We start from the raw sequence: 69504 nt of genomic DNA on the forward strand, positions 1-69504 counted from the left end.
AATCTCGCGTCGCAAAAACACAACTCTAATATTATCCCTTTCAAATCTAAACATATGTATAGCACACACGCTCCAGACGTACATTTAGCTCATAAAAATAATTCATTCGCGGATCAAATGCAACATATATTTATCCCTTCCACTAATGGTATTAATTGTACTAGTGTACATGATCAGCGAGTACATTTCAGTCAAAACAATTTCGTACTCGCTAACACATATTCTCCCCCAAAAGTTAACACTTCTAATTTAATTGATACCACCCCTAATCTCGCATCGCGAGTACGCAAGTCTTTTAACAAATTAACACCCGCCTGGCATAATCCTTTACTAGTTACTCAAAAGACTAAAATGCATTCCTTAGATGACTCTTTTGCAACGCGAGTTACTAAATACCCAAATTATTCCAAATATGCGTCACATAGTCTACCATTTACAACTACTCCAGTACAAATTGAGTCTCAAAGACTAGTAAATACAAGAAAAGCGTCACTCGCTCACCAAAAAACATCCAAATTTACCATTTTAAGTCATTCTCACTTGTCAATCAAAAATCAGCCTCAAATTCCTACCTTTTTTAGTAAGCCACACTCAAATACTTTAAATAACTCACGTGCCCAATTGGTAAACAAAAATCAAGTGCTTTTTACCCAAACTCAATCTGAAATTCAGTTGCCTTCCTTTTCGTCAATCAATTTAATTGAAAAAACAACAACCTCATCAACAATGAGTCAACAAGCATCTTCTCTCAAGGGAAAATCTCTCTCAACTCGATCTACTAGAGCTTCGCCTCGCGTGTCATTCACTGACAATGCGACAACGAGCACGCCTCGCATATCTTCATCGCACTCCAACCTAAGTACCCCGCTAACGGATAGCCCCCAAGTAATGTCGTTCGAACGAGTAGTGGGGAAAGTTTTTAGCAAAGGCCTCATTGCGTCACTGACAAGTAAGGATGCAGTCTTAAAAGAAGTGCGAGACTGCATAATTCGGGGGACGAAGAAAGACTGAAGGCCCGCAACCCATACCTTCACAGTTATTGGCGGGACCTTCACGTGACAGGCGGGTGTGTCTGCATGGACGAGAAGGTGGCAATCCCCAATGCACTCAAAGAGGCCCTCATTGACGACCTCCATGCCAGTCACCCGGGTAGCTGGGGGATGATATGTATGGCCCAGCACTGCTGGTGGCCATACATGAATCGCGATTTGCTAGTCAAAGCAATAGAGTGCAAACCTTGCACTGCTATCGGTAAAAATTTAAAATCTGTTATTCCCGCAAAACAATTTAAAGCACATACACCATGTATAGTTCCCAAACAAGAAATACAAATAGACTTTGCAGGGCCCATTAATAACGAAAAAGAACATGAAATATATATTTTAACATGCATCGATAGATTTTCAAAATATCCTTCTGCGGAATTAGTTGATAATGCAAATGCATCGAATGTCATAAAAGTTTTAGATAATTATATACAAATTCATGGAGTTCCTCGTTCCTTAAGAATAGATCAAGCCCGTTGTCTTATAGGTAACCAAGTAAAAAATTTTTGTACAAAAAACAATATCACATAAATACCAGCTCCGGCAAATGATCATCGTGCAATAGGTTTAGTAGAACGATTAATTGGTACAATTAAACAACGCTTGGCATGTATTAAAGACGCACACAAAGAACTAAATACGTTCACCATTAAAGCAGCATTAAAATCAATTATATACCAGCTTCGCATATGCAAACATAAAACAACTAAGCTTTCGCCATTCGAATCTCACTTCGGGCGTACGGCCAATACACCACTTAGTAATATAAGTACTCAACCTAAATCATCTGGCCTCAGTTTTGAAAAATTTTGAATCATTATTTAGATGAAGAAACTGTAACCCCCAACGAATTGCTGCCGGAAGAACATTGGGGAAACATCCGGAGTGATGACGAAGTTGAGCGCAATATGTGCAAGGCGACTAAGGATGCTACTAATCGCGAACGGCAAGCCACAGATAATGAATCACGCTTCCTTCGTACCACGCATGCACACCGTCCACTCCCATTGAAAGAACACGCGGTCAAACTCAATATTGCCAGAAAGAAGCACCTCCACAAGCGATCCAAGAAGAACCTGGACGGATTGTATGAGGTGTTGGCACCAGGATCGGTCGTCCAAAAGACCGACCAATACACTTCGGTCATTCGCGAACCGGGTAAGATGGAAGTCACTGTACGCAATAGTGATATTGCAAAATTTGGCACTCGTGAGGAACGAAAGACTAAGTTGACGGAGTACATCAACCGCAGAGGACCCCGCACGCATGAAAAGACAACGGAAGCCAAGATACTCAGCCATACCAAAGAGTGTACCCGCATCCAGAAAGGAGACAGGAAAATGAAACATCGAAAACGGGAGACTGGTAGTGGCGTATCCTCGAACAAATCTAACATTGCTCGCGCAATGCGAGTACGTATGCCGAAAGTTCCAGATAATTTCGCCCCGCAAGTACTACCCGTAATTCCAGAGGCTGCTCCCGATCAGCTAATTATAACGGAAGAAGTGCTTATTGCACCCCCGCCTACAAACACGCAGCAAGAAACAATTGAACCACCTCATCCTGCTCCAACAACATCTTTCGCCGATACTCTTACACGATCCACTAAACGAACTCGAAAAAGCCCCAAATATTATGGTTACGATAAAGACGACTCCTCGGGTGATTCCACTAATTCGTGTCCCCCGAACTTTGCTCCACCCCGTAGGAAGCGTCGAGTGGGTGACATAGAATCGATTCAACCCTCAGTGATACAAACCATTGTGGACACTGCTACTCAAGTTGAACCGATTCGCAACGACTTTCCCTCGCCTATCATAGGAAAAGTGTCTCCGACGGACCCCCGTATTCGGCCAGCCGATCATAGCACTTCAAATGAACTGATTATTGATGTAGAGGACATGTGAAAACTGATATATTAGTAATTATGACTAGCTATGATAACCAGTAAATATATTGTTGATACTACTTAACCGGTGAATAAGTATTATTATTATTCATATTGTTATTAAAATTTTATTTCATGCAATTTTAATTTTGAAAGCGGGAGAAATGTCGTATATCATAATTTAGTGCAGTAAACTTATCATACGATGTACTTAATTTAATCAGTGTACCCATTCCTGAGGGGCATGTGTATAAATCATTATTACTTCACATGCATGTCTGTTGCTACCAATTTCCCACAACGGGAAAATATTGTTCACATTTTATTTGACTTCTGGAATAACAGTTGAGTTATTCTTTCATTCTCTTTATTTTGCTTCTCGCGTACAGTTGCCCAATTTGATTTATTCTTCACTAACTGTCTTTGTAATCCGAGTAAAGTAAACACTAGTCTTTACGCGATTCGCTAAGCGAATTCATTTGGAAATTGTGTAAAGCGCACTCGCCGCGCAAGTAGGACATAGAACATAAACACAACTCGCGACTCAAGAACAAGTACGCAATTTCACTCGCGTACGACAGTCCCGTTATCGCTTATCATATTGACCGATTTGGCTCTTCGAGCAATGAATCGCATAATTGCGTTCAGACAGCTATCAGTGTCTAGTTTTGTTACAATCTCTAAATGTACTGCTAGTACAGTAAGACATGTGAATTGTGAATAGACAGCACCAAGGCTCTTCGTTTCTTCGACCAATCTTTACTGTGAATGGTCCGAAATAGTCTACGCCCACATTCGAGAACACTGTTGATGCGACTAATTGTTCTTCAGGTAGATCTACCATTCCTGGTGCCTTTGTTTGGGCTGCTCCATTTTGACATCTAATGCATTTGTTTTTGATCGATCTCAAAGCATTTCGTATGCCTAGGATCCAGAATTTCTGCTGAACTGTGTTTCTGACATGTTCAGTACCTTCGTACGTGATGACTATTCTTATGTTCAATTCGCAAGAATAATTCAATTACATGGTGCTTCCAATGTAACAGTATTGGATGTTCGGCTTTGAAGTTCAATTGACTTTTACCTATTCTGCCTTGAGCACGAATAAGTCCTTGCTGGTCAATGAATGGTGAAAACTGGAAGATTTTGCTGTTTTTTTAGTTCCTTTTTCAACCATTAGAGAATTCATCTTTTCAGCAAACTGTTCTTGCTGCAGTACTCTGAATATGCTTGCTTGCGCACCCTATTTTTCTTCAACACTTAGTGTTCTTTTGCCGGTTTGTGTTTTTTAATTACGCGCTGTACGTAAGCCATTGTATTTACAGGTCAATTGAAGTTGATGAGTTGTTCCCACTGAATCATAGGCTTCTTCTCTTCAGCCTTTGCTGAGAAGACCATTTGGTCGTTTTGTTCGTATGGAGCAAAGGTTAAATTCACCTGTTCAGGCTATTAGTTCTCTCGTTGCTTCAACCAGGTGAGCCATTCAATTCACTCCTCTTAAGTTTGTCAACATTGATCGCTCGTGTCCCAATGTCAGTTGGATTGTTAATACCACTCACATGATTCCACTGTGAAACATTAGTTGTATCCAAAATCTCATCCACTCTGTTTGCAACAAACACCGGTTGCTTACGGTGGGAGCTATGAATCCATTGAAGAACAGTAGTGGAGTCTGTCCAAAAGTTACAACTGTGAATCTTCGATTCGTGTTCCTTCACTATCTGTTCTTTAAGTCTCACCGCCATCACTGCTGCTTGTAGTTCCGAGCGTGGTATGGAAAGGTGTCGCATCGGTGCGATTCTGCACTTTTCGATTACAAATGCTAATCCTGCTGAGTATTCTTTGGGTTTTGAATATAGGTATGCCACTGCGCACATTGTGTCTTCAGATGCGTCGGAAAACACATGAGGTTCCCATTTGTCTTTGTCTGTGCTGAAGTATCTTCTATCAGTGCTGGTTTCTGCTACTCCCGCAAGCTGCGCTTTCCACTTCAGAAACTCTTCTTCTTGGTTAGGTTCTTACTGGTCCAAATGCTCTTCAGGAGTCGTCTCATTTGAACACTGATTGGTGCAAACAGTCCAAGAGGATCACACACTGAAGAAACTAGAGATAACTAGAGTAACTAGATCTTCCTTTGGGTGATTGGGGTCTCAAATTTTTTGCTTGTACCTCTACAAAGCTGTAGACTATCATAGGTAATCGTCCACTGAAGCCCAGGCACGGATGAATTTTCCTTTCTGGGTTCTACTTCAACATGCTTTATGTCGCTGTTTGATCTCAAGTCCTCTTGCGTTGGTAACCAGGTCGCTGTTGGTGATCCAATTTTTCAGTTCAAATCCATGTTTTGAGAGAAGGGGTTGTTTGAAAACATTGAAACATTGATCGCTTCTTCAGGTGTTTTGACTGACTTGATGAAATCATTCATGTAGAAGTTATTCTGCATTGTTTTTGCTGCAATTGAGAACTCGTTCTCGTATTTAATCGCTACTCGGTTCAGGGCGTATTTGTCACATGTTAATAAACTCTTTGCCCCAAAACCATGACATTGATACTCGTAAATTTGCACAGGTTCGTTCATTGTTGGTCGCCAAAGGAATATCAAGCAGCTTTTATCTCTTTCAGGAGTTGCAATTGAAGAAACATTGATTCAATGTCTGGGGTTAGGGCTATTAGTGCCTCTCGAAACCTTATAATTGTTCCGACCAATCCGTGTAATAGATCGGGTCCGGCTAATAGCTTCTCATTTAGGCATACTTCGTTGTACTTGGCTGCAACGTTGCAAACGCGACCAACTTTACACGGTTTGTTGGAGTTTAGTACTGGTTGGTGCGGCTAATACCATTCCTTTCCGAAAGTGCCTCTGACTTCCGATTTCTTCAGGATCTCCACAAATCATTTTTTAACATCTGCAACAAATGACTGTTGATGCATTTCTTTCAAATTGGGGTTTTTTTGGAGTCTTCGTTCCAATGAGTAGATCTGACAGAGGGCCGAGCCATAGTTGTTTGGAAGATTAGGCTCTGGTTCACTCCAAAGCATCACTACTTCATACCGCTCGCCTGTAAACGTTGTCGTGCTCTCTATGAACTTCTGAGCTTGCTGTCTTTTCTTTGATTGACTTACAACATTTATTTTTGAAGCATAAGTTTCTATGTCCCACTATGCTTGGATATTTTCTGCCACTTTCACATCTTCTGTGGAGGCGAAATGACAAACATTTTCCTGCCTGTCATGGGACCACTGACTAATCATCCTAATTCTGTTAAGACGGCGAAAAGCTCTTGAATTTTGTGAGCATCTTGTCTAAGTATGATGCCTACTTCCATCAGGTTGAATGTTCTGTTAGTGGGAACATTCAGCTGTCTGAAGTTGTTCATCAGTTCCTTATAATCATATGTTTTGTTTCCCAACGAGATTGATGGATGTGCAAACCCTTCAACCGAATGCACCTTTGAATGTAGTCCCATTATTGTGATAGGAAACTTCTCTGTCCTCAAATTTTGCGTCCCATGTATGCCACCTATGTTAAAAGTAACGTCCGTGCCTTTGGCTTGTAGTTAATTCTTGACACTTTGATCGATGGATGAAACTGTTGACCCATTATCCAGGAAAGCGTTGGTAGTCAACCTGTTACCACCGCTCTGAACCGATATCGGAAATATTGAAGGACTACCCTCGTCCCTTTGGTCTTCTGAGTGTAGCAGTCTGTTGTGTTTTTCGGTACATCCATATATACCGCACGGATGGACTTTACAATCTTTGATTGCATGCCCTTTCCCCAGACATCCGTAACATAAGCGTTCTTTTCTCACTGCCGCATAGCGACATTCATACTCTTAAATATTGGGGAGTTCCATAATTTATGAGTGCCATCCGCTAGTGGACAGTTGTTGTTTTGCATTTGCTTCGTTTCGTTCGCATTCGAACTTGCACTAACATTTTGAGAATCGTTTTTCCTTGTTAGCTTTTGGTCGATCATCTTCCTTTCGTCCTCTCTTGGTCGATGGCATTCCTTCATGAACAAAAATCATTTGAGCTAACCAGTTTTCAAGGAGAGTGAGGCCGGATCTATCTTTTCGGCAGTCGTCAACAAAAAAGAAAAACTTTTCTTTCAATTTTTGGGGCAGTTTTTTAATTGCCACTTGCAGTGTTGAAATGAACGCAGGTCGCCCTCATAATTGTATGGCTTCAGTGCATTAACTAGGTTGCTGATTGTTATTGAGTAATTAATTATAGCCGCTGAGTCGTGCATTCGAATTGATTGTTGTTTTCGCAATATATTAAGCTGAGCGTTGACAATTAGGTAAGGTCGCCCAAACTCCGTCCCAGGAGTTCCCACGCCTGAGCGTAGAACTCTCCCGAATAGCCCATTCCTGGTAGAGCTGACTTTGCTTTACCTGTCAACAAAGTTTTCAAGTGGCTCATTTTCTTTGAGTCAGGTATATCGCGATGTTGAACCGTTGCTTTGAACGAATTCGACCACTCCGGCCACTCTAGGGGGTTATCGACGAATGAACTCAACTTCAACTTAGGTAGCTGACTACTACTGCTTGGTTTATTACGCTTAAACTTTTCTTGTTCCCGGGCTGAGCTGACACGCTCTCCGCTTGGTGACCGTAACTTAAGTACACCTTCGCGATTGAAGCTGACCCTGGGATAAATTTTGTCGATCCTGGTTTTTGCACGCTCGAAACTATAATCGTGCAAGTTGGAAAACTTAACCGAGTTATCGGGCCAACCGGAAACATTTTTGTTCTTCGGGGTTTTCCAATTGAATGGTGATCTACTTCGAATACTAGAAGCTGCACTATCATCAGAATCTGATGCTGTTGCGTCAAGATCTTCTTTCTTGTATTCCAGTTTCAGTGCACCTTCTTCTTCAGAAAATTGCATTTCCACTTCAAGCTCTTTCCTTTTCAATTCGAATTCAATTTTCTTCAACCTCATTTTTGATGCAAAGTCTTTCTCTAGAGCCGCAGGCTTTTCTGCGTTTTCAGCTCGTTTATCAGAGGATGCCTTTGAATCGATGTCCTTGTTTGGGATTCCATTTTCAACAGTTTGTTGAGAACCTCCTACATCACACTGTGAAGTCTTAGCGGCAGTTGGTTCTGCATCGCCTCCCTATTGTGCGGTTTGATTCTGTTGATCCGTCATGTTTTTTCTCCGTGGATGTATGTAACCAATCTGCGTTTAATGTTTGAAGAAAATTAGTCGTTCGGCTTCGTGACGTTCAAACAATTCTGGATCAGGAAGAAAATTTGCTCGCTTTCAAAGAGGAATGCAAATAGCGTCGTCAAGTTTCAGTAGCTGTTGATAAATGGTCTTAAGCTTGCTTGATCTATCGTTGTTTCTGATTAGCTTCTGGCCCTTCTGAGTTTTTGCTTCGAGTTGTTTCCTGCTGTTGCTAATCTGTCTATGCAAAATGTCTTGACTCTGTGACGGAGTCACTCCGTCTGTACTTTGGGACTGCAGCTTGAATCTTGTTCTTAATTTAAGATTTCCGTATTGAAAATTGCGGAATTCTTAAGATTTACCTACTTTTGTTTATGTGCATTAATTAAGCCTTGCTATTCAACTTCTAATACACTTTGCCTAATTGGTTTTGCGTTACAAAATCTGTCCGGATACTTCATTTATGCAGTCTGGTTTTGTAACTGTGTATCCGTTCTGCTGTACTTACCGTTGCATTAACTAATTTAACTGACTTAATATCGGATTTTTTTGCAATTGAGCTGGCTCCACAGATCTCACAATACGGGATCTCTATATTTTTACCAGTTCAATCGTTTTGATGAAACAAATCTAAGGCAAAAATATATGCCAAAAAAGTGTTAAGAAGAATTGGTTTCTAAGTAATCTTAGGTGTGTGTGTTGCAATTTTGCAGAGTACTCACGAGTTGAAGATTGGAAATCAGGACACAGAAAAATGAATTCCTTGTTCGAGTCGTTTTCGATACAAGACACAAAATTAGACAGAAAATTGCTCAAGACAATTTTTGGTATCTAGACACATTAAGAATTTAAAAAATTTACTGCTCAAGGGTTTGGTTTTGGCAAGACGCAGTAACAAATATACTGCTCAAAACTAAATTATTTCAACAATTTTATTGCTGAATTTATGTGCTAGCTCGAGTTGCTAGGCTGACAAAATCTGTGATTTCTTTTTTCTTCAGTTTATTAACAGTTTTTTTGTGCCTACGTTGCATACGCGGCTGTTTCTGATTCGCTATACACAGTTTTCTTGCTAAGGGCATGGATAATCCGGACAAAAATAGAACACAGTAACAGTTTTCGTCCTACGCATTTATTTGGGTCCGTTTTGAATCTGCGCTGAATTTTTACTTCCTACGCAATTTTGTTATTCCTTAGGCTCAGCTCCCACACTGGCGGCCCTGTTTTCCGGTAAAGCTCTTTTTATTTTGACTTCTCATAAAATTTGAATACATTCACAACTACCCGAACCAAATCTGAGATGAACGCTGAGGCTATGCTTTCAATTTTGGATGAAAATTGAAACCACTAACATTGAACGTTTTTGTCAGTGAAAAGTGCTTTTGCCATTTACAGATTACGCTTGGAATTCTGCTGTTCGTAAGCTAACCATTTCCAGCAATATTTCGTATGCTTACATTTTTTTATTAAATCATTATTATAAACTGGTTTTTGGCTTCATTATAAATCGCTTATAATGAGTCACAAACAAACCTTTGACATTTCAGTACTTCAAATCACCACCATCAGCGTTATATTTACCCATGTTCTTGTATACTCTTTTTAGTACACAATTACAGAAAGATGGTACCAATTCTACAGGTGATATAAATGAAAAAAAAGTGAATTGATGATAGGTTAAAAAACGAAAAAAGAAACTCGGTAAGGCGCGTTGGCACATAATGTTCAGACCCCATTTATTTAAATTGATTTTTGGTTTTAATATCTTCCAAAATGGGAGGAGATATAAAACTTTAAAAACTCATATTTTTCGCAAACAATTTGGTGTATGAAAAAAAATTCCCCTAAACTTAAACAATTAAACGACTTGAACAATGTCGTTGTAGAGGGCCAATATGATAAGCGATCAAAACGACTACGTGACAAGAATCAAATAACAAAACCAAACGTTAACTACGACCAAAACCCAATGTTTACATACTTTTCTCAAAAATACTAGGTTTATCATAGTTAGTGGTATACTTTTTATTCAAATGGTCAATTACTATGGAAATGTCTTCTTCATTATTCGCCATCAAAAAGACGCCATTAAATTTTTGATTTATTTCGAAAGTTCTCCCAAATGTGTTTAACTTATCAGCTAGAATTTTAGCAATAGCTGTAAAGAATTTTTATTAATTTTATCTACTTCTGGAAGGAATAATCTCATGTGCTCGTAATGTTGTTGAAGAAGTTTTTTGTGCTGCTTCTTGTATTTAATGATAAAATTTGTGAATAGATGTAATTTGTTTATAGAATATTTGATGTCAAAATTTGTTGATAGAACAACTGATAGAACTAAATTTCTTATGGAGTTGACGACACTTTTTGAGCTGCTTCTTACAATTGATGTTAAATTACGTTGATAGAAAACTCATTATTTTATAGTTTGCTACTGAAATAATTCCTTGACTCTACACAAAATATTTTGTAGACATTGTGTTCCGACATTGAAAAAAAATATATCTCAGATCGCTAAAAAACTAACAGTTGCCAGTGAATGCAGTTTTTATTATTTGGAGTCCTACTTTTGGGGAACTCTATACAATTTCTCTCCTGGTTTGGAAATGGCTGTCTCCCTAATGACAAAACGTCACATGACATTTTTGATAAGCTATGTGAATTACAGATGTCTTTTAACTCTCGCATTTTTGTTGTTACTGCCTTGATCAAACAATATGCCTCAAATTGGGTTAGAAAATAATGTTCATCATATAGCTCTGGATTCTTATAGAAAGGTCGGCTCACTGGTGTTAGGTGTCAAGTAGGCAACCACTAAAACCATAATTTCGATGTGGTTTTAATAATTTGATGAAAGAAAAAAAATCCCCTAAACTTAAACAATTAAACGAATTGAACAATGTCGTTGTAGAGGGCCAATGTGATAAGCGATCAAAAAGACTACGAGACAAGAATCAAATAACAAAACCAAACGTTAACTACGACCAAAACCCAATGTATACATACTTTTCTCAAAAATGTATATATACTTTTCTTGTTTTAGTTTCTCTGTCAGCTTAACTGCTAGCAATTGACAGCTTTTGCTTCTAAATTTTTGCATTAGTTTTGCCTGTTTGCCCTTCTCCACAGCAATGTATAGGCCTCCACTTTTTTTGTTTTCCCTATTGCAGGTTATTATCTTCTGGTAACCATCAATTGAGATTCACACTGTCTTATTGCTGTCTTTAAACCATGTTTCAGTAAGGTATAACGCTTATGGTAAAGTATTCTGCAGCTTCAAACCTCTAAATTGTTTAACCTAAAACTAGCGAGTTTCGTTCTGGGATATAATTATAGTTCGCTTTCAATAACACTTTGACCTAATTGTTCTCTGTTTTTCTTAAAAAATATAAAGCGATAAGATATTAAAAACAAATGACTTTTCAACGTTTTTCCATGAATGCTAGACGGGTCGTTCTTGATGTTTCGTAACATAAATCTAGAATTAGTCTAGGATATCAATGTGGTTCACTTTGAATAGTTTTTTGACCTGCCTTTCCTCACTCCAATCACATTCCCTTAAAAACACCTGACCTGTCTATTGTTTGATCAGTGAACATTTCGGGCGCACAAAACTGTGAACAATGGTGTGGAAATCGTCAGAGACAGGATAGTTCATTAGTCTTGACAATTATCCCCGAGTCGAGGTTGGAAAAGATGTAAGATTTGCGGTGAATTTGAGTAAAAGTGTAAGATTTGCGTTCTATGCGATGAATGCGGTGAAAAAAACTTTTAAGCCGTGAAAATTTTTGTTCACCGCTTAAGCGGTGAAACAAAACTTCTCACCGCTACCAGCAGAATGCGGTGAAAAAATTTTTTCACCGCAAAAAAACGCAAAAATTCACCGCATTCAACGCTAAAAGATGCGGGCGCTTTAAGGTGGAAATTTTTTTCACCGCTATTCACCGATAATTTTTCATTATTTTCGACCAATTCTCGACCCTGGTCTGATTTTGTTCTGAACAGATACTCCTTGGGATGGTTGTAAGGAAATTATCAAGGCAAAAATTAAAGGTAAAATAACGGTTGCTGCTGCACTTCATTACATAGCACATTGGTATACAAAAGATTTTCCTCTAAATAGTGAACCACTTTGCAATCTGATAACGATTTTAATTTACGTCCAAATTGGTCTTTCAATTTGCCGTTTTCTGAATTACCTATTGGTGGGAAAAGACAAGTTTAAATAGCTCGGGTATAAGCTCTTGTAATTTTCACTTCCTCATAACATTTGAATACATTCACAATTGCCCGAAACAGAAATCTGAGATGAAAGCTGAAGCTATACTTTCAATTTTGGATGTAAATTGAAACCACTGTCATTGATAGCTTTTGTCAGTGAAAAGCGCCATGGCCATTTAAATATTACGCTTGGAATTTTTCTGTTTGTATGCTAACAATTTCCAGAAAAAATTATTTCGTATAGTTATAATTTCCATCGAAACATTATTAAAAACTCGTTTTTGGCTTTATATTAAATTGGTCATTATATGTCGCAAACAAACCTTTGATACTTCAGAACTTCAAATCACCGCGAACACCGTTATATTTGCCCATGTCCTTGTATCCAATTTTTAGTACACCATTAGGGAAAAGATGGTACACATTCTACTGGTGAATTAAAGGAAAAGACTGAATTGACGGTAGATTACACAACGAAAAAGAAAACTCGATAACGCGCGTTTGCACATAATGTTCCTACCCCACTTATTTAAATTGATTTTTGACCTTAATATCTTCCAAAATGGAAGGAGATAGAAAATTTTTTAAAAAATATATTTTTCTAAAAAACAATTGGTGTATGAAAAAAACTGCTCTAAACTCAAACAATGAAATGAATTGAACAATATCGTTGTCGAGGGCCAATGAGATAAGCAATCAAAAAGACTAAGAGACAAGACAAACAAAGAATCAAATAACAAAACCAAACGTTAACTAAACCAAGCGTTTTGCAAATGGTCAATTACTAACGAAATATCTTTTTCATTAGTCGCCGTCAAAAAGGTGCCAATAAAATTTTGATTTATTTCAAAATTTCTCCCAAGTGTGTTAAACTTGTCAGCTAGAATTTTAGCAATAGTTGTAAACAAATTCTATTTATTTCATCTATTTCTTGAAAAGATAATCTCACGTGTTCGTAATGTCATTGAAGAAATTTTCGTTCTGCTACTTTTATTTAATGTTAAAATTTGTTAATAGAAGTAATTTGTTTATAGAACGTTTGATGTCAAAATTTGTTGATAAAACATTTGATAGAACTAAATTTCTAACGGAGTTGACAAAACTTTTTGAGCTGCTTCTTACATTTGATGATACATCAGATGCTACTTGGGATGGTCATAAGGAAATTATCAAAACAAAAGTTAAAGGTAAAATAATGTTTGTTGCTGCATTTCATTACATAGCTTATTGTTATACGAAAGTAATTCCTCTAAATAGTGAACCACTTTGTCATCCGATAACGATATTAATTTTTTTGCCGTTTTCAATTTGCCGTTTTCCGAATTACCTATTGGCGTGAAACGAAACGTTTAAATAGCTCTGGTTATAAGCTCTTATTATTTTCACTTCCTTATAAAAATTGAATACATTCACAACTGCCCGAAACAGAAATCTGAGATGAAAGCTGAAGCTATACTTTCAATTCTTGATGGAAATTGAAGCCACTGTCATCGATTCTTTTTGTCAGAGAAAATTGCTATTGCCATCTTCATATACTGCTTGGAATTCTGCTGTTAAGCTAACAGTTTCCAGCAATAAATATTTCGTTTAGTTACAATTTTCAATAAAACATAATTATAATCACATTTTCGTTACATAACATATATCTTGGTTTAACAAGTTGATTATATAAGAATTCGATAATCTATTGACAGTTCGGGCCGCGGAGGTTTTGCAAATTTTTTTAAACATGAGCGGTAACTGGCGTTTAAAAGTTAACCAAAATAAATCATGTAAAAGTTAACAAGTATTTTATAAGTTTAAAAATTAACAAAGTAATGAAATCATGTATGATCAAAAGTAAAAAATAGCTTTCATCTTAATTTCTTTTACTCTATTCATGGCAAAATTATTTTAAAATTTGCAGTTATTTACCTGAGTTTTACAACGCCATAGACAGCTCTCTCGGAGACTCGAATTACTCTTCTTGTTCATGTCTCTCCCCTCATGTCTCCCCTCTTCTACCACTGCACCACATTACCTTCGTTTTTCTAACAACTGTATTTTTTATGAATTAGGTCTTAACAAGACAATTTTAATTGAGGCAGGAATACGTTGGATGTTTTGAATTTTGTTAAAATGAAACCTAAAATAAAACAAACCAGCCTTTGACGCATCCCCCCCTCCACTCATCCCATCCCCTCCCAAAATAATAATCACTTGGATTTTCCCAAAATAATCATCACAATAATGGTTCCAATTTCTTTCAAACGGTGTTTTGAGCGGTTTTCAAGAAAAAACTTCGATCATGGAAGATCAAGTTACAGCATGCGAAAGGTTACATGAAGATTTTAAATGACATCAACTTCAAAATAACTGTTCAATTACCTAAGGTGAACTCTAAATAAAGTAAAAACCTACCAAATAACTCATCTAAGATGAACGGAAATCAGTGATAACAAGAAGGCTCGCCCGCCCTATGCAGGGAACAAAGTAAACAAAACATAATATCATCGCATCTCAATTGTAGAAACTTTTGCAAATATGATCTTTGTTTCAGCAAGCATCTGGAGAAACGGCAACCCATTTATGCCTCAAGACCGTTCGAGCTAGATAACGTATGAAATTCGAAACACAGAAAAGCGTTGAGAGATAATCTTTAACAAGATAACAATTTGTATTTCCAACGATAAGTTCTAATTCGATCACACATAACAATCCCCTCTTTTCGTACACATAAGATATCTAGAGTAGCACTGGCGGCAAAATGCTAGACAGGACCTGTTAGTTTTTTGTGAGCCAATAGAGATCAATGGCCTAAAATTTATACCGTTTAATGCGTTCTGTGACTCTAAATTTTTGTATCTAATTCATCTTAGCCTAAATCGGGCTTGTTTGCCCTAAAACCACTCTCAGTCCGTTCCTTAAGCTACTTGTATTGGAGTGCTGATTTTGCGTTGCCAATTTAGTTGTAATCAGGGGCTCGAACCAGCAACTCTGTGATCAGGAGTCGAACGCCTTATCGTCTGTGCTATATGGCGTTGCTGAATTACGTGTTTGATTTAAATATACTCGATTACATTTCTCGCTTACATTTATCGCTTTCGTTTCCCGCTTACATTTCTTTCTGTATCCATTTGTATTCTAAACATCCTCCGGTCCCAAAAGTGATGCAACAATAAATGGAGTTAATTTAACAACGGGTCGGACTTAGTTACAGGAAATAATTCTCATTTCAGCGGAACGCGCAACGCCGTCCAGATCAAAGCGAAATCTTTCGACGCGGCTTAAATGAAAATGGTCTCGAGGAAATGAATCTTCTGCAAGCCATACCAGATCTCCCGACTTCAGCTCATCTGCAGTGGCTGTTGACCATTTACTGCAGCGATTCAGAGCCGGCACATACTCAATCAACCATCTTTTCCAAATTGTGTCGGCATATGATTGGGCCCGGACGTACCACTTTTTGTGATCAAAGTCTCCACTTTCAACTAATGAAGGCACCGTACAAAAACGGAACACAAACAGAAAATGATTTGGAGTAATTGATTCCATTTCTGATGGATCATTGCTTACAGATGTGAGCGGTCAACTGTTGAGTGTCATTTCAACCAGGCAGAATATTGTTTGCAGCACCTCAGCAGTCAATTGGTGGTTACCACGAACAGCGTAGAATGTCCGTTTGACACACCGTACAAAGCCCTCTCACGCTTTTAAGATGGAGGTTAAAATGCTACTTAGTACATTTCTGAGATATTTTGCATGCAATCGTTCTCTGATATAATGCTTTAAAGCAAGCTGACAACTCTTTCCCGGAACCAGTGAAGTTCTTGCAGTTGTCTGACCGTAGAACTTGCGGTGCCCCTCCTCGAGTGATGAACCTTTCTACCCCCATAACACGGGAGCTGGTATCCATAGAGATTACAACTTCAATTTCGAGTGCTCGAGTTGTACGGCACTTGAAAAGAGACCCCCGGCGCTTCTCAGTTGAACGCTTGACAGCTATAAAGAACGGGCCAAAATAATCTGTCCCTGAGTTGGAGAAGGGAGGATTACCATAGGACTGACGCTCGACTGGTGGATCTGCCATCATTGGCTCCACTGTGTCTGCATTACGCTTACGACATGAGATACAATTGTGCTAGATTGTCCTGTAAAAAGGACGAAGTCTGATGATAGCAGAACGGCGCTGGATGTAAGCTCGTAAAAATTGAACACTTTCGGAGAGAATGGTGAGAATGGTGCAATGCGACTCTTTTTGTTTACTTGTTTAACATAAAAAGTAGTTTTTTCTCATTTGGGAATGATTCCGCCTGCATGAACAATTGAAGCTCAGCTTCAGCTATTCGAAGTTCATCAGGATTCCAAATAATTCAGTCTTATTTACGATAGGAAGCAAGTCTAGGGAATATACGGAGGAGATAGGCTGTATTTCGGACTAGTTTGTTGAAGAAACTTACCTATTAAAAATAAATTTTTTTTCACATTGCGATTTATGTAAACGACACTTCAGGAGCAATTATATCTTGTGCGAATTGTACGAGGATAATTTGGTTTGAAGTCTATCCTTGAAGTGTTTGCTGTAATGAAAAGGAAAGTGAGAAGTCGAGAACAAGCTTGGCTCTGTTATTCAACTACTTGTTCGTAAAATTTCAGCTGATATGCCTCTACAACCGACATCTGCTGGGTTGTCTTCAGTTGAAACATGGACCCATTGATCAGCCGCTGTTGACTCTAGAATTTTAGAAACTCTGTTAGGAACAAATATAGGTTTTTAATAAGTGAACACAGCCATTGAAGAAAAATTCCTTCAGACCACATAAAGACATTGCTCAATGGGATTTTTAGGGCTTTCATATGTCAGCTTTCAATCTTGTCGCCTGGAGGGCGGCCCGTAATTCTAGTTTCTGAATTATTAAACACTTCATGTGGGCAACCATTTTTTTCCCAGAAAAAAATTAATTTCGGTGCGTTCACTACTTCTTGGTCTTACTTTGGCCCTGAGGAAGGCAACTGAACTAAAGACGTCCTGAGAGCTGTGTCCAAAAACTTGAAGCTTCAACTGATCGAAAGCACCGGAGAAGAAACTTGTAGGGAAAGTCAAGTGGCATAATTTATGCAGATCTGAACTGCAGACTTTGAACCTATTCATAATTTAAATAGGCAGGGTGTTATTGCCACTTCAGTTTTTGCCACTCAGTCTCTAAATGTTCTTCAACAGCAGTCGAGCAGTAAACGTGAAGGGCGCGACCAAGACGATGGGTTTGACTACTTTCGCTACTAGGCTGAGGACTAAGTGCTGCGTGACATTGTTACTTTCGTTGCCTTTCGTGCCTCGACTAAGGACTAAAGTATCCTTTCGATGATCCATTTCAGACCCAGAACATGAGAAAAAGCTTCAGAAACTAGGATCACTTTTGGTTGATATAATTAGTCAGTTTTTTCATTTTCATCGAGCTAGTGTCCTGTGTTACCTATAAATCTTGTGACTTTAATCCTCCTAAGTACAATAACGCAACTAAAGTTTTGGCTCTAATTAGTGCTTCGTGTGGTGTTTCTAGGGAATCCAAATAGTCGTCTATGTAGAACTTAACATGTTTTTTGGGATTTTCTGAAGCGCAACTTTACCGAATAAATGTCGGCTGGATTGTTATACCAAAACTTCTAATGATGGGTAAAAATTTGAGGCACGGCTGATAGGCAATTGGGACGAACACTTGAAAGAATATACTTTCGGTATCGGCAAATATGGCAGACGTATGCAGCCAAAAACGAATGAAAGCATGGATGAGACGCTGAAATAACTCATGGCTAGTTGTTAACGTTTTTTTAATGAAGTTGCGTGCGATATCGCAGCATCAGTTAGTACCCTTCTAATTTTTCGACATTTATTTGCATTTTTAAAGGCTGATGTGGTAGGTACTACTCACGTTTGGACCGTTTATTGGAAGTACCACTCACGTTTGAACCGCTGACCAGCCTCTGTGCGCCAGAATTTCCGATAGTAGTCAATAACCCAACCTCTGTGTGACACAAGTGCCTATAGTATTCACTGACCAAGCCTCTGTGTGACAGAAGTTCCGATAGCAGTCGGTGACCATACCTCTTGTGATAAACGTGACGATAGTAGTCACTGACCCAGCCTCTGTGTCATAAGTACCAATTGTATTCACTGACCCAGCCAGAAGTTCCGATAGTAGTCACTAATCCGGTCTCTGTAAGCCAGAAGTTAAGCTATTAGTCACTGACTCAACCTCTGTGTGCTAGAAGTTCTGATGGTAGTCGCTGACCCAGCTTATATGTATCTTAAGTACCAATAGTAGTCACTGACGTTGCCTCTGTGCGCAAAAAGAACAGATACTAGTCTCTGACCATCCTCTGTGCGCCAGAATTTCCGATAGTAGTCAATGACATAACCTCTGTGTGACAGAAGTGCCTATAGTGGTCACTGACCAAGCCTCTGTGTGCCAGAAATTGAAATAAATTGTATAATGTCACCCTTAACCCAATTACTTTCAATCGCTGGATCAAAGTGTTCGAGCAAGATAACGTCTAAAGCTCGAACGACACAAAAACTTTATAAGAACAATAATTTTTATTCAAGATAAAACTTTGTATTTTCAACGATAAGCTCTTGTTTGATCACACATAACAATCCCTTTTTCCTACACATAAGATATCTGAAGTAGCACTTGCGGCAAAAACGTTAGACAGGACTTGTTAGCTTTTTGGCCTGTTAGCCTTGCTTTGGCCCTGAAGTTAAACCATTCACTGCGTTTTTTTCGCTCTAACAACTTTATATTAAAGTCATCTTAGTCTAAATCGGACTAGTTGGGCTCAAAGGTGTTCTCTAACTGTTCGTTGCTCAAGGTACATGTATTAGAATACTAATATTGCTTTGCCAATTTGGTCGTGGTCGGAGACTCGAACCAGCGACCCTGTGATCAAGAGTCGAATACGTTACCATCTGTTCTATATGGCATTGGTTAGTTACGTATTCAGTTTAAATATTTTCGCTTACATATCTCGCTGTATGCATTTGTATTCACATCAAAGACGAACTAAAACGCCTGATTCAACTCGATTTGCTCAGCAATCTTTTGGTAAAGGAGTGTTGTACTATTGTGCAAACATAAATCAGTTAAGCCTCTATTCTTTTTGCCATTGCTGGTTTTAAATTTATTTCAATCTCCGGACTTTCCTTACAATTCAAAGAAATTAGAAAACTTATTTTAAACGTCAATTTGTTTGATTCCGTTTTAAAAAAGATACTGCGTTATTTTGAAAAACCTGAACAAATTACTGGGACAATTTGATTACTTTTAGTTATTTCAATTTAGACTAGAAAGAACAGATAGTCAAAAAATACTCAATTCGAAAAAGTTTTTTAACAAAATTTTCTGATTTTGCATCTTTTTTTCAAAAAATCTTGTTGTTTAGTAAATAGGAAACTGTTGGTCCAAACTGTTGGTTGATTCTCAGATAGTTGGTTGATTCTCTTCCTTCCAAAATGTTGGTTGATTCTCAGATAGTCCCTCCTGTTGACTAGTATATGCTCAAGCAGCTTTTTCTCGTAAAAATAAACACAAATCTGTTATTTTACAATTAAATTTTCCTCTCTTTTTTGTTTTTCACAGTACAGATAAGCGAAATAACAGATTTTGATTAATTTCAAGTTTCATTCAAGATGTTTCAGGTAAGAAAAGCAAAAGTGACATCCACAAACCCATACACGAATCAATATAAATGAGGCAATATGTATAATTTTGTTGTCACAATTTAATATTTTTTACGGCGGGAGAATGGCATTGGTTGAAAACGAACTTCCTTTTTAAATAAGTTCGATTTTACGTCACTTCTTAGATGTTTTAGGTCAATCACCTACCCAACAATTAACCCCAGACCCTCCCCATTCCCCCATTTCCTAAAAAAATTACGTCAACACCAAGCGCGTTCCTCTTGTTTCCGTTGTAACAGGAAATGACAACTGAAATTGACCACTTTAATTTCAATTCGGGAAATAATTGAATGACTTTACGAACGTGTTATGAACAACCATCATCCACAAGTCAACAACTAACAAACACCAATCCTGCCCCCTCTACCCCCCCCCCCCCCACCCCATCCCCATCCAACGGGCTAGTCGAAATCATTCTGTATTTTCTTTTTTGCAAGATTACTTGGGTTTTAATTCATGTTATTTTTTATCGACACATTACAGCCCAAATTACCTCAAATTTTTATCGCGTAACTTTCAACAAACATATTATAATACCTTTTTGGTATTTGGTATAGCATTGGGATTTCTTTGAAAGGTAGCTCGGCGTTCAAAAGTGGAAAAGTAATTTGACGAAATAGGGATACATATATATCTGCGGTTATAATTCCCAATCTTTCAATCCTTAATTATCGAGTGTTTTTTCCAGCTGAGCAGCTTTTATTGTTTTACTGCTTTTCATTTTGCTCAAGATGAGAGGAAAGTCCCCTTTCTTTTATTTCTCTTGTTCTTGCGTGTCTTTTCTAACTGTCTTTCACAGCGTTCTATAGACGTGTCGTTCCTTAGAATTTAATGGAAAATTGTTCTTAAATCATTACTTTACATAATTACACTAAATTTAAACCCTAATGTTTGCCTAAAATTGATTACTTGCGGGGAATGGTTTTACTTTCTGCGATAATTATTGCTTCGAATTGAAAAATCGATCCTTTTTTGAATAAATCGAAGAGTATCTTCTATTTTTGTTATACAAAGACTTCTTATTTTTAGCGGTGTAGAAAAAATGATTTATTTTTGTAAGGGGAAATGGAAAAGTTTTGTTTTTACAAATAACGTGAAATACGCGATGGTACCAATAAGCTACGTACACTGGAAGATTTTTTACAAACATTACAAACATCAAATAATATAACATTTGGAGTTCATATTCGATCTCTAATAACGCGTCTTTGCACCTTTAGCTCTTTTAACGTCTAACAGACCGTTTGTATAGTTTTCATACATGTTTCGCACGACATCTGCGTAATGAGTCACTCTAATGCGCTGCAGTAAAGTTTTGGGGTCTTTCAAAACAGCGCCAATTAACTTTTTTCGGATTTTTTTTGACAGTTTTGTGGTTCATCCGCTCGATGTTTGGCCCTCAAAGCTGTCATTTTTCAGGTAACGTTTTTATGCATACTTTGCACTGAATCTCATATTCAAGTTGAGTTGCTTTTGTAATTTTGTCCATGAAAATCTGACATCTCGTATCGTAAAAACTTCACAAACAATGAAAGAACAAAGCAGTTTAACCATCTTTTCCATTTAAGCGGAGAAAGTGAGAATGAAATGTTTCTTTAAACTTCTAAATTTCACACTTTTCTTCACGCCTTACCGCAAATCATGCTTATGAATCACGAATCATGCTTTAAAAGCAGAAATCAAGCTGTACTTAGCTTTTTGGTACCATAGTGTAGTACGCAACATAGTCCTCATTTTTTTCAAGAAAAAAATCTCGAATTTTTCAGATTTTCATCTTTGATGAGCAGCTGAGCAACTTTGAGTCAAATATCAATGAATATGAAAGAACAAACTACAAAAGAGTGTTCATTTTGATACGGGCACATATTAAGGTAACGACAACAGTAAAAGACGTAAAAAAATTCTCTCACCAAATTTTTCTAATTTTTGCGCTTTTAAGCTCTCAATGCTAGCAAATAACAGATTGTGTTTCACACACAAAATAACTATAAAAGCAACGTCAGAAAAGTGTCAGGATTTTCAGTATTGATGAAAACTCTCAAATTTTCTTCTTAAATAAACAAACGTCCAGTTTTTTTGCAGTTTTCTAAATCTCTCTTCTTGGCAGACAAACAGTAATTGTGCAAAACCTATGTAAATTTCTTTTAATTGTTTTTCTAAAGAAAGAACAAATTATGAATTGAGAGGTTCAAATGATGTTTATTATTTTGCTTTTATTTCTGAATTAATCAACAACAAATTTTTGGCCTCATGAATAGGTTTTGGAGAGTAACCGTTTTATGTTGCAGTTGTTGCCCAGAAATGATAGGTTGTTTAACACGATATTTCAGTGCGTCACAAATCCTTAACTATTGCCTAGTGATATTATTTAAAAAAAGTCATAATCCTTCACGAACTGTATTTTATGATTACAGTTTTGAGAGTGCACGAGGGACAGTAAATGCAAAAAAAGCTAGTTCAAATTTGCTTATAAATTGATAGCATTCATCACCATTATCCGAAATTCCATCTTTAAAATCAAATATCGTTTTCGATGCAGTACTCTGAGAACGTCAAACAAAATAGAAAAATAGTGATTGTATTCTGCCCGTATTATCAACGCTCACCGTCACTGTTGTCCATGATAATAGTATCTATTTCCACAATACAAGCGTATTTAATTTCAAGATTTTTAAAGTTGTCACAGTCAATGTTTAACGTCATCACTTTTCACAAACTTAACAATTTTGCTAAATGCTGCTTTTCAAACTTAAATTACCTCAAAAATGTTGATTTTGAAGCTTCGCTGCATCCTTAAATTGTAAACACCGTTTGTGAATAATTGTATATGTAAGCATGGAACGCAAACAATGTGTCATAACATGTGTAAATGGGAAATGCAAATGGACCAGGGAACAATGCCAAAAAAGATGCCAGCTAGCTCCATTTCAAGATGAATACAATTTTGAGCATCCATCTCAATAAACTGTATCGTACGTAATGCTGCTAGCCTTATTACCATACAACATCTTCCGTTTATGCTTATTTTTAGTGAAAATCCGAAAACTTTAATTTTTTAAAGTAAAATTGAGAGAAACGAAGCTAAATTAAGTTTCATAGGAACCGTTTTTTTCCATTAACAACTGTGAAATTTAACATCAAGGCAGACAATTATTACTTAAGTGGCTACTATAAGAGACCAATCACGGATGATTTTGAGATAAATTCAACAACGGAAAATAATGAGGGATATTTGGAAATTAACAAAGTTCACACTTTTGAGTGGGGTAAATTTCTCTACATGAGGCGAGTATTTACAATATCAAGTGTTAATCAAATTGTTCTAGAGGGAGCTAATCAAGAAACACTTAATCAGCTGATATATCCGGTAAATTGTTCAAAAGGGGGGCAAAAAAGATAATTTAGGAAAAAAATTCTAAAAGTTAATTAAATCAATTAGTTGCAGCCAGAAAGAATTCATTTTATCATTATATCGATTTTTAGCTGAACATTAATTTGTTATATCGATTATTTTAATACCTAGTACTATTTTATTAGTAAACGTTGTTAAGTTATTAAATATTCATAATCAGATCATGTCATTGTAAAAAGAAAATTGATAGTGAAAAAAAAATGCAATGAAATTTCGAGTAACTTATGACGGACATCGCCGAGTTTATTAAGCCTAATCAAATTTAAACTTTGATGACGCAGCATTTCATTTTTTAGTTGTTTAGCAAGCTCCAAATCATTTTCATGAGACAAGAAACTGCTACTTTTTCATCCTACATGAGGTGCACAATTTAAGCATTTTTGGTCACTGTATTCCTCTGTAAAAATAAAGCTTCTATGAATTTGACATCGTATAATCACAAAGTCCGCAAAAATTTACAAAAGCGTACTTTTTGTGGCGTAATGCTCGAATGAAATTGGTTAAGTCGACATTTTGCTGGCTCTTTTGTCGTTTCGTGATAGTATTTTTAAAAACAACAATCACCAAAAAATATTGGAAGTTGAAATATATCGAAATTCTTGAAATAAACGAAGAACCAGAAATTTGAGATAAAATTTCTAACTATCGAAAACTCGTACTGCAATTGAATGTACAATTACTGGCTATACAATGCGAAAATAATTGCAGAATAAGAACAAAAGTGCATAAGGTAGCTGAACAATAACCGGTATCCACTAGAACATTAAGTCCTTACAAATTATAGTGACAGAAACAATCATTTATTGCAATTGGGTATACACTCTTATGATTATGTTGTAATTATAAGATGGAGCTTGGCAGCCTAGCTTAGTTTAACAGAGCATAGTAATACTGTCGCAGTGTGGACCAGTTGGCTCAGTGGAGTTCACAGGATCGCAATCAATTCAGAGATTGTGAGGTCGCAACTCGCAAAGATCCCACCAAACTTCGTTCTTACTGTAATGGTGGTGACATAAAATAAACAAAACGAGCTAGTAGTTGCTCTAATATCTAATTTCTTGAAAAGTAAAATGCATTAAAAACATCACTATTGGCAAAAATAACTCAGATGCCTAAAAAGATCATTTTTACCTAAAAAGATGATTTTTGCTATTGAATATCTGCAATCTTAATAACGATTGCAGATATCTAATAGCAAACGAGATGATTGAAAATAATCAATTCGTCATTTAGACTATCGGATCAGTTTTTGGTGGCAGCGCTAAAATTTTCACTAATGCAAAGAAAGTTATCCAGACATTTAATTACCTTTGAGGTGCTGTCTTGCATCTGTTGTGTAAAATACAAGTTTCTTAGAGAAAGACAAAATTGCTTTTTCACGTTTGCTGAAAAATCAATTGGCTCGAAAAATGGAGTTGCGAGAAACGGTGCTTAATTTAGTTCAGTTGTATAAAAATATATAATAAGTAATGTAATTGTATAATATATAAAAAGACTCCATTCATCTCCTTCACAACCTAATTAGAATACAAACAAAACCAATATGTTGCAATTTTGCTGCTCTGCAATACGTTTCAGTTCCGACGAGATTTAAAAAATACTCTGTATTTTGCATAGATAAAGAGCCGTTACTATTTTGTTCTAAGTTTCTGTTGATGCTTTTTGCAGAGACCACTTTTTGTTTTTATTTCAATCGGACCTTATAAAGTTCACTTAGATGTCATTTAGACCCAGCGACGCTTCATGGCAAATAATTAAAATTGTCCAATTTTTTGTTATACTCTATTTTTTAAAGAAAATAGAACCCGAAAAACTCTTATATCCTTACAACTTTTACAGAAATTTATTTGGTCTTTCTTCAATAGAATCAGAATAATAATTGTGACAGTTCCAAAATTTAAATTTAGATACCCTCAAAATTATCATAATTTTTGAATCGAAAATATTGATTTATTCGTTATTCCTTAAAATATAAAAAGAGCAATGACAGCTAAATTTGTTCACTCCATCAGCGCAAAGATATTGTTTTTGTTTACGATGTTTGTTTATGACTGTTATTGTGACATCAATGAGGTGAAATTACAGCAACACTTGTTCAGCAACAACCCCCCTTATCACCACATGGCCAGGCCAGTGAAACTCCCAACAACAAAGATTTGGGCCAATTTCTCCATATCCATATCACAAATCGTAAGCATAGGTAAGTTGGTTGATTTATTATTAAATTGACTTGATGTCCGATTTACGAGAGTGTCGTATTGTTCATTAACTACTGTCGGCTATAGAAGCATGACCAATTCCTTCGATAATGACGGTAGTTAAAAAATTTAGAACTGTCAACTCCAAACAGGAGTTAAACTTTTTTGTTGAAAGTTGACTTAGAGAGGGTAAATCAGATTTTTTGCAAAAAAAAGAAAAATGAAGAGCCACATGGCTCATTCGTCGTCCCTACCGATTGTTTGGTTGACATATTTGTATTGTGCTTATCATAAAATGCTGGTGTTATTTCATCAATCGGTTAAATAAACTATTTTTTAACTGCAATCTGATGTATAAGTACGTTTACTTATTTACCAATTTTTACGACAAGAAACTTGTTTGTGGGCATTCAAAATTTGCAATCCTATTTAACTCCATATTTGTTTTGAAAACTGTTTTCTTTTCAGAAGAGTAATTTTTCAGGGGAGGCTCTCGAAACCTTCCAATGATTATCAGTAGTAAGATAAAAAGGTACTAAGATGGGGGGGGGGTTATCCTTCGAATTAATACGTGTGATAAAATGGGGTTATCCTTGGCGGCGCTACATGTAAAACATTTGACTACGGCCGTGCATGGGTGATACATGTAAACTAGCTTTCTTCTGGATACATGTAGGCGGAAATGTGCATTTATGTGGCTAGAGTCATTTTTGAGTGAGCGTTTATAAAATCATATGGCTACCATTGCTACAGATGATTTGAAGAGTATTCACGAAATTTACAAGGAAATCGAAAAAGAATATTCACAATACGGTGAACGATTTTTATACTTTTTAGCTACTTGTCTGCATTTGGATCCTGAGATTGATTTAGATATAGCATTGAAACTACGACCTTAGGGTGGTTTGATTGGCATCGACAATTCAGCCCTCGACAAATATTTTAAATCATTCAAAATTTTGAGACTTCATGCGATACTTCACGACGCTTCCGGTTTTGTATATAAATATAGTGAAAAGTCCAGGCTATTCTTACGTATTACCTTGTTCAGTGACAAATGAGTACCTTGGTCATGTGACTGGAATTGCTTTTTGTTTATACGTAAAATCCTTCAAAAATAGTTTATTCAATTTGCTGGAATGTTGAAATTCGGAGCGGTTGTTCTTGATTTTGAAGGCTTTCGAAGTAAAAAATCTGGGTTTATAATAAAAGAACTTGCGGTATCTACCGAAAATTACAACGATACAATTTCGTTTTTACCTCCAAACTCATTTAACATACATTCTTCGAGTGAGCAAAGATCTTTCCTGTGGGTATCTAAGTTCCTTCATGGTCTCTCGTGGGAGACCGGAGAGTACCCTTATCATTATTTGCAACAGATTTTTCAAAGCATAGTTCTTCGATTTCCCTTTTCTGATTTTTACGCAAAAGGATTATAAAAAACGGAAACTTTACGGCAGCTGTTACAGAGGAACGTTATCAACTTGGAAATTTTGTTCTGCCCAAAAATTGAACACTTGAAATTATATCGGGAGACACCTGTTTGTAAATTACATGCATTGAGTTGCCCAAAACGACAGAGAACCAAGCATTGTGCAAATAAGAAGGCAAAACTCTTTTACCAGTGGCTGACGAATGAATCGTCGGCTCGAGAAACCAGCTCCGTCTCTACTGCAAATGAATTTGTCTCCAAATTTGACAGTATACAGTTGCATAACACCTGAAAATCAGTTAACGGTTTCTCTTATCAAAGAAGAAACAATTGACACAAGAGGCCAAACAGATTTGAGAAAACAGCAGATTGTGTGTGCTCGTGCTGAAATAGAAGCTTTCAAAAAGTATTTTTCTCTACTGGAGTACTTTCAATTGTACCATGTCTTTACAAGAGAAAATGAAAAGGTTGAAACTAACCCCTTTACCTACGCCCAAGCGTGCAGTACCAGTTCTGATGTCTCTGGACGATGTGACTCTTCCCGATGACATCAAGCAGCTGATTAAAGAGAACAGTGTAGAGTCTTATGTTATCAGAGATAAACAAGATTCGATGAATGCACACCATACAATCACTTACAAACAAAGAGACAAAGACTCTGGATATGTTTTTTATGAATTTTTTATTGTTAAATAATTATGTAAAAATTCTTGGAAAGCAATTCATTTTTTGAATAATATTAGTTCAAAATGAGTCAAACCGAAGATCAATTAGATTCGGGCGGAGGCATTACTGACTTGGTGTTTGACGCCGAGCACCAAGAAAGACGATCTTGGAGGTTTTGCAATTCGAAATTGCCTCGATCAGAGGTTGTATACTTCACACAAATCATTATAATAATTTTCCTTATAACTGTATCTCTCGACAAGTTTTTTTTTTAAGTCTTGACTGTGAAGAATCCACATTTTGGCTTTCACTTCTCTCTTGTACAGTTGGATACGCTCTTCCAAATTCAAAGTTATGAATAAAATTATTTCTACCACTGACCGGTTGTTCATGGCTGTTTGCGGGCCATCTTGTTGCGGGAAAACTGAGCTCATTTTCAAAATGTTATTAGTTGGCACATTTTTTCCAGAGTTTCAAACAATTTATTATTTTTATCAGCATGATCAGCCGAAATTCCAATCGTTAGAGAAGAAACTGAACACACATTTTAAAAAATTCTCCAATTTTGAGCTCATTTCAGAGTTAGAGAACTGCCTTCTTGTGTTCGATGATTCATGTGAAGAAATTTTTAAGGACAAAGAATTTTCCAAATTATCAACCGCAGGGCGACATAGAAACATCAGTGTAAATTATGTTAAACACAATTTGTTCCAGCAAAGCACATGGTCCAGAACAATTGATCTAAACACAACACATATCATATTGTTTAAATCACCACGTGACACACAACAGATTAGTTTTATTGGTCGGCAGTCGAATAATGCACAATTTCTAAAATAAAGCTATGAGCTCGCCACCAAAGAACCGTTTGGTCATTTAATAACTGATTTGGATCCCAAAACATCAGACGTCTAACGCTACTGTTCAAATATTGTTCCTCTAGAACCATCATTTTTTTATCTGCCATCAGCTAAAACTGTTATTACAAGTCTGATTGATGAGAGAGAAAGAAGTTTGTATGCTAGGGCGGCTGCTAGAGATATCGGATACAAAAGTAAAAGAGAAGATCGAGAGAGCTCCAAATCATTTCATTAAATTCTTTTGCGAATGTTTGCTCAACATTGTCAACGGTAATGTTCCAATAAGAAAAAGTTTTGTAGAAGGTTATGAAAAATCATTCAGAAAACTATTGTCTAGACAAACAAGTTTGAAAGAAAAGAGGCAACTTTTTGCTAGAGAAACAGATTTGGTCAAAACTGTTGGTTTCGCTTGTCATCGTTATTTGACAAAATCGTAATGCACACGGAAGAATTCATTTTAATTCCAAAACGAATGTTTGCTTCACATCAACCGGTAAAAAAAGTTTTGGACAATCCCCTTTATAAACAAAAAGCTGCACAGCTGTCTCTTTTGCAAAGAAACCAGTCGAACTCAATGGAAAAACCAGAGAAAGCACTTGAACCAGTTGAGACAGCAAACAAAGCAATTGAAACAGCAGAAGAGGAAAAAAAAACAGAACCCATGAGCGAAGACAATGAGATTGAGCCGGTAGTGAAAAAACAAAGAAAAAACAAAGATTTCGACTCCATATTGTTAGAGCTAGAATTTATGAATAAAAACCAAATCAAAAGATCAAAAATCATACTTGATTTGATTAACCAATCTGAAACAGTAACCATAGAGTCGAATGACGTTATTCACGTTAATAATGAAACACTGGGCATTAAAGCTTCAACATTTCTTTAGAATCTACAGCAACCAACTAAAAAAATTGACATTGCAAAATACTCAAAAATTTTAATTGCTCTTAATATCTCACCTCATCTTGTTGCAAATACACATGCCAAGCAAATCTTGGAAGCCTCGTCTGAAAGTGAACAAGAGTTTTTCCCAAGTAGAGAACAACCCAGTCGACAAGAGCTCTTCTCTGGTAGGGAACAACCCAATGGCTCAAAACCAACCCAAAAAAGATATAAAGAGGAAACGGACCAAACGACAGACAAAGAAGAGACCAGTCAGAAGATGTGGTCTTTCTTTTCCTGAAGTAAAAAAATTGGATCAATTTTTTTTAAAAGGACCAGCTTCGTATGGAAGCATAAAGCGACTGCAGACTCAAAGCAAGCTCCCTATAGGTAAAGTCCAGTCCTATTTGGAGACAAAGCCGTCTTTCACAAAGTACCGTTCAATTCGATAAAAATTTCCCAGGCTTAAAGTTTTTGTAAAAGACATTAACGAAATTTGGTCTCTGGATTTGGCACATGTTGATAAACTGGCAAAGTATAACCGCAATATAAAGTATCTTCTAGTAGCGGTTGATTGTTTGTCAAGATATTTACGAGTGGAACCATTGAAAACAAAGTATGCAACAGAAGCAGCGGAACCATTCAAAAAGATGATCAAAAACAAACAGCCTGAAAAAGTATGAGTTGACGATGGTACAGAATTTCTTGGAGCATTCAAACACTTGTGTACCAAACGTGGAATTCATTTATATAGTACTTACAGCGAGAAAAGTCAGCTATTGCAGAGAGGAACATTAGATCTCTCAAAATGATAATTCATCGGTATCTTGAAGAAAAGTGGACCTATAGCTACATTGACCAATTAGACCAATTTGTGCAAACAATCAATTCAAGACTCAATCGAGTAACTAAAATTGCTCCCAACAAAGTTACAAAAAAGTTGTGCCACGACTAGTGTCATTGGCACCACAAACAAGCTCAACTCAGAAGCCCAAGTTTTACATTGGAGACTTTGTGAGAGTATTTAAAAAAGATAAAGCATTCAGGAAAAATTAAAAGCAATCGTTCACAGACGAAGTCTTTGAAATAAAGGGAATACCAACATTAAGCCCACAAACATACTCCTTAGTCGACGCAGACATAGAATCAATTCAAGGAAAATTTTACCAACCAGTATTACAACTTGTCAGGCTCCCTGTCATTGAAAATGTCGAACAACCGGTTGGAAGACGTGTTTACAGTTCACGTTGTTTCATCTGCTTCAATGGAAATATTTGATTCAAACACACTTGCATCATTTCAGAATTTTTTTAATGACGAAATTCAACTTGCAGGTGATTGGAGAGTGGCGCTAAGAGAAATCATATTCCCAACAGAAATATAAAACATAGTAAACGGAAATCTAATTGTGTACAACTTAAAAGACTATGAAAATTCCCAAAAGATGTCTTCGGAAGCCAATGATATTTCTAGACCTTACAGTGGGAAACAATTTAGTTTTATGCCAGGAACCTTTGATACAGTGGAACAACTTCTTCCTACAATTAAACGCACAATTGGATTGCCCCATTTTTCATTCAGAGAGTTGAAGAGCTCTGGAAAATATGAAATTTTATTTGGCAAGTATGAGGGAATTACATTTCCCAGCGAGGAAATTCCGAGCATTATTGGATTTAAGGGTATTCCTGACGGCAATGGAATACATATTGGGTACAAAATGATTCCTAATGCGAAGAGATTTATGAAAAGTGATGATACAAAAGCCTAATATGGGGAGTTCCCAGCTCACCTTTGTGCTGGAAAGAATCTAATTTTCATCTACACCAACATAATTGAATATCAATACGTCGGTGACACTAAGGCTCCCCTTTTGCGAGTTTTTGATTCAAAACAACGTCTGAAAAACGGTAGTGTGTGAGCTTGAACAAAATCATCGGATAGTTTTTACAAATTTAGACTATAAGAAGCTCCTAACCAACACAATTCAATCGATTTCAATTGAACTGAGAACAGAAACAGGACAATTAGTTCCTTTTTTTGGAACTGGAAAAGTTATTCTAACACTACAATTCAAAAAAATTCTTATTATGCTAATCAAGCAGCGTCTTTGCCCCACTTCTCTGGACATCATCGCCAAAGAGGAAGTGGTTTTGGAGCCCTAGCTGCAGGCATTGGATGTGTTGCGCTGCCTTTAGCGCGTCGTTTTATTTTGCCTACAGCGAAGCGTATCGGTAAAGAGCTCTTGAAACAAAGTGTTCCAGAGATTTTGGATGTAGCCGGAAGCAAAAAATCTCCTAAACAGGCATTTAAAAAAAACAATATCAAAAACTGTCAAAAAACAGACAGGGGGATCTTAACGAAATACTTCACGTCGGAGGAAGTCAATACGAGTCAAGCCGCCACAGAAAGAAATCAACAAACGCAAAAATCATTTCAGCGCACAGAGCTCCAAAAAGAAGTCGGTCAGACTTTTTTGCCAGAGTGAAAGATGACCGCTAATTTATTACCATCAGAAGCAACTCACAGTTCTTTGGATTTATTCGAAAAACCTTCTCTCTTAGTAACATTTGATGGTAGCTTTGTCAAAGGTTGGGCCCAGTCTACAGTCCAAATGGACCCATGTTAGAGTTTGAAGTCGCCGGTGACCGAAATAATTTTTTTGACTTACAGAAAATTTTCTTGGAAGTGAAATGTAAAATTGTCCAGTCATCAGAAGCTGATTTGAGATATGACGCAGGAGCAGCAACAGATCTTACAAAGACAGATGCTCCCTATTTTTGCAATAATGTGCTACATTCACTCTTCTCTGACTGTACAGTGTCTGCTAATGGACTAAAAATTTCAAATGATAACGGAAACTATGCTCATAAAAGCTTATTGAAACAGAATTTTCACATAACAAAGATGCAAAAAACACCTGATTGGCAAGTCAGGGCTACTCCTACGAAGAAAGTCCAGGAGCGCTGTCAACTGTAGAAGTGAACAGAAGGAAAGCCTTAGTGAGGCAATCAGCTGAGTGCACATTCTACGGTAAAGTTGCAGTGGACTTCTTCACCTGTGACAGACATTTGCTAAGTGGTGTGACACTTCGCATTGCATTTAGACGGTCAATAGATGATTTTGTTATAATGTCTGACGATGCAGCCAAGCACTACAAAGTAAAAACTGTCGAAGCTAATTTGTATGTGCGCAAGATGACATTGAACGATGATGTTGTATCGGCTATTGAAAAAACTTTATTAACAAGTCCAGCTTCGCGCCCATACCTGGAGACTCTAACAAAAACATTTCTGGCGTCAACGGGTCTCCACAGTTGGAAACAAGATGATATTTTTGCCAGAGAACCGATTCGTAGACTAGCAATTTGTCTGAACACAAACGAAGCGTTTCTTGGTAACAACAGACAAATTCCATTTTTTTCCCGCAAATTTGACCTTGAGCAGATCTATATTTATCGAAACGGTTTACCTGTGGCAGACAGTCCGATATCAACAAGTGATTACAAACGTCTTTACTTTAATACAATATCGGATTTAGCTTACATCGACAATGGTCATGGAATAAGTTTGACAGATTACCCAAACCATTTCATAATGGTTTTTGATTTGATCAGCACACAACAAGCATCCCACGATTTTATTCGTCCTGAGCTTACAAATTCGTCATTTTCTATTGAGTTGAAATTTTCTGCGGCCTTACCGAACAATATAGAGATATTCATTATTGGCGAAAAAGCTAGCACAATTTTTGTTGATAGTGAAAGAAGAGTATCAAAGAATCACATTCTGACAAATTAATGATGGATGAAGATGATATTAATGATTTAATCCAAGGCTGCAAAACTCTTAAATATAAATTCCATGGTGTGTTTGCGGTCAACAGTTTTCCGCAAAAAAATGAACAGAAACAGCTTCCTTATTGTTAATGCAGCAACTGCTGAAAATATTGGCACACACTGGTTACTGTTATGCAGAAAAAACAATCAACTTTTGTTTGCCGATCCCCTTGGTCAGCCCATTTCATCGTACAAACATCTATATCAAAGAATCATCTCTGTTGCCAACAATCACAACATCTATCAACTCTTGGAGAATCAACCAATTTAAAGTGCAAACTCTCAACTTTGTGGACTTTTTTGTATATATATATTGCTCATTTTGTTTTCAATGCTCAAGAACTTGTAAATATTAACAATAATGAATTGATTCGTTTTGCTTTTCATATGATGTTCTAACCTTACTAACTTGAAAAACTTATTTTTTTTCAAAACTTTACTTTTTCTTCATACACAAAGCGAACACTCAATAAATCAGAATCAATATTCAATTTTCCATATCCACCCATAAAAATATTCATAATTTGACAAAAAGCACCAGAATGAGGACCATACAAAATTGTTTAAACTCTTCATAAGGTTTCACTATTAACAAAATCAGTTTGAGTTTGTTTTGATGGAGGCCGGACATTGTAGATAGTCTTTTGAGCAACTACTGGCATCTTGGCACTCTGTTTGGTATTGACATTTGTTTGTTTTTTAGAGCTGCTTTTCGATAAATTGTTGTTGTTAGCAAAAGCTGGCAGTCGTTTGCGCACTGACTCTGCATCGATTTTTTCCGCGGAACTGTTGAATTCGATTGCTAATATAAGCTTTGAAAACACATCTCCGTTAGTCTCCATATTTGGTGCAGTCCAAAACAAGAATTTGAAAGTTGTATAAACGCAAGGCACAGGAAAGCTCTGATATCCTTTCAAAGTTTTGTTTTCAAAAGTAGTTGTATCAATCAGATCGTGATAATGGCTATTTACTAAATTGCAAAATCTGGAATCAAAATGTGCACAGACTGCATAAAAATTTCCAATAGAAAAGCTAGGTTTTTCTTCCACAATGAGAAATTTGAACTCTTTCTGAAATTGTTTAAAGTAATTTGGAGAACGCTCAAACATCGCTTCCACCATCGTTGTTGACAAGTTCTTTTTGAATTTTTGGTTTCTTCGCTATTGGTGGTTTTGCTGCAGACTACTGATCAGCCACTGAGTTCTGTATTTTGCTAGCTGAGCTGACCAAATTTTCAAACTGTCCAAGAGTTAACGAAATTCTCTGTTCAAACTCGTATTCGTCAGTTGCTTTTTTGAACAATTTCAGAAATACATAAGTCCCTGTCCTTTCATAGGTTTTCAGCGTTGCCCTGATTAAGCGCTTATCAGTTGTGGAAATATCGAGATAACAATCTCCGAACTCTGTGTCTTTAGTGAACGTGAAATGCATAGTGTGCAGCTTGTCTTTTTACTTTCAAGTGCTATAATGTGTAAAATTCCAATACAATGGGGGCGGCAAGTTGGGTTTAAACAAGTGTCCTCAAACTGCCTAATTAAATCCAAATGATTTGTGAATACAGATTCAAGTACGCCTATGGCGTACTTGAGTCTGTCTGTTGTTCACATATCGCATAATTAAATTCAGCTGTGACCTTAGATAAGACAAAAAAACATATGTGACCCTAGGTGTGTACTTGACGTCATTGAGGAGTGCAGTGTACACTGTTTATTGAAATTAAATGCAGACCATATGTTTTGAGAAAACAGATGTGACCCTAGGTGTGTATTTGGACCAGCAGTGCAGTGTACACTGTTTATTGGAATTATATGCGGACCAAATGCTTATAACTTGGTACAGATGTGACCCTGGGTGTGTGATATAATTAGAAGCACATGTGAAGCTACAGCAGTAAGGAACTTCTGATAAGAATATTGTGTACAATGAAAGGCTAATAATAAAATACGTTGTAGATAAGAAGTTTGCATTTACGCACTATAAAGTGTATCAACCCGTGTATAATAACACAATTTAGAGCATATAACAGAGCATATACACTACCAAAATTACAACCAAATGTGCCCCCAGATATAAATTCCTGAATTACACGTTGTGCAATGCAACTTTAAAAATAGTTATTCATTTTCTTTAAACCTTGCGTTCAGTGCACTTTGCTTTTCTTCAAGAGTTCGTTACCAGACAAACACCTACCAACCGTCAAATTGGTTTTAATTTCATTCTCAAAATTTGTACAAAAAATTATGTCCGTTCAAAAACTTGCTGAATCTGTAATTTCGTTGGAGCGAACATTGGTTTATCAGACATTGTTCAAAAATTTTGTTGTGCTGATTCAACAGAAGAGACAAAGCAATGTTTGGCAAACTTACCAGCACTGTTTGTTACCTAAGCTTTTCATTAACGCAATTGCTTCTTTACCAGAGAAGACAGAACCAGCAGAATGCAGTCTTATTACATCAGGGGGACATTTACCTCTGAAAACTTTGCCAACATTTCAACATCTTGGCATGGAGTCATTACCTGACGACGTTAAACGAATTTTGTTTCGTTACGATTGCGACTGTGTGCCTCTGTTTGAAAACCAGCTAGGGGCTTATCAATTTTGCGGAAACTTAGCTGACATGTAGGGCATAAAGACATCACCTTGCTCCCCAGAAAATCAATCGAAATTGGATTCAGCCAGCTTGCCAGTAACACCAGCAGTTGATCCAAGTCCCAGTTTGACACCGACATCTAGTCCATCTCTCTTTGCGGGAATTCACAACAACAATTCTAAGGCTCTGTTCAATGACAACCAGTTTGATACAGCGTTACTGTCAGCTACACAAGTTCAAACACCAGAACCAGCACGTGTTTTTGTTGTCACAGACACGCCAAAGATTTGCAATGCACCAAAGAAACGGCTACCTGAGAATTCTTTAATGGACTTATTTGACTAACTTGAAAACAAAACTTGATGAATCACCACAAAACTCTTTTATATAGTGAGACGCTAACTTGATTTTGTTTCAATAATGTGTGATTTCAACTTCTTGAAAGCTGAATTTATCTTTTTATATCTGTTTTTACAGTTTTAAATCAGCTGAGCCAAAGAAATAAAAACTTTGCTACTGATCAAGTTCGAACATGTTCAGAAAATATTTTCATTATGACGTATGCATACAAATTCGTTTCATAACAAACACTCAACTACCACAACTACTATGACGTGGCGTGATTTTTCAATATTATAACCAGAAATACTCTTCTCAATCTAACAAATTTTTGCTAACATTATACATAAAATTTAGAGATATAACCATTTGTGAGAGTATGCCGTATTGACGCTAATGACATGCTAACTCCATGCCACAGCTGTAGCATGGATTGAATTCCAAATTCAATTCATAATTTGAAGAAATGTTCAAAGAATGAGAAATATTCAAAGAAAATTTTCGACAAAAGGCAATTCAAACGTCAAATTTTGACGCTTAATTCAGTAGATGCGCTCTTTTGCTTACACTAGAATCACCTCCCATTTGTTACTTGTGGATCAATTGAAATAAAAAGAGCATGTTTGTTAATAAAAAACAAAAAAAAACTCAAAAAAAAAAATTTTTTTGACACATGACCTCTGACCTTTGACCCCAAAAAATAGGGTTCAAAAAAATTTTTGGGATGAAACTGATTGTTCAGTAAGCCTCAGCATACTCTAAAGAACAAAACATCTCATCACACTCGTCAAATTTTACTCACTCGTTATGGAGATAATTAGCCCTAATTAGCGACTAATTAAGGGTTAATTAACCTAATTACTAATTAATGAAAAAAATTAAAATTTTTGCAACGGTTTTGTAATCACTGCTTGATGCCTCACATTATTGCTTATTGCTCATAAGCACCATCATCAAAAAATGGCTCCTTCACCGATTTTCAAAACATCTGGCAATTAGTGTCATATTAACGTCTGGCATTAATTAGCTTATGAAGTACCCTAAGAAAAAAAGTTAGATCGGTTTTCTTTACATTTTCGGACTTAGTGGGTCCTCAGTGCAAATTTATCTCATAACAGCTGTCATCAAAAAAAGCCTCAGAAAAAGACACATGTTTATGTCTTGTAATTGTCATGTAATTGCTAATTAATGACTTGATTGACAGAAAAACAAATTTTTCTGTTTATTTTTGAGCAATTTTTTTATGGGTCCTATGTTTTTTGGCACGGGGAGCATTTTTGCTCATCACACTTAACAACGTAGGGCAACTCTAACCACCCGTATCTGAAAATGCATAAACTAGCGCTTTTTATTACAATTTTGAAAGTTATCATGTTTTTCCAGCTTTTCAAAAATCGTTTTTTGAAACAAACGATGACCAGCAATACTCGTTAGGGTTCCTTATGGTGGTATATTTTGGCAAACGATTGCTATTGAGAGTTGAAAACACATCTTTCTTCTCTCATAACTAACAAAATTTCGAATTAAAGGTACCCGCCAAAACCGACCAATCAGATTGCAGCATTTTGAAATTTTGAATTTCGCGCTCAAAAATTACATTCGTGCTTCAGTTTGGTGACCTTACTCATTTCCGAGTTATTTACTTGTTATCAAAGTTCTGCTAGAATTTGAAATTCGTCAAAACTATTAGAAATGGTCTATTCGTGCAACTTCTGTTCCGCTACGTTTAGCACTCGTGGAAACCGCTCAAGACATAACATAAATTTCATCCAGACGATGTTGGGCTTCCTGTGTACAACTGCTCCCTATGTGCGTTCAATTCACGGAAATTGTCTGAACTGGAGCAGCATATGCGAACTTGCCACTCGAAATTTACAAACTGCTGCCGATCGTGCTTCATGGGATTCAAGGATGCGCACCTGTTTGCGCAGCATATGAACTCCCTTCACTCGCTGCCTGCATTTGGACCTGAATACCAACCGAAAGAGGCTACTGTGGAGACAGCCTTCAATGGTGTCTTAAAAACTTATGAAATTGTCAATAATACAGCTGACCGAGATCTTGAGAGCTTCATGCTCAATCAAAGATCTGCAATTGCAACGCTAATTGAGCAACGGCTGAGCCAAGGACCACAGAAAGTACAAATTGCGGTAAAAGTACAGTTATTGAAGCTGCATCAAGATGAAAACTCAACCGAAACGGAGGAGCGCAATGAAATTTATGCCAACTCTCTCATGACGCCCATTTACGTAGAGGGTCTCACAGACGAGTTGTACTGGAGTATGGTGGAGAAAATGATGGCCGTCTTGTCTACGTTTGCTTGATCTGCAAGTGGTTGGTTTGTTGAAAAAATAATCAAACTTGACGTCAAATTTGCCCGCTAACGACCATTTCGCGGCTCATCCTATCTTGCCTTACCCCATAAGCTTGCAAACTGTCGCGGATTACTCAAAATTCGAAACCACGACGATGCCAATTGTTTCAATTATTGTTTCGTGGCAGCGTATCATGCGCATCATGGAATCATTCTTGATGGAGATGACAGCAACTATCATATTAATAAAACATCCCCTGCAACATATCAACAACAGAACATTCATCAACCTGTAGGCGAATTTGAAATGCCAATGGGATTTGAGCAAATGAAAGCCTTTGAAACCTTCAATGATATGGCAATCAACGTTTTTGGTTACGATAAAGGACAACTTTACCCTCTACGAGTCTCCTCTTTTGAATCAGATTTTGTTATGGATCTTTTACTTCTTTATGATGCCGACATTTATCACTATGTTCTCATTACTGACCTTGTGAAAGTTGTTTGTAAAGTTAGAGACCTGAAATTCAGATTTGGTTATCGCATTTGTCGTAATTCTTTCTGGCTGTGTCGTGATGGACTGGAAAGCTATAATATTCATACTGAAAATTGTTATCTAAATGCCCCTTCAGTTATTCAAATGCCATCATCAGATAGAAATGAATACAAGTTCTCAAATTTTTCAGCCACGTGGTTTGTTCCTCTGGTCATTTATTTTGACTTTGAATCTTTTCTCCTACCCGTCGCTGGATGTGATGCAGCAACTGACCAATCGTCAGCAGGCGTGATTGAAAAGCACAAGCCATGTGAATTTGCTTTGGCAGTTGTTGATCATCACTCAAATAGACCCTATTTTCTCTATGTGGACAGCTCAGAAGATTGTATGGGCAATTTTGTTCGAATGCTGCATTCGTTAGCAAGGGACATGCATGAACGCAAATAACAGTTTCCTTTCTACAACGGAAATCGTAGAAATTTGGATAAACACAGCGCTACACACTAATGGATATGCGAAGAACCATTTGACAGCGAGCTTGACCCTGAAGAGAGCATAGATTTAGACCACTGTCATTTTAGTGGCCAATTCTTGGACTGGGCACACGAAAAGTGTAATCGAGTGAGACGATATGTCAATTTTACGCCTGTGGTCGGTCATAACATACAAAACTATGACTTACATCATATTTGTCGGCTCTGAACGACTGTGAGTCTACCACAACAATAAAAGTCATTCCGTCAACAGATGTGAAATACATATCAAGGACATTCGGTGTTCTGATTGATACTATTACAACTCAAGAAGGAAGAACCCAAAAAATTTACGAGTATTTAAGATTCATCGATTCCTACAAAATGATGAACAGTTCGCTGGAAAAACTGGTGGAAATTTTGCCTGACACACATTTCGATATCATGAAAGCAATGTTCCCCTCGGTTTCCGAATCAAATGCACACTTACTCAAACAAAAAGGTTATTATCCTTATTCTTATGTATGTGATCGTACAAAGTTTTCTGAGGAATGTCTGCCACCCCTCTCAGAATGGCGCAACACATTAGAAGGCGGAAAATTGGCTGTTAGTGAAGAAAATTTAAGTCATGCGAACCAGTTGTGGAAGTTACTGGGGTACAAAACTTTACAAGACTATCATGACGCATACCTTAAACTGGACTGTGCATTTTTAGCCTGTGTATGTGAGTTTCACCGTGAACTTAGCTTTCGTACATACAAACTCGACTTTATGCAATTCTACACTATCCCCAATATGGCAAAAAAAGCGTCCTTAAAAATATGCAAGGCAAACATTGAGCTGATGACAGAACGAGAACATTTGGACATGATTGAACCAGCAATACGAGGAGGAGTAACATCTGTTTACGAGGAGCGTCATTTTGTTGCAAATAATAAGTACTTATCAGAAAACAGGTCCTCTGAGGAGTCAACTTTTGCGCTCTGTGTAGACGCAAATAATCTCTATGGAGGTGTCATGCAGATGGACATGCTACCAGTGGGGGAATTCGCCTTCAACGTAGAAATTACCCTTAACGAAATCCTCAATACCCCTAACGACGCTTCAGTTGGTTATTTTCTTGAAGTAGACTTAAATTACCCTGTTCACGTATACCATGACCACCTATACTTTCCCGTTGCCCCTACCAAAGAAATTGTTCAAGATGAGTGGTTGGGCGAATATCAACTGGAGCTAAAAGAACAACACAGATTACCCAGCTCGAAGGTTAAAAAACTGCTTCAGACGCTGTTCGACAAAAAGAACTATGTATTGCATTACAAACTTCTCAAATTATATATTAGTCTTGGGTTAATTGTTGCGAAAGTACACCGTGTCCTACAGTTCAAATCAGCGAATTGGTTAGCACCCTATATTTCACTCAACAGTAATAAACGTCAAGCCGCTAGCAATAAATTCGAAGAAAACTTTTATAAGCTCAAGAACAATGCAGTACATGGTAAGAATTGCGAATCTAAACGCAGACGAAGTAAGCTTACCATTGCGCGGGATGCTGATTAAGTTCTGAGTTCCATTTCAAAGTTCAAGTTTGATCGGTTCATGATATTCGGAGATAACCTGGCCGCATTGTCTTTCCACGCCAGAAAAATTTATTGGAATACCCAACAATAATTGGATCAACTATACTTGATCTGGCCTACTATCAAATGTACAATTTTCATTACTACACAATGCGCGCTCATTTTGATTGTCGTTTGTTATATAGTGACACGGATAGTTTACGATACCAAATCCGGAGTACAGACTTTTATGAGGAATTAGCAAGAAAGCCGGCTTCAGTTGTTAGCGAATTCGATTTCTCCAATTATCCGAATGATCACTTTTTATACAATTCAGAAAATAAACGGGTAGTCCTCAAGTTTAAGGACGAATTTGCTGGAGATTTTATTACGGAGTTTGTATGTTTAAAGCCGAAATTAAACTCAATACTCTCAAAAAGTAAGTATTCTTTGTTTATTCTAAAGCATGTTAGTTCTATCTTTATATTACAAAGGTTGTTACTAGGCTTCTGAATGGTATTAGTTTTATTATTATATACATAGGGGGTTAGTAAACATTTAAAAATTTGATTAAAGGCTTTTTTTCTCTTTAGGTTGTCGAAAACTTTCGGCTAAAGGAGTAACAAAGGCCGCTCAACAACGTCTCCGGCATGATGATTTCTTGAGCACACTGATGACAGGGAACGTGTTTCGCACTGAAAACACACGAATAATGTCCGATCATCATGTATTGGAAACTGTTACTACCAACAAAATATGCCTTTCATCGTTTGATAACAAACGGTATATTCTACCCTGCGGTACAAAAACTCTACCCTTCGGACATTATGAGACCGTTGATTGTGGTGTTAATGAAATTGATTGGGGTAGTGATGATATTCAGTGGGATAATGACAGTTACTCAAACTTACTTCTCAGCTCTAGTCCAGAATGAGATAATGATTGTGTAGTGTCTCAAACTTCTGCAACAGTCGCTCTCTCAGTGCCAGCCTCCACCACCAGCTCTTGGGAAACTCCCGACCCGGGTTTAGTAGTACCTGAGCAGATAACTGAATCTGATATTGACAGTGACGATATTGCAGAAATTTACGCCAGTTCCAGTGAAAGCTCCTCTTCTGACAACCCCTTCATAAACTTTGAAGCTGAAGAAGCAAGCAGCAGCGAAGAAGAAGAACCAGCACTCAAAATAAGACGGCGCTAATGCCAATTTAATTGCATGCCATTTTGGTGAAACTGCGTTTAGTAATACACAGTGTATATATTAATTTTGTTTTGAGTGTTTAGTTTGGTTTCAATTCAATCTGTTCTTACAAATCTAACAAACCGGAGAAAGGCGCAAAAGGAAAGGAATAAAGGCGGAAGAAAGCTAGTTTACATGTATCACCCATGCACGGCCGTTGTCAAATGTTTTACATGTAGCGCCGCCAAGGATAACCCTCTATTATCACACGTAATAATTCGAAGGATAACCCTCCCCCCTATCTTAGTACCCTATTAACTTACTACTATTATCAAATTTCAAATTTTATTAAGAAATAAAACCCGTATGTAGTAAAAATGTAAAAAGATTAAACTAATTATTTAATTAAAGGCTATGAACAACAGATTTATTCCCCTCCATAAATCGGGAAACTTTGTCGGTCTGAATAATTACAGGCCCAGTTTTATCCTAACTTGAGTCAGCAAAATTTTCAAAAAAATTGTTTGATAAAGGAAGCAACTTTCTAGATAAAACATTATTGTCTTTCATAAGCAGTATGACTACAGAAAAATTATCCATGGATAACGCTTTAATCAAGCTTACGTTTGAAATACAAGAATCGCGCGAAATCAAAAATTGTGCAAAGAGAGCAACAATCTTGGATTAATGGAGAAGTTTTTAGTACAGTAAATTACAGAAACCTTCTTGCCTTACTTATTGATTTGAGTTTCAGAGGGCCAGTCGAAGAACTTATGTCTTCCTACCCACAATAAAAAAAATCACAGCGTTAGAATAGGTAACTAAATATTATGTTCAAAAACTATTCAGATTGGTCTCACTTAAACAGGATTCAGTTCTGAAGCTTTTATTTTTATTTTTGTATGTCATTGAGGTCACCCAATGTACCGATGATTATGATTTGATACTAATCTCTACATAAACAGTTCTCCTGCAAAGTGAGATAAAAAACATACCCTATCAGCCCTAAAAAACGCCGTTGATTGGTTGAATAACAAGGCCAGGGATATAAAATTTAGAAAACGAATGAAAATATCATTAGTAGAAGGAACAAGAATCATGACGCTATTAGTGAACCATTTGGAACGAATCAGAAAACTGTTGATCGAATAACCTATGTGATGTAAATTAGCACTGATTGACAGACATTTAGAGTTTAAGGAAGGAGCATATCCAGCATATAATTGCACAGTTGAGCAGTTTTATAAGTGCATTTTATTGTTTAAAACAAAAACAGACCTTTTCACAGTTAAGTTTCTATTATAAGTGGAATGTGCAACCGATAGTTCAATATGCTGCACTTGATATGAGACCCTCGAATCTATATTGGGTCTTTTAATTGGAAATATTAGTGCATTTTGAAATTCTAAAAATGAAATTAGTGGCATTGTAAATTTTGGCTGTGGGAATAGGAACTTCTGGCATCGTAAATTCTGGCATTTCAGATTTTCCGCATTTCCAAATTTACGAATTGGGGTTCACTTTGGGTTCAGGGCGGGTCTAAGGGTGAGGTTCCGTACCAAGTGATATTTGACCAGAGAGGCTCCAGACCACTGTCCAAACTAAAATGCGCTTGAAGACTTTTCCAGACCATGTGATTCGAACGCATGATGCGCAGCTGTGCGCTTGGAGATGGTCTGGCCAGAGGTCACTAATTTGGTCTGGCCCAGACTTAGACCTCGACTTATGAAACGACCGTGCTCGACCCAAAATATCTCTGAAAACCGTTTTACTCGACCCATGAAAATAATTTTGCTCGACTTAAACAGAATACTCGACTGTATAATTTTGGTCAAAATTGACCCCCCACAGGACTTTTTGAGTCCTTTCATAACCCTTCCATAAACCTTGGGGGGGGGACTTCAACCTGGTGTTTCAGACATGCGGAATGAAGTGGTGACAACATCAATCTGGCCGACTCAAGAGTGGTACGATGAGTACATGCAGTGGGATCCAGCAGAGTTTGGAGGAATCACAAACACTGGCATCTCCCCGGATCTCATTTGGAAGCCAGAGATTGTGCTCTACAACAATGTCGATGGTAATTTCGAAGTCGAGTTCAAAAGTCGGGTTAGTGGAGAGGTTGCGCAATATGCTGTGCAGTGTAAACATACTTAATGTCCCTAGATAAAATTTGGCCAAAATAGAAAAATGACTTATTTTCATTGCTACCTTTAGGGAAAACCTGTTAAAGACCTATGGTGCTAGTGGAAATGGCAGACGTACCAAAATATAGAAATTTTATTGCTGGCAAATCATAATTGAGAAAATGGGAAGAGTGTTTTCTGATTGGCTGATTGCTCAACAAACTGTTCATGTTTTAAAATAGGATATGAATGCTAGCGTAAAATTGCTCAGAAGTCGCGATAAGCCGACAGAGAAAAATCATATTTCTTGGAGGAAACTGATCTCATGTTCGGTTGTGATAGATTCGTATCAAGTCCCATGGCCGCTGAGGCATGGCCATGGCCCGCGACGCATGGCCAGATGCGGTAAAAAGTATAATCTATAATTAGGTTATGTCCAATTTAGGCTAATTGAACGCATATGGGTACAGTGTCTTAAATTTCTCAACCAATCAGATTCGTTGAAAATTCTACATTTTGGTACGTCTATTTGTTAAGACGTCACCCTATTACTCATTGTGCCCTATTCCAGTGGTAGCCATTTCATTTTTTCTTGTCCGTATAAAACACTTTCAGCCTTTTGCCAGCCTTTTCAAGTAGCGCTGTTTTAATTACAACCTCGATTTTTGTGATAAATATAATGCAATAAAACTGTCCAAAAAGTTCAAGATATTCAAAATTAGGTCTTGGTGACGTCTTAACAAATAGACGTACCAAAACGTAGAATTTTCAACGAATCTGATTGGTTGAGAAATTTAAGACACTGTACCCTTATGCGTTCAATTAGCGTTAAATTGGACATAACCTAATTATAGATTATACTTTTTACCGCATCTGGCCATGCGTCCCGGGCCATGGCCATGCCTCAGCGGCGCGTGGGACTTGACATGAATCTATCACAACCGAACATGAGATCAGTTTCCTCCAAGAAATATGATTTTCCTCTGTCGGCTTATCGCGACTTCTGAGCAATTTTACGCTAGCATTCATATCCTATTTTAAATCATGAACAGTTTGTTGAGCAATCAACCAATCAGAAAACACTATTCCCATTTTCTCAATTGTGATTTGCCAGCAATAAAATTTCTATATTTTGGTACGTCTGCCATTTTCACTAGCGCCGAGTAAGAGTCCCACGTTGACCAAAAGTTGTTTTTCCAGAGCCTTCTCTTGTGTTTCGGATCCTTAATGTGAAAAATTTAAAAACATCTACAAAGATGGTAGGGTTAAAATTTGACGATAAAGTTATTTTCTATGTTTCAAATTTTTTCATAAATAATATTGTTCTCTTGCCTTAACTCATATTGTCCGAAAAGTAATCACGGAAAACATCAGATCTGACTTTCTGTTTTTAAATAATATGTTCTAAATTGGAAAGCGGCAGGACTTAACAAATTACCTGTTCCAGGTGCTGATTGGTTACCAGGGCAACTGTCTGTGGGCTCCACCCTCTATCTTCAAAACCCACTGTACCATCAATGCACAGCACTTCCCATACGATGAACAGTTCTGCCCCCTCAGTAAGACTCACTCTTTCCCCGCTTTCCAGAAAATTAGGGCAAAAGCATCGGACATTGCCAGAAAACAGAAAAATTGTATCTGTTAAGCAAGTAAATTAAATTTAAAGTCAAATAGGCAGACAAACATACTTGTAACAAATATACGCGATCAAAATCTTTGAGCCATGTTTGATTGCTTAAAATTTACACACGACACATACACCATGTGGTTGCACAATTTAACATTGAGATTATTGACCTCTTTCATTTCATTTTCAATGGGTTAGCTATTGATTCATTTCAATGGGCCTTTTCCTTATCGTAATCAGGATGAACGCACGTCTCAGAAGTCAAAAAAGTGACATGAATCCGTGTAAGATTCAGCAATGATGAGGAGTTGCATTTATACTGGCCTAGCACTGAAAGGGCCATTACTATGTTCATGTCACAATTTACAGTGGTCAATCTTCATTTTGAGCAAAATTTACTGCATGAAAAATAATATGTTAAGCTTAACTCCCGCCAACAAGGTTTGCGTTATGTGCGATTCGTACTTCCGCGTGGGTAACTGCAACATTTAATTTGCGTGGCAAGTTGTAACCATTGAGCTAATTTTTGGGGTATGAGTAATTTTCAGACTATACATGATAGATTTAGCCTGGGCGAACTCTATGACCTCAACATAATCATCATGAAGAAAAACTGATCATAAAAAATTAATATATTCTGGAAATGCAATGTTTCAAAACCGAATTAAGTTCTTACTCTTGAAATGTGCTGGTTCAGCGCTGAAATGTTCTGAGACTCATGTCCAGATTCCTGTCTAAAATTATATTTGATTTCTTCGTGGGGGTTTATCTCACCGAACCCCTTCTTGTTAAACATATACCGAATCGAGCTGACTATCATGGCCAAAATTATGTAAAAGGTGTTCATAATAGCTAATAAATGTTTGGGCTGCCTGCATGTCAAATTCTAACGAGGCGAATTTCCAATAAATTCGATTTAGCGTCAAATATATCACTAAATCTAAATCAAATTGATTTATATCAAATCTTACCATTTTTTTGATGTCGAATCATAACAACTCTATTAATATTTGAAAGAGTAATTATCAAATCGGAAGATCTGCTTACATCTGTTTGGCTATGTCGATTTTTAATGCAGAAAGTCCTCATATAATACTAAAAGAATTGACTTTTGGCTTAAAAAAATTTAAAAAGAAACATTTGGGTACAAAATTTCCATCGTTCATTTAAATGTTTCTATATCAAAATTGAGATCCAATCTCAAATACGTAACACGTGGTTAACCGTAGAATTTTGTTTTTACAGAAAGTTGTAGCAAAAATGGAGACAAACTGTTCATAATAAAGAGATAGAAAAGAAGGAAGAGCGGGAAGAACATCAACTTAAAGAACTTCAAGTTGCACAGAAAATGCGCATTGAAAATTTTAGGATTTGAATCGGTTTGAAAAATATTAAAAATAAACAATTTGACACAATTTCTGCAGTTTTTCTGCTTTTATTTAAATGTACCTAAATGAGATTCAATTTCAAATACGTATCACGTCGTTGACCGTAGACTTTTTTGTTACAGAAAGTCGTATCAAAGTTTGGAGACAAATTGCACAAAAATTTTAAATAATCGGATAGAAAAGCCGGAAGCAGATATTTCAGTTCAGAATATCTCTGTCCACCTATTCGGCTATATCGATTTTGGCTTTATCGATTTACTCTACATCTATTGTTTAGCGCCAATTTGTACAGACAGTGCTCCTAAAAAACTTGAGGAATTGACTTTGGTTTGAAAAATATTAAAAGAAAACATTTTGAGTAAAAGTTGACAAGATTGCTCAACTTTTTGATTTCGTTATATTGTACTTATATCAAAAATGAGATTTTTATTGCATAGCACCTGCTTAACCATGATGTTTCTCAATACAGAATGTTGTATCAGAATTCGGAGGCAAATTCTTCAGAAATTTTTTAAAAAAGTTGAAAAGCAAGAAGCAGATGTTTCAGTCAAGACGATCTGTTTGCACCTGTTTGGTTATATCGATTTAAAATGCTAAGTCGTCCAAAATTTTCTCATATAATATCTGACGAATTGTGTTTTGGTCTGAAGAAAAATATTAAAACCTAAAATTTTCGAAAATTCTTGTTGCATTTAAATTTATCTATATCAAAAAAATTTCTATTCAATTACGTATCACTTGCTCAACCCTAGATGTTTCTCATTACAGAATGTTGTATCAAAACTGGTGATAAATTGTTCAAAAAATATAAATAATTCGGTAGAAAGCATCGTGGAACTCATCACAGTAAATGAATTTTAGCAGCTGAAAAAGAACCGAAAACTAGCATGAACCAATTTGGTCAGTTGCCACTTGCTTTGGAAATGTCTCAACAAGTGACGTATCGAGCAATGAGTTAGGGCCATTCAAAGTCTACTATTGTTAGCATTCTAAATTTATGTGATAATCCTATGAAAAAATTGCTCTATACTAAGCCAAAACATGCAACTTGAATAAATTTGTCCCCACAACTAAATATTATTTGGTACCACTTTGTATCTGAACTTCATTTTGTATGTTTAAATACGCGTTTCGTTTATCCTTTTGAATTGAATTGACGTATTCAGTTGGATTGACAAGCTTTAGACCTCGACTTATCAAAAACTACGCTCGCCTAAAAGTGGTATCAGAAGACAGTTCTCGAACAAAAAAGCCTATGTTATGCTTTTAGCTTGAATCTAGCTTGACTCTGGACTTTTTGCTGCACTCAAATTAATCAGGTTGGACTTTTGCTCGACCCCAACTGTCATGCCCACCTTTTTTTGGACTGAAAATCTTCAAGCTGGATTTTGCCTCGACCCAAATGATCTCGACTTTTGTTCAAGTCTAAATAGTGAATTACAAAAATTGACTGGAGGTATTGCCAAATCATCATTCAAGCAAAATATTTTCATTAAACTGCATTTTACCTCAAAATATTTACCTTCTATTTAATCGCTAACTACTGCTTACAAGGAAAACAGCAAGTATTATCCGTCATCATTTTTTTTTAAATCTGAAGAAACATTGGTTAAGCAAAAATCTGCAGCGGATTTGAAATAAATTTCATATTTCTAGAAACAACAACCAATAAAAAATGCCACATATTCATCATTGCTAGTGGGATGAGCAACATTACAACTAAGATACCTAGTTCATTCAATCAATTATTGCGGCAATTTACTCCAGCTGCGGTAACCGCTTAATCCTAACAATTGAAAAAGTTTGACAACTTCCCACTTGTCTTTTAATTTGTATCGTCCTGGTGCAATGCTGTTTAGTCGTGCCCTCAGACAGATTATGATGAATCTTGACGTTAAAAAAGGCTTAAGACAATGCTAAGGTGATAATAAGTGCTTTAAGGTAACTGGCAGCCTTTTTATACAGTATATATGAAAGAGAGCATTTTTAAACATATTTGTTTCGAACTTGAACAATCGTGATTACAAGATAATAACATAAATATTCGGTGAAATAATGTTTTCATAAATTTTCTGATTTAATTTAAACCAACATATCATTTTCAGGTTTTGATAAAGTCTTCCAAAAACTCAGTTTCAATTTATCTTCAAACTTTTCAATTACACAAGTAACTTAGGAACCAACGTATTTGTTTTCAGTTCTGTTTAACTCGACTAGTATATCATCGCAATTCTAATGATCGTAAAATATTATTGCGCTGTCTTTCTCGTTGGTAATTGTTGAAGAACTTCGCTGAGAATTACACACCTTTGCAATTAAACAGGTTGAGAGAATTAAATTAATTTTTTTAAAATTCATCACGATAAGATGTTATTAAGTAGTGACTTTGCATCAAAAAGACCCTAGAAAATATGATCTTGAAAAACTGTTGCCAAAACAAGTAAAGGCTCTCAAAAAGGTCAGAAAAAATATCAAGATAAAACTTTTTTGCCGAAAACTTCTAAAAAGCCAAAAAAGTTGGCTACGTAGCAACAAAAAACTCAAAAACCATAATCATAGCATGTACTATTGCTAGAAATTTTGCGACAATTTTTTTATTGCCTTATTGAATAAAGCAACACAAACACAAATACACACATATAAATACACACATACAAGCACATATGCGAGCTGCCGAACATGGGTCGAGCATTGTCATTAACTTTTTCTCTTGAAGAAGACACACATAAAATCGAACCAAAAGCGCTAGTAATAATTTGAACCACATTGAAGGTTTTCGAAAGAGCCTTATTGCTAATAACGGAAACTCTTCTGGCAATTTTCAAAAAGTATTCATCAATTGAAGGGAAGTGGGCGCAGAGTTAGTCCAAAACTGAAAAAAACTACAGAAAAATGTATTAGATGTAAGATAAGTTAAGAACACAACTAATGATTTGTTACAATAGAGGACTCATTTGATTAAAAATTTGTTGTTAAAGGCTTTTTGTGGAGGTAGCGCTTTCTGACACGTTAGTGATTATTTCATCGTATAGGCTACATTTATATTACATTATATTATATTATATTATTTTATATATATATATAAATATATATATATATATATATATATATATATATAAACTTATATGTGAGTTTGTGTGTGTGTGTGTCTGTTTGTGTGTGTTTGTGGGTACGATAAAATAGTCTGTACATAATTGATAAATGTAAATAGATGAAATGTAATATAACGATGTGCGTGCTCACATCCTGTTACTTAAAAATTGTTCACTTCCTGTTATTATCGTAAAAAAAGCGTTGAGCACAAAAAGGCGCCAACAATGATTAGATATGTGTCACTTCATAAAAGTATTGGAAAACGGTTATTTTCAGCATAACGGTTACCGCATAATCGTTGCTGCATAACTGCACTTGTTTTAGCTAGTCGTCTCACGTGGGGACTTTAAAGCACTTTTGTAAAGATGACCTGTTTTGTGTCGGGGTTTTCAATCATTCAAACATACACAAAGTACCAGAGCACAAGTTTGCCATTTTGTTTCTTTGTATAATTTTATGAGAAATGTTAAATTCTTTAGGAATTATAAAGCTCAAGAATTTAGTTTTGCGGGCATCACAGTCATTTGGCGAGAATTGATGCATAGCAATTACAAACCAAAATCTTACACCTTTTTGACAATTCTTTCTATGCGGTGAAGTTATGTAACTTCACCGCTAGAGCAAATCGTGAAACTACAAAAAAGCACCATATTTCACCGCTAAATTATGTAATTTCACCGCTAAAAAGTTACAAATCTTACAAAAATCCACCGCATTGTTTTACAGAAAGTAAAGTTGATTTGATTTGTTTTGAAAACAAAAAAGCTAGAAATTAGTTACAGATGTCGCAGTGGAAGAGAAAGTGCATGACATGCACGAGGGGAGAGGGTCGAACCCTTGTAAAGAAGGTGGAATGAGGTGACTTCTTGTAAGTTCACCGCTTACTATAGCATAACTGCAGTTGTTTCAGCTAGTCGTCTCACGTGGGGACTTTAAAGTACTTTTTGTAAAGATGAGCTTTTTTGCGACGGGGTTTTCAATCAGCCAAACGTACAGAAAGTACCAGAGATGATTTTCTACACTAAAGCAGGCATAAGCTTGCATTTTGTTTCTTTGTATAATCTTATGAGAAATAATAAATTCTTCAGGAATTATACAACTCAAGAATTTAGTTTTGAGGGCATCACAGACATTTAGCGAGTATTGATGCATAGCAATTATAAGTTGGATAAAAAATACCTTTTTTGAAAGCTGTTTATTGGGTTTCATTACGCCTCTAATACCAGTTTTAAATTTGAATTTTTTTCTCGTATTTACCTGTCTCTTTTTTAGTTAAAATAACATTAACTGTCATTTAAAAAAGGTAATTGCCTAAAACACCGATAGCAAGATCCTGAACTGTCACCGCTTTTTCAAACGTTCCCAGGTCGCGGTGTCACCGCCAATCAACGCAAAATTTTGTAAGACAAGCGGCAAATGCGGTGGAATTACATAAATCAGGCGGCGAAGGCGATGAAAAAAAAAATTCATCGCCTCGTAGTGGTGAAATTACTTACTTTCACCGCTGATTTTAGCGATGAAGTTACATAAATTCAGTGCTCTGCAAAAAGTGTCCCAATTATGTGAGAAAAGCGGTGATTGCGATGGAATTACATGAATATACTGCTTACCTTAGTGGTGAAAATGCAAAAATTCACCGCTTAGAAAAAGTGTTAAAATTTTGTGAGATCAGTAGTGAATGCGGTGAAATTAATGGGGAGTAAAGGAGGAATTGCTAGATTAAGCCTCCCTCCTAAAATTACACCATAAACTTACATCTTTTTGACAATTTTTTCTAAGCGACAAAGTTATGTAATTTCGCCGCTAGAGCAAACGGTGGATTTACAAAAAATCACCACATTTCCTGGCTAAAATATGTAATTTCACCGCTTAAAATCGCAAATCTAACAAACATACACCGCACATGTTTTACAAAAAGTAGAGTGAATTTTGATTTATATTGAAAACAAAGTTACCAGACGTTCGTGAGAGGTGGCGCATGAGAGAAGTTGAAGAGCATGGCATTGAGGTTCGAACCCTTGTAAAGATGGTGGAATGCGGTCGCTTTTTGTAAGTTCACCGCTTACTGTAGTCGTGAAATTACATAACTTCACCGCAAAATTATGTACAAAATTTGCGGTGAAAAAAAAACAATTTTTCACCGCTTATCATACATATTTTTCCGATTTTTCCTCGGTCTAGGGTAGAACTATGATGTGCTTTTAGCCTTTCTAAGTTTCGACTACGACTACACCCAAGTCGAGATCGTGTCCAAATTCAGCGAGGGAGACTACACTGGCGACCAATACTGGCACTCCTCAGAGTGGAGTATAGTGAGCGCCAAGACCCAGACATACCTCACATCCTGTGCCAGCTGTCACACTAACAACCACTCGGCTATCACTGTCATGTTACATCTTAAAAGGAAGCCTCTCTTCTACTCTGTCAATTTGGTTTTGCCCATTCTGATTGGTTAGTTTTGAACGTCTTCAAAAACAAAATACTCGAAAGAGAAGGTCGAGAGCGAACAATCAAATGTAATTTGTGCATAAGATAAGCTTGACATAGCTTGACAAGAAGCTCTACTTGTTCAACGTATACTTGGCTAGAGAAATGAAGCCTTGAGGATCGAGCAAGAACGTGAGAAAGGGTTAAAAGAGATGCCCAAGTTCGAGAGCTTAGACCAGTTGGTGGTCTTAAGCATTAAAACACTTAAAGCATTAAACCAAACGAACCATTTATTCGGTAGCGCCGCTGGCTCCAAATTAATCACTCGAATTCTTGTTTTTGTTTTCTGTTTTGTCGAGGTTTCTGTTTCTGTTTCTGTTTTATCATCAATGGGAGCTTAAAGTCTACGTGGGTGGAGGAGCATTATTAGGAAAAAACGTCTAGAAACTTCTAGAAATGAGTGGAATGAGCAATGTGCGAAGATGCATGAAATGAGGTTAAAAGCCTGTTCAGCGGCGATTTTGGTCCGGGAAAGTCCAGTCAGAGGTCGCTTTAGTCCGGAAACTTTATTTGAAATGCACGATAGTCCTGACTATATCATTTTTCGAAAAGTGTTAATGACTTCCTATTTATTTTTTTAGTATCATTAGGGTTTTGTCAATTATCTTTTGAACAATACTTGTGCGATTAATGAAAACATGCGTGACCTTGTATAGTTACCACGAAAAATGGGCAATGAGCAACCGGGTGTTGATTTTTGTCGTTTTAGTGTCGGTGCTGACGGTCATGAGTTTCTATCTCCCCAGCGAATGTTGTGAAAAAATAACCCTAACAGTCACAGTTCTCCTATCAGTCACAATGCTCCTTCTAATAGTGTCAAAAATGGTGCCCAAAACTTCCTACCATGTACCCTTACTCAACATGTACCTTATATTCATCCTACTTCTCGTCTCATTTTCCTTAATTGGAAATGTTTGTGTTTTGAATGTTCATTTCCGGTCTAGTTCGACACATCATAGTATTAATGAGACTCCGAGATATTTTATCCTAAACGTTTTGCCCAAATTTCTGCTAATGGACACATTTTCGGCCAAGTGTCTGGAAAACATGCACGGCGAGCAAGAGACAGACGAAAAGGCGCCTGCAAAGCGAACATCAGGGTTAGCTAAACTTATCAACTAACCTTCGAAACTAAACTTATAAATTAAAATTTTGAAGTAAACTTACAAATTAAACTTATAAACTAAACTTATAGACTAAACTTATAAACTAAACTTATGAACTAAACTTATAAACTAAACTTAGAAACTCAACGAAAATGGTTTGAACTATTTGTCCGAAACAATTGTGAAATGATTTTATATACTGAAGTTGGCTGCAATAATTCTTCTGTCCGACTATTTCGAATATTTTTTTTGTTTATGCACCCCCCCCCCCTCGTGCTTCTCAAAATATAGACGTGTATTTTATTTGCAATGCAGAAGCTAACTTGAAGTATTTTTGTGTTAAATTTTTGTAGCGGGGGGGGGGGGGGGGAGACCATAGAACCCAGCTGACGTAATCAGCGTCCTAAAGCTTTTCGAATTGGTCGCTATCAATCGCCTGAAACGTCAAGGCCAAATCGGCCAAGATTTAAAAACTGGATCTATTCTGTCCCCCCCCCCCCCCCCCGCAGAGTGAGCATAAATTTTTTAATGACCCCCAGACGCACAGGCTATTTTCTTACATAAAAACGTGCTATATAACAACATAGAACTTGTAACTGGGGGTCATAAAAAACACTGGGGGGGGGGGGGCGAAACAGAATAGATCCCAAAAACTGTAAAGCAGTTCTTCAGCTATACGTCTGTGCAAAAAAAGCATTTTGTCTTAAAATGGGGGAAAATCTGTTTTCTTAAATAATCAAAATTCTTGTTCGTTTGTAAGCTATGAGAGTCTACATTTTTAAGGTCAAGCTAATTATACTGAAAAAAAACTAACAAAATGACCACTGCCAAGGCTCACCGAATTTTTCCTTTCTTAGTTTCCTGTCAACTCGCTTGAAAATCTTATTTTTTTACAAACATTTAGAAAGATCAGCGGAAAAGGGACCAAATTGTTGCCCTAATGAGAGGATGTTTTGAAAAACCGCTTCCTGGAGCATAACAAGGTATCTGCATTGATTAAAGAAAAGATTGGAATGCTATACCCAACGTGCAAGAACTTTTTTTGCAACAAATAAATTAAATATAAACCATATTGTTAAATATACTTGAAACAAAAAAAATTCAAATCATTCAAACAAAATAATAAACATCAATCAATTTTCTTAAAGCATCAGATTATAAAATTTTCTTCTCGTTGTTTTCTTCCTAAAAATAGTTCAATAGTAATAGTTCAAACGAGTTTTTCATGTTGTGAGAGCAAGAAATCATTCAACGTTTTCTTAAAAACGTTTTCATTTTTTGCCAACTGAAGCCACTGTGGTAACTTTTTCCATTTTTGAACTCAATTCTGATCTCAGCTAATTAAATGCAAGCTTGAAGTTTTTGAACGAACTATCTCGAGAACCGCAGCTTCATTTATCTTTTAAATTAGCGCAGTTCACTGCATTGGGAGAGATAGCCAGAAAATCAATGATTGCAATTTTTTCGTCACGCCAACCGGCTGAAACCTTCTTGAGAACAGCAGAAAAGCTGATAGTTTTCCCTGTTCTTCTGAAAAAAAATTAGCTTTAACATTTTTAGCAAAACAATCTACAAAACCTTCAATCATATTTCAGTAACTAACTAAACCCTCCTATCCCCCCACCATCTGGGCTCATCCAGGTATTTCATTTTGTTGATTTTTTTTAAAATTTTTAATACACTTTTTTAGCTACGCAAATAACCTTGCAATTGCGAAACGCCTTGAAAGCTGGCATTTAGCCATCAGCTCAATGGATGATATTCAATCATGCTACGAAGGAACGTGCAACCACTACTACCCTCAACAATGGCAAAACCAAAACAAACCAAACAACAACAAAATCAACAAAAACAACAACAAAAACAACAAAAACAACATTAACGCTGTGAACAATAGTCTGAACAACAACAACAACAATAATCACATGGTTTTGTCCCCAAACTATAGCAATGATGGCCCAGGCTTTCCTATGGACCCAATAGGGGAGGAGGAGGACAACCCGCTTGAGGGTTTGGGACTGGATCGGGAAAGTGGGTTCATTTTGAACTCTTGTGTCAGTTATATAAGGCAGAACTTGGAAGACGCCGTCGACGAAAAAATGGTGAGAATTTTCTTATAAAAAAGTTGTCGGCCAAAAAGATTTTATTGCAAAATTTTGTACCACGGTTGACTTAATTCTTCTCAATCCCCCTCCCCGAACAAAAATTTTGTTTTTATCCTATGTGAAACATTTTGAACTGAGAACGAATTGCAATAGCTTGCTAATCTATATATATATATATATATATATATATATATATATATATATATATATATACCATTATAAGTTTGTAATATTGCTAATTTTTTGTTGGGGTGGTGGGATAAGGGGTGATGAGGTGAGATGAAGGGGAAAAGGGGAGAGTGGGGGAGGGGGGGGGGGTGAGGAGAGAGAGGAGGGGAGGGTTGGGTTCCATTTCACCAATTACATCGAAGCGATATGCAGTAAAGGGGTGGGGTACCAGTCGCCATTAAAAAAGCGATCTTTGAGAATCATTTAAATTGGAGTAATGAGTAAATTATTTTTTAGATCCAGGAAGAGTGGAAATTTTTGGCTCTGGTAATGGACAGAGTGCTATTAGTGATCTTTGCACTTATTACTATCACCGGATCATACACCATTGTGTTCTCCAAATTCTACTACTACACTGGAAAACAACTTTGACGCAAAAACGAATGATAGAAGTATTTTTCACAAACTACAAACAAATGCTAAATTATGTCACATCATTGGGATAATTTGGAATCAGTTAAGAAAATTGTGGGTAAAATTTTATCTCATTAAAAAATTCTCAATATATTAATTCGCTCGAGTTGAAATTTCAAATCTAACGACAGCTGATGTTTCCACTAGAGATGAAAAAATTTTCCGTTGAAAATTTGCTGATTTTCGTTTTCATCACTCTTAGACAATGCATTGAATTTTACAATAGTTTATCATGCAAATATATCTGCTAAATTTATTTATGTAGAAAAATTAATTATTTGATTGAATTTTACTCATTAGAAACGTGATGTCCACTGGGCATGTAAGCTCACTCAAAAAATTCAGAAATGTTTACCTCAGCTGTTTAGTTAATTGCAGGTTCGGGTAAAAGTTCTCAGCACGTTCTCATTTTCTGAGAAGCTGGGTAAATTGCTTTGAGTATTTTTGAAACTAGAAATGCTGACGGCAAACTGGGTATGCATAACCTCAAATTTTTAAACAGATTATATCTTCAAAAATACCAATAAATAATGCGTGAAAGATATAACGGAGAAATTAATGAATTTTATTAGATTAAACAAATCAAGTACGTGTTTCTTTGTTCTCTTTAAAGAAATATGATGACGGATTACTGTAAATATTGTCCTGCTTCTTCTCCTATTACAGAAAACAAATTATTGGATAATTATCTTCAAAAAGAGTTTTGAGAATACATAGAGCCAAAAAGATAGCTTGAGCTTTCATCTGGGACTTAGAAATCAGCATTAATTATACTTCGTTGTTTTCCTGGCCTTTAATCAAGCTAAAACAAAAACAAAAGTTGCATTTGAATGAATGTTAAGGTAATTTGAAAAGCAAAATTTCTTTTCCATCACGATTTTTCAGACATTTAAGAAATTTTTCATTTCGTAGATTGCGTTATTTTTTATAATCATTGATTGTTTTGGCATAGCAGAAAACAAATTTTTCCTTATTGCATTGATTTCTTGAAATTACTTTTAACTAAGGTAGACGAGATATAAATTTCAGTTCTCGAGTTGAAGTGTCACGGAGTAAGGGTAATGGAGAATTGAGGTTAACATCTACTAGAAAGTACATTCACCGGAAAAAAGTCACAACAAATGTCCAGATTTTAGCCAAAATCCTGGCTTGCAGAAATCTATATTTCTATTGAGCCACCTACATTCCTTGATTTCTTTTCATCAAAAGGGGTGAATTTCTGTGGCGACCATGATTGAATTCATTTTAAGCTGATACCCACATTTGAGCGGAGGTGACCAACTGAGAAAAATTATCAGCCCAACAAACTGCTCACTGCCAAAATATATGTTCAATTACTCATTTTCTTATGAAATCTAAGCTAAATCTGCATTGACTGACAGTGATTCTACAAAATAGTTCGAATAGTTGGAATAAAAGATGTTCGAATAGTTTAATAGTTCGAAGAGTTTAATAGTTGGAATTAAAAGATGTTCAAGTTGATTGAAACCGAGATCAAAAATTACCAAGAAAAGACTAGATTTTAAAAAAAAAAACTTTTCAATTCAAATCGATCTGGTCAGGAATTTTTTCTTTGATATAGAAGGATACTTTGCTGAAAACCCCTCTGCGTTTGTTCTCCTAAAATATACTTCGAGTTTACTCACTTGATGAGACATTGGTCTCTTTGGGATGCCCGTCAGGCAGTAAAATCTAATATTTTTTACATTTTTTGTTGCCATTCTGTTAAAATTCAAAATTAATTTTCAAAAATTCTCCTAATTTATAACACTTAATGCTTAGTATTTACAGACCAGTAGTCCGTAATTGGTAGTTTCCAGGACATGTACGTAATAGGGTGTTCAAACTTTCGCCCCCGCTTTTATTGCAATCCAGTTGTTCATATCGTTGTCGCAATCCAACCATTTTATATCTCTAAAAATAGTGGTGGTTAATTGTGTTGTTGAAAAGATAAATATTGGTCTTTGCTAGCATTATGGCCACTAATACTTGTCTTCATTTGTAAATTTCTCTCAATTTGTTTCAACTTGTAGAAATTCAAGATGACCTCTGCATTGCTTATGTATTATTCTGGGAAACGTTTTTCTCGTCGCTGCATTTAAAGATTCCCGGCAAGAGCTGTATATATTCTGCAGAACATTATTGGCTTTTTCCTTGTGCAGCCACAAAATATGTCTTAGAAAGCTGCTCCAGATTTTGTAGTTGACAATTTATTATTTAAAGAAACATTGGTGCGTTACCATTCGAACACATAATCCTCTTCAGTAATCAAACTCAAAAAGATATCAAAACGGAAAAACTGCTTTTATTTTCTACAAAACTATGTGCACTCTAGTTTGTTGAACTCGTTTTCTCTTCAATTTCTAAAAACTGCATAAGAACAACCTTCATGAAAGGGACAATCATTGTTGGTGATCAAGTGATTGATGTTTTAGCATTGCTTTTCGTTTAGTTTTATACTTTTGAAAATTGCTGATGCTGATTTTTGCAGGGTGCAAAAAAACTTGGTCTTTCTCATTAAATTTTGAAAACATATTTTTGTCAAATTTAATTGAGCAATTTGTCAAGACGCAGGCAACTTGAGAGAAAGAAATTGTGATTCACACGACACATGAACAAATTAATATCAGCGAAAAAAATCAGCAGAACGTGAAATTAACATCACATAAATAAAGAGATGGCACCTAAAAAAAACTATATAAATAAAAGTTTAATCTTAAATTGCACAAATTGAAATTTAAGAAATCATCAGTTAAGAACTCAAATTCTCTAATTTTGTCAAGTCCAATGGTGATTAACCTAATCCATATAAAGGGTCGTAAAAAGGTCTGTTCTATTGGGTGAATTGGTACCGCCAAAAAATTTCATGTGAGTAAACCGGACTGTTTCAAAAAAATGTTTGGCACGGCGAGAAATTTTGGGTTCTTTAGCAATCTGGCCCGGATAGCGTGTGTTATATATTAGAAAAACTAGAGGATACTCCAATTCCTGGTTCGTAATTCAAATACTTCAACAGTTTGTCACAATTCTGCTTGTTTGTGAATTCTTTGATGTCGCTTTATGTTTTCTCTTCTGATTTATCTGATACTCTTGGGCCACGTCAGTCCGCGGAAATGCTCAGAGATGCTCTTCCTTACTCTTTTGTCCCTAGTGTTGCGATATTACTAGTTCAAACTTTCGCCCCCGCTTTTATCGCAATCCAGTTATTAATACCGTTGTCGCAATCCAACCATTATATCTCTAAAAATAGTGGTTGTTAATTGTGTTGTTGAAAAGATATATATTGGTCTTTGCTAGCATTATGGGCAAAAACATTTGTCTCCATTTGCAAATTTCTCTCAATTTGTTTCAACTTGTAGAAATTCGTGATGACCTCTGCATTGCTTATGTATTATTCTGGGAAATGTTTTTCTCGTCGCTTCATTTAAAGATTCCCGGAAGAGCTGTATATATTCTGCAGAACATTATTGGCTTTTTCCTTGTGCAGCCGCAAAATATGTCTTAGAAAGCTGCTCCAGATTTTGTAGTTGACAATTTAATATATAAAGAAACATTGGTGCGTTACCATTCGAACACATAATCCTCTTCAGTAATCAAACTCAAAAAGATATCAAAACGGAAAAACTGCTTTTTTTTCTACAAAACTATGTGCACTCTAGTTTGTTGAACTCGTTTTCTCTTCAATTTCTAAAAACTGCATAAGAACAACCTTCATGAAAGGGACAATCATTGTTGGTGATCAAGTGATTGATGTTTTAGCATTGGTTTTCGTTTAATTATATACTTTTGAAAATTGTTGATGCTGAATTCTGCAGGGTGCAAAAAACTTGGCCTTTCTCATTAAATTTTGAAAACATATTTTTGTCAAATTTAATTGAGCAATTTGTTAGGAGGCAGGCAACTTGGGAGAAAGAAATTGTGATTCACACGACACATGAACAAATTAATATCAGCGAGAAAATTCAGCAGAACGTGAAATTAACATCACATAAATAAAGAGATAGCACCTAAAAAAACTATATAAATTAAAGTTTAATCTTAAATTGCAGAAATTGAAATTTAAAAAATCATCAGTTAAGAACTCAAATTCTCTAATTTAGTCAAATCCAATGGCGATTAACCTAATCCATATAAAGGGTCGCAAAAAGGTCTGTTCTATCGGGTGAATTGGTACCGCCAAAAAATTTCATGTGAGTAAACCGGACTGCTTCAAAAAAATGTTTCGCACGGCGAGAAATTTTGGGTTCTTTAGCAATCTGGCCCGGATAGCGTGTGTTATATATTAGAAAATCTAGAGGATACTCCAATTCCTGGTTCGTAATTTAAGTACTTCAACCGTTTCTCACAATTCTGCTTCTGTGTGAATTCTTTGATGTCGCTTTATGTTTTCTCTTCTGATTTTTCCGACACTCTTGGGCCACGTCCGTCCGCGGAAATGCTCAGAGATGCTCTTCCTTACTCTTTTGTCCCGAATGTTGCGATATTACTAGTTTGCTACGCGACCGCTGCCTTCCCGGTTCTTGAAATTTAGAAGAAATCGGGCGGGTTTTAGTTATAGGGGAGCCTGCTGCTAACACCTCGAAAAGACTTTCTTGACTCTTCTTTGAATATTGATGTCCGGAAAATTTTTGGGATTGTTGTCGGTATAATGACTTCTAAGTTAAAGGAATTGGTCCTCAAACGTTATTTGACTTCATGAAACACACTTCCGCTTGGTCATTTTTTTCTGTTTCTTTATATTGTGCAATGCTTTTTTTCAACTCTTTACCTTTTTCGATCTCTATGTCGCTCCAATATCTATACACCCGCCTGTCGTGAGAAAGGATGACTTCAGGTGCGAAACTGTCTTCGAGTGAATAATAATCAGTGACACTTTAAAACGTCAAGTTTGACAGCTTGGGTGTAATAGATACTATGCTAAATGGCCTACTCAGTTTTCTGCCAGAATGTTTTTCGAAGCGCGAAATCTTTGTTGTCCTTTGTTTGCATGTTTCATTTAATATAACACAAAATTTAGTGCTTGCTTCATGCTGAACAAATTTTAAGGGTCCTCTTCATCCTTTTTTATGTGCCAGTAGTTCTTTAATTGTTTGAAAGAAACGTTCTTTTATGCCTCTAGCTCGATAATCGAACACCGGCGCTGCAATGATTTAAGAATTACTGTGACATTAGAACTTTTTATTTGATTACCCATCAGACACTTTGCTTGATCCGGGCGCAGCGCTCGGAACAACATGGTTCCGAAGATAATTGTCCTGAAACTTAACTACATTAAAAACAATTTTTATTCGAAATTTTTGCCATAGAAATATTTATTAAATCTGTCTAATGCGGCTGAAAAGTAAATTTATATTTCTTTTGCATCAAAAAAATAAAATATTCAGCTAATGGCTCTCTGTATTTCTTTATTCAGTTCTGAAGATGGTACATTTGGTGAGAAATGCTGAGCAGATTTAATTTGTTTCACTCTTACCAGTAATGGTGCAACATTTACTTTCTTTCCGCAGATTTAATTACCAGTTCGTGATTCATACACGGTTACTAGCAAGGCGTGGCTTTATAAAACACGACCCACGTAGCTGGGTGGCTGGCAAGTATATCTTCAATGGGGTACTTTCAATTGATGACGCGTCTTGGAACCGCGATTGGGCGTGGACTGTTGTTCGTCTGGTGGGGCAGTCATTCAAATATTAGTGTATTTCATTTTTTTGGATGATTTGAACGCGCAATATTAACCTTTAAATGTCCAACACAAGTAATAAATTTTGATAAATCATTGCTTTATTTATTTTTGATGACTATGTTGAGATTTGTTAACCATTTAATCTGAATTGGAGGGTGATGACATTTGGCACAATTATGCACAAACTGTTGTAGAAGTCCCAGCTGATGAAGTGTTTATGAACATCTGACACAATAATGAACTCCACCTCCGAAAAGTTTCAACCATCACCAAGACGGGGTTCAAATTACTCTGGACGTTGAATTATGTTATCGGTGGTTGGTTTGTTTCAGTAAGTCAGATTCACAGTGATGAGCTGTACACCATTTGCAACGCGAAAACTTATTCAAACATTGCAGGAGCATCAAGAATCAGGTAATAGTGTTACTACTTCCTTTATCTTTATCGGTTTATTAAGGGATTTGCTCCTTTCTACATTGTCGTCTTTTACAGCCACCATAATATCATTCGAACTATTTATATCCGATTCATTTTATTTGTTATATGATTCTGTTTGTGCAAAATTCACTTAGATTACTGGTGCAGTGTCATCTTCTGAGTTTTACGATACTCATGGGCCACGTCACTCCGCGGAAATGCTTAGAGATGCTATTCCCTACACTTTTGTCCTGAATGTTGCGGTATTACTAGTTTTCACCGCGAACGTTGACTTTGCGGTTCCTGAATTTTAGAAGAAATCGGGTGGGCTTTAGTTATAGGGGAGCCTGCTGCTAACACCTCGAAAAGACTTTCTTGACTCTTCCTTGAACATTGGTGTCCGGAAAACTTGCGGGTTTGTTGTCGGTATACTTACTTCTGTTTTAAAGGAATTGCTCCACAAACGTTGTTTGACTTCATGCAACGCAATTCCGCTTCGCTGTTTTCTTTTCTGGTACTTTAAATCTTGCAATTATTTTTTAAACTCTTTACTTTTTTCAACTTCTATGTTGCTCCGATATCTTTGCACCCACCTGTCGTGAGAGGATGGCTTCAGGTTCGAAACTCTCTTTGACTAATTAAATATTAGTGACACTTTAAAACAGCAAATTTGACAGTTTTGGTGTAATAGATACTATGCTAAATGGCCTAGTCGGTTTTCTGCCAAAATGTTTTTCGAAGCGCGAGATACTTGTTGTCCTTTGTTTGCATAATTTCATTTGATATAATACAAACTCTAAAGCTGGCTTCATGCTGAACAATTTTTCAGTCTGCTCTTCATCCTTTTTTACATGCCAGTAATTCTTTAATTGTTTGAAAGAAACGTTCTTTTAAGCCTCTAGCTCGATATTCGTTTACCGCCGCTGCAATGATTTATGAATTATTGTGACAATAGAACTTTTTATTTGATTACCAATCAGATATTTTACTTGAAATGGGCGTAGTGCGTAGAACGACATAGTTTTGAATATAATTGTCCAGAAACTTAACTACATTACGAACAATCTTTTCAAAGTTTTTGCCCTGGAAATATTTGTTAAATCTGTCTAATGCGGCTAAAAAAATTAATTTATTTTCATTTTGCATCAAAAAAATATTCAGCCAATAGCTCTATGTGTTTCTTTATTCAATTCTGAACATGGAACATTTGATGAGAAATTCTGAGCAGATTTAATTTATTTCAAACTCTTACCAGTAAGGGTGCAAGATTTACTTTCTTTCTAATCATTTAATTATCAGTTCGTGGTTCATACACGGTTACTAGCAAGGCGTGGTCTTATAAAACACGACCCACGTTGCTGGGTGGCTGGCATATATATCGTCAATGGGGTACTTTCAATTGATGGCTCGTCTTGGAACCACGATTGGGCGTGGACTGTTGTTCGCTTGGTTGGGCAGTCATTCAAAAATTACTATATTTCATTTTTTTGGATCATTTGAACGTGCAATGTAAACCTTTAAATGTCCAACACAAGTGATAAGATTTTGAGAAATCATTGTCGCATTTATTTTGATGACTATTTTGTGATATTGTTAGCCATTTAATCTGAATTGGAGGGTGATGACATCTGGCACAGCTATGCACAAACTGTTGTAGAGGTCCCTGCCAATCAAGTATTTATGACCATCTGACACAATAATGAATTCCACCTCCGAAAAGTTTCGAACATTACCAAGATGGGGTTCAAATTTTCCTCTGGACGTTGAATTAGGGTATCGGTGGTTGGTTTGTTTCAGTTAGTCAGATTCACTGTGATGAGCGGTACACCATTTGCAATGCAAAAACTTATTCAAACATTGCAAGAGCATCAAGAATCAAGTAATAGTGTTACTACTTCCTCTATCTTTATCGGTTTATTAAGGGATTTGCTCCTTTCTACATTTTCGTCTTTTACAGCCACCATAATATCATTCGAACTATTTATATCCGATTCAAAATATTTGTTATATGATTCTATTTGTGCCAAATTCACTTAAATTTCTGGTGCAGTGTCATATTCTGAGTTTTACGATACTCATGGGCCGCGTCAGTCCGCAGAATTTCTCAGAGATGCTCTTCCTTGCTCTTTTGTCCCGAATGTTGCGATATTAATAGTTTGCATTGCGACCGCTGCCTTCCCGGTTTTCGAGTTTTAGAAGAAAGCGGGCGGGTCTTAGTTATAGGAGAGCCTGTTGCTAACACCTAGAATAGCCTTTCTTGACTCTTCCTTGATCATTGGTGTCCGTAAAATTTGCGGGCTTGATGTCGGTACACTGACTTCTGAATTAAAGGAGTTGGGCCGCAAACGTTAATTGATATCATGGAACGCAATTCAAATTAGTTATTTTCTTTTCTGTTTCTTTACAACGTGCAAAGCTTTTCTCATCTCTTTACTATTCTCGACTTCTTTGTCGCTCCGATATCTATACACCCGCCTCTCGTGAGAAAAGATGGCTTCAGGTGCGAGACTGTCTCCGACTAATCGATAATTAGTAACACTTTAAAACGTCAAGTTCGACAAATTGGGTGTAATAGATAGTATGCTAAATGGCCCACTCGGTTTTCGGGCAAAATGTTCTTCGAAGCGCGAAATCTTTGCTGTATTTTGTTTAAATGTTTGCCTTTGATATAACACAAATTGCAAAGCTTGTTTCATGCTGAACAAAATTATAGGGTCCTCCTCATCCTTTTTTTCTATGCCAGTAGTTCTTTAATTGTTTGAAAGAAACGTTCTTTTATGCTTCTAGGTGGATAATCGTTTACCGGCGCTGCAATGATTTATGAACTACTGTGACAATAGAAATTTTTCATTTGGTTACCAACCAGACGTTTTCCTTGATCCGGGTGTAATGTTGTTCGTTTGGTGGGGCCGTCATTCAAATATTACTATATTTTTCATTATTGGATGATTTGAACGTGCAATTTGAACCCTCAAATGTCCAACACAGGTAATAAGATTTCGAGAAATCATAGCCACATTTATTTTGATGACTATGTTGTGATTTTGTTAACCATTTAATCTTAAATGGAGGGTAATGACATTTGGCAAAGCTATGCTCAAACTGTTCTAGAGGTCCCTAGTGACCAGGTGTTTATGACCATCTGACACAATAATGAACACCACCTCCAAAAAGTTCAACCATGACTGAAGATTTGTTTCAAATTTTCCGCTGGACGTTGAACTACGGTATCGGTGGTTGGTTTATTTCAGTAAGTAAGATTCGATGTGATGAGTTGTACACTACTTGCAATGAAAAAACTCATTCGAACATTGCAAGAGCATCAAGAATCAAGTAATAGTGTTACTACTTCCTCTATCTTTATCGGCTTATTAAGAGATTTTCTCTTTTCCACATTGTCATCTTTTACAGCCACCATAATATTATGCCAACTATTTATATCAGATTCATATAATTTGTTATTTGATTCTGTTTGTGCCAAATTCACGTAAATTTCTGGACAGTGTAATCGTCTACCGCATTGACAGACTTTTAGTGTTGTTTTGGCTGTTGTTGTCTTGTCATTGAGTTTTTCTGCTACTTTCGAAAAATTATTAGAAAATACTCATTTCAACATTGTTATACCTAAGCAATGCAATCTTCTTTATCCCCAGAGTGCCAACCAAATCCAAAACAAAGGAAATTAGATGCCGTTGTGCAGCAAAAAGATTTAAGAAAAAATTTCTTGAAAGCCAGTCTGTCGAGCGAGGATTTACTTGAAAGTTTACGCTAGTAAAAATAAGTGCGTTGCTGCTGGCTGGAACTTGGTGTTGGTTTTGCATCCACAGTTTCATATTGACTGCTAATGCGAGTGACTTCCGGGGTTCCACTGTCTTTTTTCCGAGACATTGGTCATCAAGACATCAAGGATCAATGTTTTCTCCTTACTTACCGGTTTTTTTCAACAAAACACAGAATTGCTTCACGTCTGCCCACTTTCAGTTGTTTTGTAATAACAAACGTTTCAATCATATGTTATGTTGTAGGGACGTAAAATGGCCTTCTCCATGAGACCCCAGAACTCCCGAGTAGTCCGGTTGCCTACTAGAAAAGGCGGATTCTTACAGTTGAATATACATAGAAACAATAGTGTGACTATCTTTCGATTCGCGAGTGGCCAAGTTCTATCCATAATCCAGCTTCCGTTATCCTGTTGTATCTATTTTGCAAATTCATTTACAGTTGCGCATTTCTGGCACTTCGTTTGCCTTCGCACTGGGCTGAAGCTCATCGTTTTGTCTGCTCGTATATCAGTTGAAGTGTTAATTGTACTGATTCCGGTTGAGATCCGAGCAAAGTATAAGAAAATATATATTTTTTGTTAGTAGAGCAAATTTTGATCTGCATCCTCCAATTTTACCACTTGATAGGGGGATCCGGTGTGTGTTTGGTCGTATAAGCATTGGTTTTCCGTGGTTTTCGTTTTGTTTTTGTTTGCTGATTGAACCATGTCGTACGTGAATGAAACTTTGTATGAATTTCGGTACGAGAGTACGCAAAAGAACGGAATTTCAGCTAAACCTGTCGAAACACACTTTGCTTTTCTCAACAAGATTTAAAAAGAAATTTTGTCATCTTTGATTGAAAAATTTATAATGAAATGCAATATTTGAAAGAATGAAGTTGTGGTTCAGAGCGAGAAGTTGACACACATAAAACAGACGTAATAGTGGCTGAATGATATCTACAAATTAAAGTTTTAATCTTAAATTGCATAGTATGTACCAAATTAAACAAAAAAAAACAAAAAACTCAAATGATCTGGTAAAAGATATGTCCAGATCTCTCAAATTGTCAATTTTATATGATAGATTGGTACCGCCGAAATAACTTAACTTGATTCAGCCGAATTGCTTCCAAGAAGTGTTCATGATTTGATTTCAAGAAGAAATTCCAATAGAGATGAATTTTCTTAAACAGCGGGAAAGTTTTTTTTTCGCCAAGCGATATAAATTTTTGCCCTCCATGTTTATTGCCCGGGTACTTCAAAAAAATCTCAATGATGAATTCGGCCTGACGAAAAACTTTTCTTTTCTCGCCAATATTTGAAAAGGAATTTGGCCAATCTTAACTGAGCGACTTATCACATATAACCGACACTTGAGAGAGCAAAAATTTGATTCAGATGACACATGAACAAATTAAGAGCAGAGAAACAATTCAGCAGAGCAGGAAATAAACATCTTATGGAAAAAAATGATAGCGCCCGAAAAAATCTATAAATTAGTGTTTAGTCTTGAATTGTACAACTTGAACTAAAATAAGATTACCACTTAAGAACTAATATGATCTGGTATATTGCAAATCCAGTTGCTTATTCCTAATAAAAGATCTCTAACAATGGCTACTTTATAAGATGGGCTGGTACCACCGAAATGACTTAAAATGATTCAACATGAATGCTTTGACGAAATGTTCCTTAATTTATTCAAAGAAATCTTGATTCGAATTTCGAATAAATGATTTTAAATAGCGGGAAAAATAAGTAGTTTTTGTTTTTTTTCTAGTGATACAAAATTTTGCCTGTCTTTTTTCCTGCACTACGTCATAATAATTTTTCGAGAGTTCTGTTTAACATGAGAAGAGATTAAATATGGGCAAAACTCATAACTTCAAGAAACCTTTCATAAAATCAAAAATGATTGGAGCCTTAAAAATGAATTGCTGCCCATAGGGATTTTAGACTATGCATTAGCATGAATGGAAAACATCTCAACTTTAATAACCTTTGCAAAATCCTAGTCGTGCAAAAAAAGGAAGAAAAAAAGTCAAATGACCGCGTGTGATTTTTTTTCTGATTTTTTTTTCTCAAAAACAATTTTACTCTTACGTGATTACGCCAATTGCATTGTGATTCATTTATTAACTCAGAGAGATAAACATTACTTCTCCCTGTTGACTCCTAATTGACATCCAGAAGTCGAGTAAGGTGTGAAACGATCATTAAAAAAATTTTGCGATCATCTTCAGGATACCACTCAAAACAGCAAGATGACTGGACTAACTGGAGAGTTTTGCTAGATAATTCAAAATGAAAAGATGATAAAAATAATATATTTTTTTTTCGAATGATATTGTTGATGACCATAACGAGTTGAGTATCGGTAAAGCTTTTCCCAAGAAAATCAAATAAGCAAAAAATATTTCTAAGAAAATGAGTCAAAATTTCGAACTCGAGGGTACTAGATTTTTCAGAATCTGTTAGTTACAGAGCTTTACTAGACCGATGAAGGGATCAGACACTACTAAATAAAAAACAGTGGAAATTTTATAGCAGAAACACTAAATAATAGAACCAATGAAACAATGCTCAACACACTTCCTCAAATCTTACCTTATGAGTATGTCGCTGTTCAGAAGGACATAGAAGAAACCAATCGGGATACTGCTAAGCACTAAATCAAAAACTACTCAATATGTACCTTAAACTATATCTAACTATTCATGATAAAAAAGACGTGGGCTATTGAAGAAATTTCAGCTTGTAGCGCTGTGCAAGACTCCTATGGT

The 69504-nt window shown here is 36.4% G+C and overlaps 1 protein-coding gene across 4 annotated transcripts; it reads left to right on the forward strand.

The window, feature by feature from the left end:
* The first annotated feature begins 20746 nt into the window (after positions 1-20746).
* LOC142346032 (neuronal acetylcholine receptor subunit alpha-3-like) lies at positions 20747-57142 on the forward strand. Of its 4 annotated transcripts, none has more exons than XM_075398511.1 (8): positions 20747-21032; positions 25074-25656; positions 44200-44390; positions 45855-45966; positions 52721-52966; positions 53712-54102; positions 55799-56210; positions 56679-57142. In XM_075398511.1, exons 2-8 carry the CDS (start codon positions 25440-25442, stop codon positions 56811-56813), a joined length of 1704 nt encoding a protein of 567 aa, XP_075254626.1. In that variant the 5' UTR covers positions 20747-21032; positions 25074-25439; the 3' UTR covers positions 56814-57142. The 4 variants fall into 4 exon arrangements, with proteins under 4 accessions (XP_075254626.1, XP_075254625.1, XP_075254628.1 ...); XM_075398510.1 differs by having other exon boundaries at positions 25125-25656; XM_075398513.1 differs by having other exon boundaries at positions 25296-25656.
* The last annotated feature ends 12362 nt before the right edge of the window (positions 57143-69504 follow it).

Source organism: Convolutriloba macropyga, chromosome 9 (genome assembly GCF_964194025.1).
Source record: "Convolutriloba macropyga chromosome 9, txConMacr16.3, whole genome shotgun sequence".
In the NCBI taxonomy this organism is placed as follows: domain Eukaryota; kingdom Metazoa; phylum Xenacoelomorpha; order Acoela; family Convolutidae; genus Convolutriloba; species Convolutriloba macropyga.

Coding starts and splice junctions, on each gene's coding strand:
- LOC142346032 (XM_075398511.1), top strand. CDS start 25,440: ATGACAGCTAAATTTGTTCACTCCATCAGCGCAAAGATATTGTTTTTG. Junction 45,967..52,720: donor TGAACAGTTCTGCCCCCTCA/GTAAGACTCACT, acceptor ATGTGCTTTTAG/CCTTTCTAAGTTTCGACTAC. Junction 54,103..55,798: donor CCTGCAAAGCGAACATCAGG/GTTAGCTAAACT, acceptor ACACTTTTTTAG/CTACGCAAATAACCTTGCAA.